Here is a 72,089-nt window from a genome sequence, read left to right as displayed (position 1 = left end):
GTAACTTGGGAAAAAAAAAGCTGTCTGGGAACTGTCACAATAAACAAAGTATATACTTCTGAGCTGTTGCTTAGAAAGCTCTAAGAGCACCTAATTAGAAGTTCTGTTTGCTACTTTGTGCAGGCTCTGACTCTGCTTCGCGTAGTTTCCAGTTCCTTCTCTGCGATTTTGAGGACCAGAAGCTGTCTGCCCTTAGCGTGCCTCTGGCAGCATCCTTAAGTAGCCATGTGTATGTCTAAAGAATGCTTTGGGTGTTATGGAGAATGGCCTGGTTGATGTCCTGAGTCCAAGGAAACCTCGAGGAACCTTATGGTACTTTTCAGATCACCTTCTCATGTGGACTGCAGTGATTTGAGACTGCCAGCACATATTCCATACCACTCCATGATGCATGTTTTTGCCCACATAGCTCATCTCTGCCAAAACATAGTGGCACAGGCACATACTGGAACCAATTCTATTTTTCCACCACCAACAGGAGAGTGGCTTCCCATCATATAGAGAACTTGACAGCATTTGGAATAAGGGACTTGTAAGGTTAGCACAGCAACATCCATACTTAACCTTTGGCTTGCTTGGGTAAAATACTGCCTTCCACACCACATCTGAGAGCTGCTCTAACACTGATCTAACATCATCAGCCCAGCACTGAATCTCATTTTACTTAATGACCTAAATCTGCCTAGCAGTAAGTTTGTTGCAGCCTTAAATAATGCCAGCCACATATAGTGTTTGTCAACAGCCGCCTATGCATGCGCCTGCTGCCTTTTTGTCCTTTGTTACCTATCACAAACATCTGCTGCTGTGACTCTCCCTTCATCCTGGCTTGAGTCGCAACAGTAGAGTACTGTAAAGGGGCAAGGTTACCAGATCTGCACCTGTCTTCCTTTCCTCCCAGCTATTCTCACCCAAGGCCACCCTAGTTTTCCCAGGGAAAAGTTCACACAGGCTGTGTACTTCTCTGGAAAGACTGGAAACTTTGCTATTTGGTTGCTGAGTAGATTTCTTTGGGACAGAAGCTTGGCATTAAAGTCTTCTTCTGAGGAGCTGTTCAAGGCTTCTGCCATCTTGCTGTCAGCTTCATGCTAAGAATATCTCTCTGCCCAGTCCACAAACATCCCTGCATGTCAGCTTGGTCATTGCTGCCAGGTCTGACAGGGATGCCCTTGATAGAATAAGGTTACCAGAAGAAGATGCCTACTATCAGCTGGAGATCTGTTTGCCCTGGGAACTTTGCACCTCTAAGGTACTTTGGCAGTAATATCTTCAGGGTATTTCCAGCAGTCTTGGTGAAAGTGGTATCTTCTTAGTACACAGAATCAGATCACCTCCAAGAGTCCATGTTAGTCACATAACTCAAGCAACCTTCCACCACGACCACTTAGATTCTTCATTGTTCCACTTCCTAAGCTAAAGACAGGAGGTTTCTATCCATGTCCCTGTGTCTGACGTCTTCCAAATGCTGCTGGGAAATAGAAAGTGAAGTGTTTGAGACATGTCTTTTGGTGTAAATGAAATTTATGGGGCTGTATTGCACTTCCCAGAATTTGGTTGCATTTTAGAAATCCTGAGAATGACTGACAGAAATTGCTCACTTATTCCAACCATGTAAAGTTGGGGGCAGCCTTGGCTACAGTGACCATGAGATGGTGGAGTTCAGGATCTTGCATGGAGGAAATGGCAAAAAGTAGGATCACAACCCTGGACTTCAAGAGAACAAACTTTAGCCTCTTCAGGGACCTACTTGGAGGAATCCCACGGGTTAAGACCCTAGAAGGAAGGGGGTACAAGAAAGCTAGTTACTATTCAAGCATCATTTCCTCCAAGCTCGAGATCAGTACATCCCTATGAGTAAGAAGTCAAGCAAAGAGGGCAGGAGACCTGCATGGATGAACAAAGCACCTGGCAAAACTCAAACAGAAGAGGAAAGTATACAGAATGTGGAAGAAGCCAATTCCTTTCCACTTGGGAGGAACATAGGAACATTGTCAGAATATGCAAATGGGAAGACTAAGGCCCATTTGGAACTAAATCTGGCAAGGGATGTAAAGGACAACAAGGAGGACATCTTCAAATGCATCAGTAGCAAAAAAAAAAAAGACGAGGGAAAATTTGGGCCAGCTGCTGAATGGGGTGCATGCCCTAGTGAAGAAAGATACAGAGAAGGTAGAGTTACTGAATGCCTTCTTTGCTTCAGTCTTCACTACAAAGACTGGCCCCCTCAGGAATCCCAGACCTGGAGACAAGAGAGAGAGTCTGGAGAAAGGAAGACTTTCTCTTGGTTGAGGAGGATTGGGTTAGAGATCTTTTAGGCAAAGCTGACATCCACAAACCCATGGGCCCTGATGGGATATACCCACGAGTACTGAGGGAGCTGGCAGATGTTATTGCCAGGCTGCTTTTCATCATCTTTGAAAGGTCACAGAGAACAGGAAAGATACCTGAGGACTGGCAGAAAGCCAATGTCACTGCAGTCTTCAGAAAGCGCAAGAAGGAGGACCCAGGAAACTACGGGCCAATCAGCTTCACCTCCATCCCTGGGAAGGAACAGCTCATCCTGGATGTTGTCTCTAAGCACGCGGAGGAAAAGAAGGTGATCAGGAGTAGTCAGCAATGGATTTACCAAGGGGAAATTGTGCTTAACAAATCTGATAGCCTTTTATGACGGAAAGACTGGCTGCGTAGATGAGGGGAGAGCAGTGGACATTGTCTACCTTGACTTCAGCAAAGCTTTTGATACTGTCTCCCATAACATCCTCCTAGGCAAGCTCAGGAAGTGTGGGTTAGATGAGTGGACAGTGAGGTGGATTGAGAACTGGCTGAAAGGCAGAGCTCAGAGGGTCGTCATCAGTGGTGCAGAGTCTAATTGGAGGCCTGTAGCTAGTGGTATCCCCCATGACTCAGCACTGGGTCCAGTCTTCTTCAACTTATTCATCAGTGACCTGGATGAGGGGACAGAGTGCCCCCTCAGCAAGTTTGCTGAGGATCCCAAGCTGGGAGGAGTGGCTGATACACCTGAGGGTTGTGCTGCCATTCAGAGAGACCCGGACAGGCTGGAGAGTTGGGCGGAGAGGAACCTCCTGAGGTTCAACAAGGGCAAGTGCAGGGTCCTGCACCTAGGGAGGAATAACCCTAGGCACCAGGACAAGCTGGGGGCTGACCTTCTAGAGAGCAACTCTGCAGAGAAGGACCTGGGAGTGCTGGTGGATGACAAGTTGACCATGAGCCAGCAATGTGCCCTTGTGGCCAAGAAGGCCAATGGTCTCCTGGGGTGCATTAGGAAGAGTGTTGCCAGCAGGTGGAGGGAGGTGATCCTGCCCCTCTGCTCAGCCCTGGGGAGGCCTCATCTCGAGAACTGTGTCCAGTTCTGGGCTCCCCAGGACAAGAGAGACATGGAGTTACTGAAGAGAGTCCAACGTAGGGCTACGAGGATGATCAGAGGGCTGGAGCATCCCTCTGGAGCGTTCCTATGAGGAACGGCTGCGAGAGCTGGGCCTCTTCAGCCTGGGGAAGAGAAGAGTGAGGGGGGGATCTTACCAATGTGTACAAGTACCTGAAGGGAGGGTGCGAAGGGGACAGGGACAAACTCTTTTCAGCTGCCCCGTGTGACAGGACAAGAGGCAATGGGCAGAAGTAGAACCACAGGAAGTTCTGCCTGAACGTGAGGAGGAATTTCTTCACAGTGACAGAGCGCTGGCACAAGTTGTCCCGAGAGGTTGTGGAGTCTCCTTCTCTGGAGATATTCAAAACTTGCCTGGATGCAAGAGTCTGTCTTTAGGAGGTGGCATGTCCAATTTAATTCTCTGCAGGTAAGTTGCCTGAATGCTTGAGTACAAGTACCCCTAGTCTTGATTTTGGGCCACACTCAAGGACAGCAGTCCTGCCCTGCTTAAAGGTCTGGTGCTGTTTCAGGATGGGTCAGGCTGGCAGTGTAACTTAATATGAGGATCTTCTGTGGCAGGATCTCTTGGCACCGTTGGTTCTTATTTCACATTGCATTTATTTCTGGGTTTGGCACTAAGCTCCTGCAAATGAGTGGTTTCAAAGTATTTTGGGGAGCTGAGAAGTAGTCCTCTCCTTCTGGTGGTTTCAATGACTTCTAGCTGATTTTGTGACCATGGGGATATTGTTATCTGGGGCTTGGCTGCCAGAGCTTTTTCTTTACAAGTAGCTATTATGAATGAAGAAAGCAAAGGCATTGTGTCCTGGGCAGTAATAATGATCCAAGTCTTCTTCCTAATTATCTCCAGAAGGAAAAAGAAGTGTCTTTTTCTGTGTGGTTTGCTTTTCAAGGAACTGACTGGCCAGAGTGACTACTAATATGAAGTATCTGCATCTCTAATGGGGGGCAGGGTGCTTTTTTTGTTTTGCTTTTATTTTTTATTTTTGCTTTCTCTAATACAGAAAACTATTTACATACCCAAGCAATACATAGCTGTCCAGAACACACTTGAGATTGTCACTTCCTGACAATCTCAGCTAAACTTTCCTTTCTGATCTGTATCTTTTCCCAGGGATTTACAACATTTTATATCCAGTGTGTATTCTTTAAAACTCAATCTGCTCTAGAAACATGATTTTCTCTCCTGCTATATTCACATCCAGATTTGTCTAAGGATTGCTCAGCCCTGCTTGGTGATGATTTTAAATCTATTATCTAGCAAGAAATAACAGCTAGAAATAAAAAGTAACATTCATTCATCATCCTTATCAATGGACACAATGCTGAAGATTTGAAGTTATGACATGCTAATGTCTTAGCAAGCTCTATGAAAAAAATGCTTTAGGGTTCAGATTTAGTAGTACTTGTTTTTTGTCTTCTGACTCTCACTTCAAATAATACCTGATGTACTACTTTCCTTGTGGGAAGGTAAGAAATATTCCCTACCAGGTTTTCAAACTCGCAAACATTTCTGGTATTTTTCTATACAATATATGTTGTCTTGTTTCAATGTTAGAAGAATTCCCTGACTGCATGCCTAAAAGTATACTCAAACTAAGTGTACAAAAGGATGGGACAGGACTATGTTCCTGAGAGCAGCTAGTGAGGAAGCCACTAATTAGCAGTAATTTTGCTGAGCGTATGCCTGAGAGTGGACACAGACTTGACTTTTAAGAACTACTTACTACTTTTGGGAAATTGCTATCAAAATTTTGAGACATTCTGAAGGAATGTTGCCCTACAATAATTAATGGAATAATGGTGTGAGTACAAAAAGCTGTTCTTTTTCTCTAATTCTGAGGTTTTGAAAACAAAAAAAAGATTTCAAATGCTAAAATCATGAGTTTCCTGAGCTCTGCATTGCGCTTTAATGGTCACCTATGATCTCTCCAGTTTGCCACTCTGGTTTTATATGAAAATACTGAAATAATCACAAATGCCTCCCGAAAGGTAAAGATTTTGTAACAGTACTGTGTATTTTTTTATGCTACTGAAGCTATATCATTTTTCTTTTTCTTTTTTGCTACTGAAGCTATATCTTTTTTTATGCTACTGAAGATGCATCTTTTTTCTTTAGTGGAAAATGATTAATAACCATAGATGATAATCTTATGAGAAAGTGAAATATGAAATGCAATTGTAAATAGAAAGCAGAATCTCATTACAATTAAAAAAATAAACATGCATTACCAGGGACATAAGTATAGGCCCATTTCTGTGCTTGTTTCACTTCTGTGTTGTTTTGCTGAAATTGCCGATAGTTTCCCCTTACTGAAGTTTGCAAACTTTATTAAAATGAATGATAGAATTGTCATCATTAAAGAATGAGAATCATTAAATTGTCATCACTAAAGAAGAATGAGCGATCTAACTTCTGTTTTGTTAGAGAATTAGCTGCAAACAATGAAGGCAATCAGCAAAGGACTGGACCAGGTGGCACATTTAAGCAGCATTTATTCAGGAGCATGCCTGAGTACCAGCATGGGAATGGGGAGGCTGAGCAGTGAACAGGGAGTTGAAGGGGCAATCTCTTGGGTAGGCACCTCGGTGAGGTGGCATGTTGGGGGGATAAGAGCCTAGCAATCTTTTTTCTACAGCATTGAAGGAAGAGGGAGGCATGCTTGCTTTTCTGTGTAAATGAATATGATTATGCTAACTGTCCCTCAGATGGGTCAGTTCTGTGAAGTCTGAAATTTTGACTCACTTTCAGGCCAAATGGCAACAATGGCAAAAAAAAAAAAAAAAAAAAAAAAAAAAAAAAAAGAGGGAAAGAAAGAAAGAAAAAAAAAAGAAGAAAAAGAAGAAATGTGTTTCCCTTCTTGCCTTGTGTAGTTGAGTGTAAAAGACTAAAGGTTAATATCAGAGCTATGTCTGGGAGTCCAGCCCTTAAGCAGAAATGGGAAACCTTAAGCAAGCCTCTTATACAAAAGATTACATTTGTGTTTAATACTTGTCATCTTGAAAACAGTCTTTTAATGCAAAAAAATTAGGATTATTTGTTGAGCCAGCAGCATATAAGCATTTTAATCTTTGATGAAAAATTAGTGGTACCAATTGGTAGTAGGCCCAAGCTAGATTTTTTCCTTCACCCATCATGCATCTTTTCTTACTTCAGCCTCTGTTAGCTCCCTTCCTCAGCTAGGCAAGCAAAGCAAAATGCTCTATATGATTTATAGATCAAAGAAAAGACATAACACTTATCTATTAGGTCTAATGAGAAGGCGCTATTAAAAGAGCTTTTCTAAGACAGCCTTGTAGTTTGGAGGCGTATCAGATATAGAACTTCCAGATTTACCTCTTTCTATGTGGCAACATAGCTTCCTTCAAAATGAATTGCCTTTTCAACTTCTGGCCTTTAAACTGCTTTTGCACAAAAGAGTGTAGAGCAAGACAGCTGCTAGACTAGACCAAAGGAAGCACAGCCATCTCCAGCATCTTTGCTGACACTGTCTTTGAGCATACCTGCAGGATCCAGAGTTGGGTACATAGAGGAGCCAGATGCTCCCCTTCTCTTCAAGAGGTTACAGGGTAGAGTTACAGGGTAAAAGCCTCCACTAAAGAGGCTTTTCTCCCCTTGCACAGGACTATAAGCTTAAGACTTCTGTTGTATATAAAGAGCTTTTACCTAGCACATAGCTTAAAAGAGAACCTGTTGGCTACGGAGACCACAGCCACTCCAGTATTGCAGTTATTGCATTATATAACCACATGCGTGAATTTAACTCTTAAAACTTACACAAGCACAGTTGCTTTTGTTACATTAGTCCACTGTATAGCTAGCTATTCCATAATCTTGCTTTCAGGGGTCTAGAACCTTCTTTTTTCCTGGCTAAATTTAATTCTGGTCAGTTTGAACATTTTTGGTTTTATGCCAGTATTTTTGAACAGCAGCCGATACCCTCCTTTCAGCCTGTATTTTGTTAGATGGAACAAATCACAGTATCTTAGCCTTTTTTGCAGTACTTCCTTACATCTTTTTCAGCAATTTGAATATTGCTTTATCTTATAGCAGTGACCAAAACCACACTTATATTTAACTGCTGCTGCCTGCACCATGTCCAACAAAATCATTATCTTCCTGTCACTACCTGAACTGACATTGACAGGAAATATCCTAAAACCAGTGCCTCACGCTTGAAGCTCATGGTCACCCGTGACCGACGTATGCACTGCTCTTTCCTCTCTTATTCTAGGACTGTGGAGGGCAATACAGAAGGAAAGGACAGTGAGCTCAGAGGAAAAACAGGGAAGTGGCACGCTGCTTCCTTGACTGCCAAGGGAAGCAGAACCGGAATCACTGCCTTCATTCATCTGCTCATTCATCTGAGGGCAGTAATGCCTGGAATCCTAAAACACTACGGCTTAAAGTTTTATCTCCTTTCGGTATGAAACCTCCTTTAGTTATAAAGATCTCCTTCTGCATAGATAATTAGAAAATAACAGATGACCTACGGGCTCTTTCTGGCATTGCATAAGCAAAAGGGAGATTATTTTATGTGTATACTCTTGCATTTGCTGGTATGGATCTAAGAGTGAGGAGCATTAGAGTGAGGGCATTATGTTTCGCAAAGATTTGACACTGTTACTTTCTGAACTAAAGCATGAACTTTTTTTTCGGGATGTAAACCTGGCACATTCAAATGTGAACACTCATCAGGGCAGACAAATCTTTTTCTGTTCTCCAAGTTAATCTGGAACGGTTATCTGTTATCTTCTTATCATTTTTCTTCTAGATTTAAAATTCTCATGAAAATGTCTCATTTTTCAGATTCATCCACATTATCCTACCCATGGGATTCTCTGCAGTGTATTGATAAACCTGCTTATTTTTGTAGCTATTATTTTGCTGATTCTTGAGTCGCAATCTGTTGACTGGATAACTAATTACACATCATTCCCAGGGGAGCTTCTTCAAAGCAGGATTCCTTTAACAAGAGCTTCTGCATTAGGTCGTTCCTTTTTCTATTGTCAATTTTGTATTTTTATGAGGGTTTTTTTTCCATTCTACCTATTTTTTCTCAAATTCATACAGCACTGAAAGCTTATTCTTCAAAATATTCCTGATTCCTCCTATATTTACCTGCAAAGTGAATTATATTTTACAGTCCATCCAAGTTATTAGTTAAAATATGACAGTTTGATCCATAACTAGTCTATCTGCTCTCTACCCATAAACCCATTTAATTTAAAAATCTTGTCCCTTTTTAGCAAATTTTGAGTCCTCTGCAGTTCCCTCTATTCTATCTTATTCTCATGTCCATATGAGAATACCATATGGGATTCCACATCAAACACCTTGGTAACCTTCCTGCAAATAGTTTTACTTCACAAACAGTGTTGTAGGAATACATCCATGACAGGTTGGAGTCCTTGCAAACTGTCTTCTTGAAGTAACTAAAAAACGAATTACAGCTAGAGTGATAAATCTATCACACCTGCATATTTTTTAAGTGGGTTAGAGGGGAGAGAAAACTCCTAATTAGTGCCTGATAGACAGTGCAGAACTTGCAATACTGAGGATCAAAGAGTTTAGTTTGAAAGGCTTCAATATGTGCATCTTGGGAATGTATACACAGTGGCCTAAAACAGTCTGAGTTAATTATTTTATAGCTCAACTCAATTTTATGTGTACTTCTAAAAAACACTACTAAGCAGCAAAATGATAGTTACAATAATAGAGAAAAAGTGTTAATGAAGATGACTTCCAACAAAAAAGTGTAATCCAGCTCTTGCCCCGTAAGTTCCTCTTCCCCCTCCCCAAAACATCAATATGCAAAAAAAAGCAGTATGTCTAAATTGAGCCAGACCTATTTGTAGAATGAACCTGTATTAAAATACAGCCAGTTCTTCTTATGTAGCCTTGGCCTCATGGATTTTCTGCCCCCTCTAGTCACGAGTGAACCAGTATTTCATATGACATTTATGTAGTGTTGTTGATCTTAAATATATCTTTACATGCATCTGCTCCATCTCAAATATTTATACTGCTGTAATTCATAATCAGGCTTCCCATACTGCACACCAAAGATGAAAATCAAGCTTCACAGAGGTCTGCCATGAAGCCCACACACTTCTGATGTCCTGGTTTGTGGGCTGAAACATACTGGGACTTTGCACAGCTCCAAGTACCATTCTGACTTCGCTCCTATGAGTTGATTAAATATATTCATGTATATCTACTTGGAAAGGCCATCTCAAAGAACATAAAGTATATATTTTAGCAAGTATATTGCAATTTTCTAAATACGGGATCTCAAAAGTCAAATAGCTCCCCTCATCAGTCCAGAATACACTTAATGAAGTCTTCTGAAAGGCTGATTAGATAAGCCAAGGCTCTATACAAAATGAGTGGTATTTTTAACAGAGCTGCAACTGAAGCTTTGTAGGCAGCTAGCAAAGAACTACATGTAACATGACATTTAAATAAAGCTAATGTGAGATATTGCAACCTCATTTGGAATACTCTTAGCTTTCTCCTGTTTTACGTTCTTTAGCTAACTCCTAGTATAATGCTGAATTTATCTATGAGAAGACAACTCAGAGAACTTCCAAATTAATAAAAATTCCTGCATTATGGTAAACAGAAATAATATATAATCTGCAAAGGTATTTTCCTATTAAAGGAACTAGTTCAATATATGCTCTTACATCACTGTCTAAACATTAGTAATATGGTTTTATTAGTATTAAAATTAAAGTGAAATTTTACCAATCTGTTCATTAAAGACTAGTGTTTTCTTAAATAACTGCTTGCCTCAAAAAACTATGACTGGAAAGTTATGAATTCATAATACTGTCTTTGATATCCTTATAGATGGTGCAATGACTTTGTCCTTTGCCAGAGGAGGAAGAACTGTATGTTATCACAGGAGAATATCCTGCATTGCCTATTATGCTCAAGGATGCTGGCACCACAGCTTAACTCTATACAAGGTGCTTTTCTACATGCTTAAACTATCTCAAATCAAGTGGAAAAGCCAGATTTGTTGTTAGTCTTTTTTTTTTTTTTTTTTTTTTTTTTTTTTTTTTAAGTAGTTGGGACTGAAGATGTATAAGGGGAGTTGCACAAAGTACAGTTGCACCAAGAACGTAAGACTTTCCTTTTCAATATCTTTATTGCCCGACTGGAGGAGCTATTTTTGGTGTTTGAAGTAAAAAAAGTAGAGAACAGACCACATACACATTCTTTCACTTCTCATCTTTAAATCACTGCAGCACTGTAACATCTCTGCCTATCTATGCTGTTTCTTCCCTGTTTTCTTCCTCACGTACTGAATGACAAAGGCTTTTTTAGCCCTTGTATATCTATAATTTGCTTGCATTGGGGACAATTAAAAAAATTTGAAGGCTACAGCTTATATACCAATAACTTAACAGCTTCAATGACAAAAACAAGAGAACTGAAGGAGTATGCAAAGGAGTTTGTATATTTGAGTAAAAAGAAAAAGGTGTAAATTACTTCTGAGGTTAAAAAAATAACTCAGATCAAATGTTTTGTTCCACAGTTACAGAATATTACATAGCAGCTCCTGAAAGAATGCAGGATTTCAGTTGCCTTCTGCCAAGTCATGCTCTTAAAGACAGCCTAATAACATTTCTAGTGATTTAAGACAAGTACAGAACATGGCTATCAAAGGAAATGTTATTTTTTTTATTAAATAATGCAATGGCAGATGATTATTCCTGAAATGCAAAGTGACAAAATAGCTTTTGCTTTTGGATGCAATGGTGTTTGGTGAAACTGGGCGTTTTATGCACTGCATAAAATATACATTTCTTCATGTAGTATAGCTGTCTACTAAGAGGCAAAATCTCACCCAGAAACCAATCAAACAATCTCACTGATGGATATAAGCCAGCAAGCGACAGCAGTTGTGCATAACTCACATTTCATTGCAATCATACTGTTTCTAGGAACTGATTTGTACTTGCCTGTTACTGAAAGTATTTTAATTGATGTACTATACTGTAATAGCTCACCATACTACCTTTCTTGACATAAGCAAGAAGCAATTTCAAGATTTTATTTCCTTTTTCCTGTGACAGGAATAGCTGCTCAAACAAAGTCTGAAGCTTGGAATTATTTCCAAATAATGAATGAATCTATCTAAAGTTATTCCTATAAAAACAATGAGCCTTAAGTTCTAAAAGTTCTAAAAAGATTAGCTAGTTCCGATTATATAATGTCATTTGTAGTCATTCAAACATCCAGAATACTGTTACGTTAAAAAAAAGAAAAAGTGAATTATCTTCAAATGTAAAGCTGCAAATAACACAGGCAATGTTTTTGTATGTATGTTTTAAATTGACCAGCAATACAAGAGCACAACAGGTATACTGCTACAATAATGTTAATGCAGATTTTATTTTTTGTTAATTCCGAATAAGCTTAGTAGTTGATAAATAAAGTTTTACTCTCCACATGATTATGGTACATACATCCAAAAATACGTAGCACAATTATTGTCATAGTTTTTAGTTTTAGTGATTTTAACAAACTGAAGTAGTACAACAATAAGACTCCTAAAGTTCAAAAAATACTTAACACCATAAACCTTATATCAAGTGAATGTGCACGAAGCCGCTTTCCTGAACTGCTTTTTCCAGAATTCTTTAGATCTCCAAAAAGGTTTGCCATATATCTATCAATCATAATAAGCAATCTTCCTTTACAGTACTTTTCTAGAACAAGATTTACATTTACAATCTTTCATGTATTACATATTCACAATTTGGAAAGAAATGGAAGGCCTTCATACATATCAGCCTTTAACCTTATCCAGTCACTAAATCTCTGCAAAGTTGTTTTTTCTTGTGTTAAAATTTTCGCAGCTTTTCTCAGTTTTTCTTCATTTCGTTCTAAATAACGAATTCCATCTGTTTGCAACTGATTAAGTTTCTCTTTACGATTTTCATCCAGAGGTATGTCTTCATTCATAAGAGGGTTAAATCTGAAGTAAGTATCTGGAGGTAACAGTGCATCCAACATGGTGTGAACTTCTGTATTTAAAACAAATGTAGGAAACCATTATATTTAAATGAGCGAGAGAAATATTCTTACAATTTCTGAACAATAAGTGATCTGAAGTGTCACTGTAAGTGAAAATAGGTGCTGCTTTGCTAAGTAAACGTTTTTCCATGCCATAATCTTATAAAAACACCCTCTCTCACTAAAAGGGTTGCAAAGATCCTGTAGCTGTTTTCTTTGGAAAAGCTTCAACTTTTTTTCTAAGACAGCTTCACTGCTATGACAATTAAGGAGGCTTTGCAGCTATCCAGAAACTAATTTTTAGTTAAATGCACATTCCAGTCCTTAAGACTGTATTCTGAAGAGCAGTAATGTAACTCACACATTCCCATTTAGGACACTCATGATTTGTTATACTAATTATTAACAGGAGCAGATATTTTGAAACCGATAGCAATATATTCTTCTATAATGGCAAAGACTGCACTGAAAAAGATGCAGTTTTGAAGATTCAAATTTTTGAATCCACATGCTTTCCTCCTCCGGACATCAGTAGAATCTATAAGCATTTGCAGACACAATCTAGGCCTTAGGAAACTGCATATTAAAAACATATATGAAAAAGAATATACTTATAAGTATTTTGGAAGCTGTTGAGAACTAATAAACATTCTACATTAACTGTTTAATCTTACTGTTTATGAAAAAAACCAACCAAATTTAAGAAAATATGATTTTTCTATTGAAGTGAATTTCTGAGTATACTTTTATTCTGAGGCACAAGTAAAAAGATATACCTTTCTATATACACTGCTGATTACTACCATCATTCTGATTTTTAAGGTATCTTTTATCTTTAGTATACATATGTCATCAACCTTATGTTAACAGTTGAAAGCTCATCAATTAAAAAAGCTTAACAACAACATAATCAAGACGCAGACTCATGAAGAGAAAGCTAAGAAACACCTTCATATTACTATCTCCAGAAAACCTGTAATACTAATATTAAAACACCAAATACACATAATTAGATAAGAGATGTGCTTAAAATATAGTAAATATGCATAAAATAACAAAGTAGTTTGATGAAGATAGCTTACTGAGAAAAATCGTTTAAATTCTACTTTTGTCTACACTTAATTTTCATCTAAATGAAGCCTTGGATCTTGCTATGAGTAGTATAGCTTAAACAGTTTCCAAGCGGTGGGCAGAAAGGAGATGGGGGGAAAAAGTTGCAGATTGCTCTCTGAATAAAAATTAAAGAATCATACACAATTAAAAACACAACAAAAATACATCTTGAGACACTAACCTTCTGTATCAGTTGCACTGCTAATAACATTTGTGAGTTTGGCTTTTAAACTGGTGTATGTGACGTGCGTCTTCCCTTCACTTTCGTATCGGCCAGTGCCCAGTGATACTAGACACTGTAATGGAACATTTGGCCAAAGACACTTGCATTCGTGAACTGCCAACGCAGAGGGATTATTTAGAAGCAGACCTCCATCCTGTAAAATAAATATATAAATAAATACTATATATATGGTCATAAAAGAAATTGCAATTATAATCTACACTACCACAGCTCTAATATGCCAAATCAATTAAATGAAACAGGTGATAACTATCTTTTGTACAACAGTTTTGTTTGGGTTATGCAGCAGCTGTGTAGCTGAGCTTCCTGGCTTCATGGACACTGCGAGAGGGGCTCTACTGTCTGGGTTCAGTTCTGCTCATGTGAAATAGTGTATAGAAGTGGTAGGCTAACATACAGCACCATGCACTGGAATGTCTGAAGAATTTATGACTTCATCTTCTGAACACCTTTTAGGTAACACAGATATAAATACAGAAAAATTTTTAAATGACCAAAATGTCTGCATTTCAAACTGTTTTATTACTACTATTACAAAGACTTATTCTGTAACAAAACCCTAACGCTTATCACTAATTGTAGATCCTTAAAATAAAAAAAATGAGAAAGGCTAAGCTTGGCCAGAGCTGCTGTATAACAACTGTAGTGATTATATAGGATGCTATAGCCCAGATTCAAGACTTGGAAGATACCAGAATTCAGTCCAGGACTAAAAGTGCAACAAAGGCTACTTTTATAAATCTGGAGGTGAGGAGAGAGAAGATTTTTTGGTGATGATAGGTCAAATATATTAATGACTATGCTGGGATAAAATACTTTTGGATCAGTAAGAATCAGTAAGGCTACTGAGAAGTCTGAGGAGCACTCAGATGAGGAGATGTTGATTCAGCAATTCTTTAAAATTATGTTCAGCACTTCCTGGGAATATGTATTATATTCATTCTGATAAAAAATAGATTTTTGATTTTAAATTCAACAGAATTTTCTATGTTGGCGAGGCCTAAAAAAGCAGTTATAAAAGCAAAATTTAACACAAAAACATCAAGTTCAACAAGTAGTGGTAGACTTGGCTATTACATAGTTTAAAAAATGAATTTTATGGCTTGGAGAATAATTTTATTTTTGTACTTGCCATTCCTTTGATATTATGTACTTACAGTATCAAATCAATGAGTTTCTATGTGCTATGCAAAACTGAGTTACCTAAGATTATAGACTGATTAGCTATTAATAATGACAATCTTTTTAATCAATTTTTTTAAATTACTGTAAAATATAGACACTGCTGTTTTTCACATTTTTACAGCTGTACCAGACAATTACTGGCATGATGATTTTTCTTGGGTGGGAAAGAGCCCCTGGAATTGCAGCAAGATTACAATTAACCAAGGATTTGAGGCCACTTCAGGAGCCTATCCTGATGGCAAGGCAGACTACTGCTCTGAAGTAGGCTGAAAATTGATTTCTAATGCTACTTAAGCAGTCCCATTTTTCAGTCTGTGCTTGTTCTGCATTTACCAGTCATTGTATAGAATTAGTGGGTGGCTTAGTGGTACAATTCTCTCTTCCTCCAATTAAATAAGGCTTTCATGGAAAGGAGCTGACCTATTGGCAAACTCCCCCGCCCCTCACAAAACCTAGAAGTACCATAATCAGATGAGGAGGTTACTACTCTTAGGAACACTGCTTTTCCTCAAAGCAAGCAAAATAAAACAAAGCAAAACTACCACCATGTGTTTTTATTTTTCCACGTGCTAAGCTAAAAAATCTTATTTTTAGTTCAGGAATAAACTCATACACTCTCCTGGCACAGGGGCTAAACACAGGCACTACCCATTGTCTGCAGAAGAGAACACTTAATCAGTACATCTCTGGTACTTTGGTACATAAAAAATAGACAAGGGTTTCACACTGCTTTAAGATAGCTTAAGTTTGTTTTGTCTCCTAGGCATAGTAGGATATAGTTTGTGCATATCAATAGGTAAACCGTACAAACATGCAGAGGCTTTAGTTTGAGATTTTTGACGTTAAGGAAAATAAATAATCACAGCAGAGAATAAGGGTTTTGTATCCACTCAAAATCTCTACAGAGAAAGTGTTAGAAATGGAAAAGAAACTGAATGTGGACTATAATAAACATTCTATAAAAGTTCCCTACACTAAAACCTGACCACCATATTACAAGGATGATAAAAAAGCAACTTACTCAGGAATAGCTTGGAATATTAAGTCTGCTGGCATTGACGCAAATTTAACAAACTCCTTTTAACTACAGCTGTGATAAATAAGTAAAAACAGGATTACTGAGCTGAGGGATTTTTTTTTTTTTCCTGTTAAGCTTTCATTTCAATCTACAAGAGCTCTTTGAACTCATTCTGGACTACTGTCCACTTTGCTTAAACACTGCTAAAATGAATGGTCTCTTCAGCGTCCGTTAACCTTGCCGATGTTTAATTTAGATTCTACATGGAAAACTAAATACAAGGATGTTCTTGTCCTTCATATAATTCCCGTGGACCGTATTCTAAAATCCTAATACTTATCTTTGAGGTGCTTACTTTTTTCTATAAATTCTAAATTAAAATAATGCTTACCAAATAATTTCCACTGATCTTGTCAATGTAATTTAATTAAAAATGATCTCTCCACCACGGGAAAGATTCATGTTATCAAAAGGTAGGGTGTATTTCCTATTAGAACATGCTGTATTTTTGTCCTACTGACAAGTAAAAGACCAAAGGAAGGAGAACTATACATACCCCCACATACCAAGTACATACTAGAATGATAACAGCCTTGTGCAGGATATTTAAATATACTTCAGTTTAGGTTTACTGAAAATAAGTAAATATCAATTCCTAATGATTTTTAAATTAGACACATTTTACATGATTTCCAGCATTTACACAGATTCTTCTGACTTTGCAAGAAAGAGATGTAAGATTCAGTGAGGAAAGGAATTTTGTTTCCCTGCAAGTAGATCTCAGATGATAACAACTATGTCCCTATGAATATTGTATTTCCAGTTAGCTTGCTCTGTCAAACTATGATCCTCATCATACTGCTTTTTCTTACAGTGATCACTACTGAAGGAGTAAATGATGTTACTAGTTAAAGTGGAACCAGAAAATCTTCCAGAGATGCTGTTCCAGGGCTCTTTACAAGTTCAGTGAAGAAAATACTGCAATAATTTTATTCAATCCATATTTTGCAGCAGCAGAAATCTTAAGAGCTGATTACTTCAAAGAATGAAATTCTTGGGTTAAAATATTACATAAGTTTTAAAATTGGTTACAATGCTTTCACATATATGTGAATTGTAAGAAAAGTATATACAACACAATTTTCCAGCTCTAAGGTTAAAAAAATAGTAACTAACCTTTCTGACTGAAAATACTTGTTTCCTTTCTCTATTTTCAAAAACCTGACAAAAAGGCCTTCCCAAGAAATATGTTAAACTAGCAATACAGAAATAGGAAAGAAAGATCTAAATATTCTAAGAAAATATTATTTTAAGAAATCATGACATGTCTTTCTTCATGCTTGTCCTTGAAATACCAGAATACAATTCAAAGTGATTCATTAGGCAGTTAGGTCATGTTTGTGAATGTAAGACATATAGAGATCACCAGATCTTCACTGATTAGGAACTTTGGAGTTCCTAAAGCAAGTTAGGCAACTTGTTTGGAGAGGTGCTAAAATTTGTTTGGTAACTTTAGCTTCTTCTGGGTTTGTTGACATTATTCTATATTTATATCTTCAAGTAGCACAGACTACTTTTAACTTACAAATTATGATTTATTTGTTGAAGACACTCAGCTTCTAGAAGATATTTATACAAATGCATTAACCAAAATACAGTGTATCAAGACAACTGAACAATTGCTAACTGTATAACTGTCACCTGAATATCAGAATAGTTTCTTTTCTTTTCCATATTAGTTTCTAGAGCTTTCTTGCCACTTTAAAGTTTCATACAGTTAAAAAGTTGGAGGTAAACAAGGTCAATTTATCTAATCTATGGGTACCAGAGATGTCTGCTGCCAAAATCTGAATTCTTGTTTGTTTCTGTTTCTAGAAGGAAGTCATTCAGTTTTTGACTCCATTCAATTTCAAACATTGTTTTCTTGGTCTCATCTCTTGTCCTTGATCCTCTTACTTTTCAATTTTAATTTTTAAGTGTTTTAATTACTAGGATGGTAGGACTAGGATCTCCTCATCATGCTTCTGCAGGAGGGGAGAATGACAAGATGAGTAAATTAAAAGAAAAAAAGTATCACTCAAGCTAATAATGTATTGATTCAGGACATGAACTAACACATTCACAGCTGCAGAACTAACACAAAAACACAGTAAATTGTATAGCAGTGACCTGCTAAGGGCAAATATGTGGCAATCACTGAAAGAGTAGGGAAACTAAGTATGCAAGTGACAAGCTGCACTGAACCGTCTATGAACTGACTGTGAGCAAGTTTTACGTATCTGACTTTCCATGAACAAAATTGCATTTGCACAATAACGCATTTTATAAAGTTTGTAAATATAGTGATTAACAAGCACAAACATCAGGGAGATGTGTAAAATGTATCGACATAATGCAGTCTTCAAGGTATACACATATATTGTTTCATCTTTCTGCCCATTATCTGTTTTATTTAATATATTTTCAGAATGTAATTTAGGGTAGAAAAGCATAAACGTCATGGACCCATACCAGCATAGCATAATTCGGCTCCCCTAAGCCTTCATATATGAAAAAAAATACTAGGAGAAAGTCTCTTTGCTTTATACCACACACAGTGGTATAAAAATTGCTCTGTCAATGTAAGTTCATATTTTAAATGTTACTATAATCTTCAGATGTAATTCCAGTTCCACAAAGCAATAGTGACTGTGTACAACTCCAAACCTTTTCCACTCCTAAAAAATTTATCAGTTCCTTTTTGATAGATTGAAATATCTTAACATACTTTATTTCCTATTTTATTTATATTATTAGATATATTGCCATGGTATAGTACCCATGCACGTGCACACACTGAAGAAGAGAAACAACAGAGACAACCTGTACAGCAAAGTAGATACAATACTACGTTATCAAGGTATGGTTGCAGCAATGACTGCTAGTATCATATTGGGCTAGAGAACACAGCAAGCAGGTAAAAGGAAGTGATCATCCTCTAGTTAGTATTCAGGAGACCACAACGGGAGTACTGCATCCAGTTTTGGATGCCCAACTGCAAGATACTGAAAAACTGGAATGAGTACTAAGATGCGACATATAAGGAGAGACTCAAGAACTGCATTTGTTCAGCCCGAAGAAAGAAGGCTAAGGCTGAATCTAATCACAGTCTTCCACTACAGAGAACACACAGTCAGTTTCTCTTTAAAAGTACAGAGCAAGAGCTATGGAGTCTGGGACCAGTCTGGGAGATTTTCAAAACTCCGCTGGAGAAAGGTCCTGAGAAACCTGAGGTAACTTTTAAGCTTATCCTGCTTTGAAGAGAAGGTTGGACCAAATGACCTCCACAGGTCCTTTACTACTGCAGATTTCCTACGATTCTATGCTGTTTTTAAGTATTACAAGCATCATTGTTGTAGATGCATCTTATTTTAGCTGTAATATGATTTTAAAAGCTAGTCTTACTAGAAATTGGTCAGTGCAAGTCAGAAGACTTGTAAAAAAATGCAAACAAGCATTATCTACGTGTAAGTCATGTGTTAGAATCCAGAACTGAAAGGGTGGCTTCAGCTTACAGGAACTCTTCAAACGGCTCCTGTGCTCAGCAGCATCCCCGGAAACGCACGATTGTCCTGAGCTCTGGCTATGTACTGGGCAAGCGGCCAGAGCCGGCAAGTGGCTCGTTCCCGTTGTTCTCCCATTCTTAGCTTGTCTTTCCTTGCCTGCATGTCACCGTCTCTTCTCATTCAGTTAATTCTGTAGTTGCAAGCTACCTTTTTCACTTCCCAAACACACGAGTCACCTTAGAAAAATCTTTTGTGTTCATTTATGCTGCTACGGTCAGCGCACTGGCAACTACTATACGCTTCCTAATATTCTGAACTTTGCAAAACCACTCCACACTTGAGTCAACTTAATTTGCTGGCAGTACGCTGAATAAAGTGCTACAGCAGGAACAGTAACATAAATAAGCGCTGAGAAAGGGCGCGTAACTTTCCCAATGTCATCAAAGAGGTAAACGTGATCAAAAGCATTTTTTTTCCCCAATAAAAATAATGGAGGCAATGACATGAATTAATCTTAAAAGGGAGCTTAATACATGTATAAACTGGCTTATCTGTGACAGCAAAGCAGTAAACTTGGAGACTGAGAGATTACTTTCAGTCTTATGCTGTGGCTTTCCAAATGGCAAGTGCTCAACTGATGTCTTGCTTAACAGTGTATGAACGAATTCCTGAATGAACTTTAGGAAATATTTTTTCCACACAAGGTTTTCCAAAAAACATTCCTATTGCAACTGCAACCATATTTTTAAGGCCTAAACTGTAGCTAATATTTTCTATAAATATTCTGATATTAATAGAAATAATCATGAAAGGCTCCCTCATTATTTGACTACTAGAACATACATTATTTAAAATAGGAAAAAAAATGTACCTTTTGTACTAGATCATAAATAATTTATGATTTAAAATAGGAAAATGTACCTTTTGTAGGCATATGCCTCAATTAAAACTCTTTGGTGAAGATATCCCACTTTCCCAATTCAAGGGATAAAGAGTTAACAATAATTAAACAATGCGAGTTAGATGGAGACAAATTCTACAACCAGAAGGAAAATACGCTTGAAAGTCTCAAAGACAGCAAGTACTCCAGACCTCCTGGGAGCCTGGTTGTATAGGATCTTCTGAAAATCTTGTACCATATAAACAACTATTGTGAATACGCATAAAAAAATGCATAAGAACTTGATTCTAATATTAAAGTCAATACTTTAAAAAGTTACTGAACTTAAGATGATAAAAAATTAGACTGATACTTTACTACAGCCAGCTGTTTTTATAAAGTTCAGAATAGACTGTACATTTATAGCCTATCATTACATTTCCTACTTTGTCAGATTCAAGTTGTACCCCGTAACTGTTTTGAGCAATGTCCTATGTGCTGCATAGTTTTACTTAAACGATGCTAAACTTTGTGCAGAAAATAATCTACCACTGAGTGAGGGATATATGACTTACAGAAGCCAAGTCTGATATTTGGAAGCTGAGTTTGTTGGCTCCATAGTAACCATTTCACCTCACTGCCTATGCAGACATGCTTTGCATTTTAGTTCACTTTTACAGACTTGCTTTGTTGTTTACTTCCATTGTATTTGTGAAAAAGTGGAGACAGAATTAGTACAAGGCTATCACAGGCTAAGACAAGATTTAGAATGGACTTTTGAGAAGTACTTTTCAAATCTTATGTTTAAAAATCAACATAAAAATAATGAACAGATGCAGATTAAGAATAAGGCTTACTGCTTTAAATGAAGAGTTTGAAGTGTTTTTGCTCTGTTACAAGGGGTCACTTCTTAGAAAATAAACATCTTTAAGCTAAAATCATTTACTCTTGTTTCCATAAATAAAATGGGTATGCCTTGTTGAGTTGTTCTGTAAAGTCATCTCAATACATTTACATAAGTAGCAGCAAATGTCCCCAAAGTAGAAGACAGGATTAAGAAATGAGAGTGTTATTTTACTACCTGTGAGGCCTACTCAGTAACAAATTCCTAAAGATATTTTCAGGATTCAGATCTCAATTTAGTGTTGTGATTGCATTGGGCACATACTACCATTATAAAAATATTAGTCTATTCTAAAGCTTGTGAAGCCAACAATTGTTGAGTTACCATGTTACATTTAAATATATCATTTAATGAAAAAAGATCCATAAATTTAGATTTAATTGTGTAATAAACTAGTCCCTGTAATGTTGAGTACACATATGCTCTCCTCAACATAAAGGTCACATGACTGCACTGTTCTATGAATGATGATTAATTTTTAGATAAATGATGATTCTCCTCTTGCAAGTAATCAATCAGTTTGGTCACAGTGATACTGAGGATGAAACTGTTGAAGATGAACTCCCAGTAAGCACATGAAATCCTTAGCTCTTTCCTTACCCAAACTATTTTTAAGCCTTGAAAATATTGTTACAAACACCAAACAGTGCAAAATAGAATTGTTTTATCTTTATTTTGGTGCTAGCAGTGAAACATGGTGCCACGGTTTCTAACAGATCTGTGTCTAAAATGTGGACTTTAAATAAGTTGTTCTCGCTTCATTCTAATGGTAGGTCTGTTCCACTTTGTTGCTCAAGAGACGAGTGAGAAAAGTAATTTTAATAATTAGATCATCTTCTACGAAGCATACAATGACCTAAAGTTAGCTCTTTACAGAAATAAGGTATTTCATCCAATTTATTCGAAGAAAATCACTCTTGCTCCATAGTCATACTAACAGACATGCCATTAGGTCACTAAATAAAATTTCTAATGTATTCTGCGCGTTGCTGCTTCCTAAAGAGGCCTTACTTGGTGACAGATACTAATGTATTCCTTCTAAATTGTTAGAAATTTGTAGGAGGAATGTAAGAATGAGCCAATTCCATTACTTATGGAGAGGCAACCATGTCAAATGCACATCTTCTACTCATTACTTTATAAGGCTATCTCAAAATTAGGTCAAAAATAGTTTTTCTGCAGACACTAGGAAAAGAAACATTTCAGAACAGTGATAACTGCTCAAGTCTGGACTGAAAAAGTAATTCCCCTTGAACTTACTAATGGAAAAAAATATTTAAAAGTTTTGTACATAAAAATTAAGTTTGTATTCATACTACTGAATGATACTAATATCAAAATTTTCATCACTGCTATCTGATTGTTTTTAAAAAAATCAATTACAATATACATTTGCTAAGTTAGTACTTCTGACATACCAGTTGCAAACAAAGAATACTTTCTATTGAGAGATCACATTACCTAAGTATATCCATAAGTATAAATATCTGAGAGTTTGAAAGTTTATTTAAAAGTTTACTTTTCAGGAGAACCATTCCCCCCTAGAGTATTTCTCAGCATTCTTCTAATGATTACTCAGGTATATTCTACTGCACTGTATACACAAAAAAGTTAACACTAAATGCTTCACATAGTTTATCAATATTATCACTAATATGAACATTTTAGTAATATATTTTACTTTACATTAGCCATATTTGCACTTGACATTTCTTCAGGATGAATAGTCTACTGAGGTAGGCTGCTAGGTGATTATCTTAAAATTTATCAACTCATCCCAGATAGTCATTAATTCATAGAAAATGCCCAGCTGCCCTGAAAACACTACAGAATTCATGTTTATATGCCAGATACGGAAAATGTAATCCTGCATCTTATTGATGAAGACTTCCTAAATACTAGCAGGCATTGTGAAAGAAAAAGTCACTGATAACAAAATAAGTTGTCAGATATTTCATTAAAAATTTTACCTATACATATGGATTTAATTGCATATATTCTGCAATGAACTTCAGCATACATCAACAAAATATTCTTCATCGTACCTGCGGCTTCCAAACGATCAACCGCATGTACGTTACAAGTGAGGCACAGTGCAGAACCCAAGAAAAGAAACTACTCCATGCTTGGACCTATGCTGGCCCCAAACACAAGGTCAAACTTGGGTTCTTCATAGTGTATCTGTGAAGCACACACAATGTTCAAGAGTCCATTTAAAAAAAAAAAAATCTAAGTGGATCTTAATAAAATCCTTTTCGAATCAGATGATGCTAGGGGGCTTAAGTCTGGAAGTTTTGTTCTCTCTGACAACATTTAACTTCGGAAGCATATAAAAACTCCACTCGCTATAAAGAGATTTTAAATATATCAGACTGTAAGTAGATAGCTCTAGTAGTCTTACAAAAGAATCACATTAAAACAAAGACTCTACAAGTGAGCAGAAATCTCAGATCCAGATATATCCTAATGCTTGTAAAAACAGTCTGTTTTAGACTTTCAGAATTTCAGAACTGTTTAAATTCCATTTTCCAAGACAACCAGGTAACTATAAAGACACAATATATTATTATTATATCAATAACCTGACTAACGTTGTTGATATTTATTTACTGATATGAGTTTTGCAAGTTAGTTGCTCTATGCTTTTAGGTGCCAATTTATGAAAGAGTAAGAGTGATAGGAAACTGAAAATACTTTAGGAAAAATATGGAGGAGTATTAGGACTAGTAGTGATGCACAGGGAATATGAGTGACCCATATTATTACATACACTGCTCACAAATGTTATGGCTTTCTGGTTATTGTTCAGATTTAGACAAATGGATGACCAGTAATTTTTGCATAAGTACCCTCTTTAGATACATTAAGTGTATTAGAAACAAATATTTACTGTTCATATTGTAATTTCAAACTGAAATTGGATTTACCATAAAAAACTAATTTATACAACTATGCAAGCTATTCAAATTTCTTTATTTCTTGACTTAAATGTTTGAATTGTTGAAATTGAAACAAAGCAGATTCACAATTGAAGTATTTTATCTTTAAATTTAAGAAATAGAGGGAACTAATTACTGAAGATAATTCGTATGAAGGATTCAGGATCTGGATACGAACTACATAGTACCTGTATCCTCAATTAAGGTTGGAGGGGGTGAAATACTGAAGGAAAAGTTCTGTACACAAAAAGAATAAACGCCTTCAAGATCAGAAGCAAGAAGAAAGCCTATGAACAGCAGAAAAAAGCAATGTCTTGTTGGTCAAAAACTGAAGGAACAAAAAAGAAATCAATCCGTTAGAACTTGTAAAAATACTAGGAAGTTCTTACTAGTAACCCTAGAAAAAAAACAGGGAACAACTTACGACTGCTTTCTAGTTATGCTAAGTTATTTCAATTTTTCTTCAAATACTGTTCTAAAGACAGGAATTTTATTGATGTCAGACCGCATTTGCCAGGGTCATTTTCCTTAGCTGTCTCTTTTGTAAAGATAGTATAGTCACTACCTCTAAGGCAATGATACTTTTTAAATTAAGGCTCTTTGATGCTAGACTGTAATTTCCTAAGATTCACAGGATTTTATACTCTCTAAATTAAGCAGTAGATGTCTAGATGAGAAACATAACATGGTCTTATCAAAAGCAGATAGAAATAGTAACTTTTTTTTCGATAATTAAAATCTGGACTTGTAAATCATCTTACATACCAGTGATCACCAGAAAGCAGAAATTACTTGGAGAAATAACTGGCTAATCAGATGGACAACAGTCTATATTGAATGAGAAGCTCTTTGGCTGAGGACTGTTTTACAACAGAATTATTCAAATGCTCATTTTAGGCGCATCACCTTTACTATTTTCTTGAAACTATGCAAGTGCTAATGGAATCTGTTACTATAATAATTAGAGTTATTGTAAACACAATGGCTTTGGTGAGAATACACAACGACCTCAATGTCTGGGGAAACCTAAACGAGGTGATATATAATGAAAGAAAGCACTCAGACACAAAGCCATTCTCTTCTGAACAAACCTTGGATCACACAGACCAAAACGGAGAAAGTTCTGGGTACAGAACTTTCACAGAATGATTTAAAGCCACCTATACGGATTGACTGTTGAAAAGGTAAGAGTATATTTTTACTGTACTGTCTCCTGAAAAGAGGAAAATATGACAGTCAAGAAAACATCTAGAATATATCTAGTATTTTGGCCTGATCAAATTCTTTGAATTTTACTTCTAATTTAGAAATGTTAATTTTGAAATCTAGTATATCATCCAACTTTGTACAGTAAGTCCTGGGTCACTCCAAAGCACACTGAAGAGCTCGGTTTCAAGAAAGAATACATACTCAAACTGCAGCAATGATGTTTGAAAACATCATTGTTTTCAATGCAGCAGATGCAATGAAAGACTACTAGTATAATCAAGAAAACACAGAGTCCATTTTGTAAGACTGAGACAGCTTGGTGTATTTAGACTCTATAAACACATCAGAAGGGTAAATACTACAAAAAGGAGAGTTAAATAAACCAAAGAACAGTACTGGCACGGGAAGAATGGGTTTCAGTTAGCTATGAGCAGACTCAGACTAAAAATCAGGTATTTTTTGGCTATCAGAAAAACAAAAAAATAAACTTCTACAAGGGTTGCAGAAGCAGTGTTACATGTTTATGAACTAGACTGTATGATGTAGTTGGCAATGATGACAGTGAACTGGACTTAACCCAGTAGAAACCGTTTAGTTCCATACTTCATCTTTTTTTCCTAAGGAAATGCCTGATGAAATAATTCTGAAAAGATCTGCAGCCAAAATTCTAAAATATCTTTGCTACCAAAAACAGTGGCATAAATACATATAAAAAAGGGGGCAAGGTAAAGAGTCTTTGAAGTTATCTCCAACATGCTTGGGATTTGGAAAACTAGCATGACAGATTAATCCTTGAAAATGGAGCTCAGCATAGGAAATAAGGCACAGACATTGTGCCCTATTCAGCTACTGTGAATGTACTAAGTATTAAACTAATCAACTTTATGCACATTTTGCATACATGTTGAAAATTAATACCATCACAGTAGTAAGATCTACATCTATGACAAAAAGAGGGCAGCCTCCTAACAGCAAAGCAGAAGGAAAATTAAAGTGGATGGTAGCTGACAAAATTGGTAGCAGGTTAGAGCATTCACAATCAAATCTTCCTTAAGGGAAGAGGTAACAGTGTATCAATAGCTGCTCTGAACACTCTTAGGCTTTTATTTGCAATGAGTGTTACAAGGCTATTTCATATGGAAAAATAGGTCCATTCAAGTCAGTATTAGACAAACAGACAATTTAGGGGAAAAAAAAGATTACAAGTGATCAAGAATTTACTGCAAATAACCCTTTTGTCTCTCCTCAAAAATGGTGGCCAGTAAGATCAGGATTTGACAGTAGGCGTCAACATTGATGTTATGGAGATTATTAAAAGACATCTTACTTGTTCACTATACAAGCTTCCTCTGATTTTACAAGGTTTATTTTTTGCATTAATTATTAGCCAGTAAACAGCGTCAATAAAGATATCGGGACTCAGAGGTCTAACCAAAAAAAAAATATTTAATACAGCTCATTTGGGAGTGATTTTTTTTAAAAATAAGCATTCCGAAAACTACATTTATATCATAGTATCGCTTTAAATCATAGCAGATAAAAATTATAATGTTTCCAACTTAAATACCTAACGAAAACATACTCTCACTTTCACTTCACAGAACAAAGCTTCAGAAAACATTTCATTTAGCAAGTCTCTACAGAGAACACTGCAAGTAGCCTGCTCTGCAACCAATACTAGTAAACAGAGCAATTTTGGGAAGGCTGGTAAACTGCATCATATACATCCACCTTAAAGGCTCCTAATCAAACCTCTAGAATCTGTAAGAGGAAAAGAAATACACATATCCATGCAGCTGACACATGCTAGTAAATTCTCCCTTCCTTAAACAGTAGGTGATTTTGCCTCAAAGGCTGTAGGAAAGTGTGTATGGCAACAGCTAGACAGAGAAACAAAGAAATATTTGTTTCTATCATTGTGAGAACAAGATATACCTATTAAATCACAGTCTATGTAGGGCTAGTGCATACTGATCACCGTGGCATATCCTAAGAATGAAAAGAACTTCAATGTGACCTATATTCTATGTCTTCGGAGAGCCTGGGAAGCACCCTTGAATCTAATTTTAAAAGCTACCATGTAAAACCAATTAGGGTAGGATCCACTAAGCGAATCAGTTTTAAAGGCCTGTCCTGTAACAAATTACAAAGATGAAACAGCTTTCCAGATACACTATCTAATGAAAGGAGGAAGAGAGTCTTAAATACTATCTTGTATCTGTATATTATCTTGTGTTATCAGGACGAAACTTGAAATTTTAATTACAGCATATTATGGTTCATTTTCTCTCTACAATCTATAGATATACAGATATACAGTCTCACCACACATACTGTTACACCTGCAGCATTAAAGCCTCACTGTCAGATTAGCTGCCAAAATTTTAACCACCTTACTATCAGTTCTTCCTCAAAGGTCTAGAAAATATGAGTCTGTTAACACTAGCATAAGTCAGCATCAGTACTTTAATAAAAGTAATTTTAAAGTAGCAATCAGATCACGGAAAATTACCAAGGAAAAAAAGAATTATCAAACTCTTTGTATTAAGTTAAACATATTTTATTCTGAGATGGAGGGAGAAAAAATTCTTTAAATCTCCTCTTTTCCTCAATCCTGTTGCCCTTTTAATTAATCCGTTGGCACAAATCTAGTTTTTCCTGTAAAACCTAGTAAATGAAGTGTGCATAATGATTTTGTTAAATGTTAAACTGCTCTATTATTTAATTGGTAATTTGCTTAAAACACCGTACTGCCTACTGAAGTGACTTTACTGAACAGACTGAAAAAGAAATGCTTTTCGCTCTGCAGAAAAAAAGAGAAACAGAAATAAGAAACAATCCCACTCCTGTGAGAAGTGGTGGTGGTGGTGGTGGGGAAATCACTTGTTTTAAGAGGGCTGGGAGAGGTTAAGAGATGATCAGGGCTTCATAAATAGAGGTTAATGTAAAAAAAAAAAAAAAAAGCTGACATATGCTGCAATACAGTTTCTATATTGTAACATCAAGACTTGTACTCTCAACTTGCATGGTTCCTAGAGAAGCATGTTACAGGGATTAAATCCCTTTGAATGTTAATGTATTCCTCTTTTGAACCACAAAGAATATTAATCCTCCTCCCCTCATCTATCAACAGCTGCACTTTTTTTTTTTTCCTACTTGACAGAGAGGAACTGGATAGCATGGCACGATTGAGCTGAATGTAAATATTGCTATTTGGGTTTTGAGCTACTTAATTTTGTGGAAATTTATCAAGCTTTGCATCAGCTTATCTACAGTACAAATAGGAACAAATATTTAGACACCTACAAATGTCTTAACTGATGTCAGAAGAGTTACAGAAATAATAAATTATTACCTTAATAAGACACTTTATAATACTGTAGAACATTTACAGTGCTAGTACAGAAAGTCAACTGAATGTTCCCAGAGAAAGTGTGCACGTGTTGCTCACAAAGACACATATATGTATGTATGTATGAAAAAATGAAGGTTAAAATGAAAAATACACAATTCAATTCAGGTATGATTCCAACATATACGGTTAGAGTTATATACAGAATTTTAAAGAGCTCTGCACATATCTCTCTAACAACTATCATGCATTTTAAAAAGGGACTCCAATTTCAACAAAAGCTAGATAACGCAGAAAAATATACAGGCTGGCTATAAAAAAATTACCACGTTTCTGTTGTCAGAATACACATTTTCACACACTGAATACTCCAAAGTCAATTGCCACAACGCTCTTCCTTCAGATTTAAAGGCACAACTGAATAATAAGGCAATACAAAAATGCTCCCCTACATATAATCCTTTACAGTCTCAAGCTTCAAAGACAGGAAACAGACACCATTGTATTTACTATTCTGAATTTTCACAGGCATTTTACTATCATTTTCACAAATGGCCTCTATTTGTTGAATTGTCTAGAAACATGTAAAACCTGCTTTTGCACTGTTGATGAATTAATATGGAAATACCATAATTTATGATAAGTAAGAGATTATGTTGATGAGGTAATACAAATTTCCTATCCATTAAAAAAACCGCAAAAAACCCTATCTTTCTGACACTGTACTACAATATTGAAGCTTTTGGCATCATTGTAAGTTATGACTTAAAATTAGTGCATACTGCACTGATGTTTTACAAAAATCGTATTCCTACTGGGAGTGTCTTACATAATATTATGCTTCTTTTATGGCTGTATTTCAAATGCAGCCTGACCTGTTAGACAGCATATAGGCTTAGAGTGATAAAACAGAAAAGAACAAGTATTTCCATACAAGCCACAAGCGTTAGCATCATATTTGATCTGGGTAAGGAATTTAGCATGACAATAATGGTGAATGAACGAACTTAACCCTAGCAGTTTTACAATAATTATGCTAAATGAATACCTCCTGTCTCATGTTTAGCTTTTGGTATCAGCTATAACTGAGAACTGAGTAAAATGGTTGTTAAAATTTTGTTTTAAAAAATCTAAAGTCTAAAGATTAACAAAAATGCTACCTCAAATATGACTGCATTTACCATTTTATTTATTTCAAAATGTATTTATGCATATACTTTAATTCAAATGTCTGAATAATACAGGACTCAGAGGTCACCTTGGATTCTTTATTAGAGATAAAATACTTGATTGCCTTTCATTTTCACTGAGTTACCATTACACCCAAGAACATCAGGGTAACTCTGTTAAATGCATGGAGGCTCTTGCCCTGGGTTAAAACTATGTAATTCAAGGTAGCTTGCACGTGAAGTACAGGGAAATGCATCTAGGATAAAAATCTGCATGAAAACTCTATAGCATTTTTCATGTAGTAGTTTGTTAACCTGTTGCCCATTAAAAAAACAAGCATATCTCAGACAAAATAGAAAATTATGGAAATACAGATGTGATAAGGAAAGTGTAATCTGGGTAAAGAGAAGCATGAAACACAAAGATGATAGCCTCTGGATTCTAAAATAATTTAAAAATGTTTAAATATCATGCATGGGTGGACGAGAGATTTTCAGATAACGTGAAGTTTAAAAATCAATTAATTTTATCATCTAGTTCTACTATGGTAAACTGTTCTAGTACTGAAAACAAGCTTAGTCCTTTATAGCTTACAAAAGTGAAAGCATTTCTGCCAAGAAAAATATATAATTTAAAGACTTGAAACCTCATAGGTGTGAATTCTGCAGAACTGATCAAATCATATCCTAAGCCTTTGCTTCTAGTAATTAAAATACATCTAGTAGCATGTTTTAAGAAAAGATTTGTGACAAAACAGTATTGAAAAGTATGTGAAAGGGCTTGTCCAAAAAGACTGGAGTAAATGAACTATATGTCATTCTAGCTCCATGCATCCGAGGATACCGGACCTGATTTTTGTTAACATTAATCATTCCTTTACATTCTCTGGTATTGGGCTTAAAGTGAATACAAGTGAAATTAACAGCCACTTTACTGCACTTCTGACAATACAAGTATGCCACTACAGTCTGGTAATACAAAAATGATGTTAAGATAAATAATCGTCTAAATATTGTGCAGAAGATAATAATCATTCCATTTGTTTAGCTGTTCTTCATATAGAAGCAAACCCAGACTTTGATGTGCTCTCAATTCAAGGAAGGAGGGGGTGGAAAGGTGAGACGAGGAAGAAAAGCTCCTCACATAGCTTAACCCTGACCCATTCAGCCAGTTAAGGAGCGGCTTGGAACAGCTCCAAAGGCTAAAGTAGTTCCCTTCCCAGTTTCGCTTGCCCAGATGGAAGATGACCATGTTTCAGGATTTCAAGCAGTGCTTATTCTTGGAATATATGATGTATGACTCATTTTTTAGCTTTAAAACCCCCCCCAAAAAAAGTTTCCTTCTGTGCTTATTTCAGGTAGTATTTGTTTTTTAAAAAAATCTTCAATAAAAATGGGAAAACAACATATTAAGAGAATGGAGAAACTAAGTGTGGCTGATGCAGTGGAATTACCCTACTCTCCATGGGACCACCTTTACCCCAGTTTATGTATATTAAGGATCACTAAAATTCTACATATAGCTGAATATAATTATCCCATCTCCCCTCCATCTCCTTATAAATGTTAATTCAAAATACAGCTTAAACATTTGAAATTATTATTTTAAATTACTATATACTTTGTGACTATTTAATATTTTTGCAATGCACATGCAAAGTTACCAACACATAAACACAGCCCCCACTGACTAACATCTAAAACTAGATTAATTCATCCAATCTAACAAGGCAAGCTAGGAAGAGTACGTTATATACCGAAAAGTTATCTTACATGAAAAGAAACATGCTGTGAAGACAGACAAACAAAAGATGTCTCAAAGATTCTGGAAGTCACATCCTGCAGTTTCCTTAAGCAGTTTTATCATTGCATATGCTCACACTTAACTCTCCTGCTTCATCAATCTGAATAGAAAATGTGCCCAGACTGAGTTTCTGTCACATTCTCCTGAAGAATGTGACATAAATAACTCCTGGGAAATTTCCTCCTGAGAACATGAATCTTTTTCAGCTTAAAATCTAGCTTTATTACCTCTTTATCACTGTTTCTGTTAATTGCTGGTTGATCATTTAAAGAAAAAAAAATTCATTATTTGATCTTACATTTACTTGCTACTTAAGCATTATTTATGACCCTTACACTTTGCTAATGAGTTTACACAGCCTTTTAATGGGCACCATGAGAAATTCAGCATGTGATCCAGGTACAACTTTTTACTAAAAACACGCTAATGTCACTTTAGATGAATAGCTAATTCATCTGATGGGATTGGCTTTAATATAGTTGCAATGCAATACCGTTCTTTAAGTTCTCTTTAAATTCAACAGCTAGAATCCTATCTTTCTTGAAGGGTCTAGGCTCAGTTATCGTCTTTAATTCATTCTGTCACAAATCTGTGACAGATCTTTTTAAAAAAACAAACAATAATAGTTTTCGGTAAATATATACTGTAAAAAGGATTTTTTGTAAATTCAGAGAACTAGAGAACAAACACTGAAGGGGCACTGGAGGACAAGAACACAAATGTTAAAGAAAACTACTGAAAGAATTGATTTCCTTTCCTCTTTACTGCTTCAGATCATTAAAATGGCATGCACTGCTAATAGGAGACATTAAGACATTACTTTGTTCTTAAAGATTTATTTTGCAGTTATCTTCTAAGTTTAATTTTACTGCCACAGCATCTCTTACTCTTTTTGTTAGCTCAGAACCAGTACAGAGCTTAACAAGCAATAACTGGAGGGAATTAGAGTGTAAAAAGAAACCACGCACTAACAAAAGTAACAGTGAAATGCCCAATTTGAATTTTTCACACTTTTGTATTGTTAGATATTAAGTTATACCATCTGTTTAGTGAAATACTGCTGAATGAAATACCAGTTGTAAGCAGGAAGTCAGAGGCAATTTACAACTCATATAAAGTTTCCTGCTCGGCAGAGAAGAAAGGGACAGCAGGAGAACTCAAGTTTGCACTGACAAGATGAACTTTTTAAAGCCTCTCCTCTTTCTAGTTCTGTAAGGGCTATATAAGCTAAGAATTTCCTTTTTTACTCCTACCTATTCCAGGCTTTTCATCTGTCACTAACATACTGGCTTAGTTCTGATTCAGAAATTTATACAACTTTTTTTTTTCTCAGGTATAACATTGGAAAATATTTATTAAAAAAAAAAAAAAGATTTCAACCTACCTGATGAAGATCGTTACCCAAAATATATTCCTGAAAGTAACCTGGTGCAGCTGATGACGCTCTAATAGCCTGCCACAGTTTATACTGACAGCCTCCGATATAATGAGACTTAACGCCAGGAAAGTGATTGTAGTTTCTAAAAACAAAAGCTTTCAGCGGTGTTCCTCTGTTTACAATGGTGCTCACTGCAGCTACCTAGTAAAGTTAGGAGGAACAAAAGTTTCAGATTTGATAATGACAGATCTCCCACAACATGAAGTTCAATTTATACATTAAATCTGGAATTCTATTCAGATCATATTTTGCTCATTTTTATAATGCCTATTTAAATTGAAAAAAGTACAATACAAATTTTTAAAGCACAAAATCATAGCTTCAATTACTGCAGTGAAGAATAATCTACAAAAAAGGAATGCAATTTTTTCAAGTGCATCTGGGGAAGAAGACGAAGATTAGTTCTGATTAAGGCTCATAAGAAAATGAAGACTTGCTGAAACCACAACAGGTGTAGTCTGGTATTAAAACAATGCTATTTTTTTAATTATCTTTCTCTGTAAACTGAATTTCATCCAAGTTCATTAAGATACAGTCCACTGTATTTAATGCTATTGAGTAACAGATTTTACCATATCTATGAATTTGTCCTTTATATGAAGTTTATCATGATCTATTGTCAATTCTATTTGTAAAATATGGAAATATCTTCCTGTGGAGCTCATCACTGCTTTTTCCTGTCAACTTGAATCACAGCTGCAAAGTTTTTGAGATACCTCCTTACAATGTTCTCCTAGGCCATGAAAAATCAGAGAAGCTTAAACTAGATACAAACAGCACCATGAATTCTTCTGATCTTAACACTAGAGAACTGTACGTATGGGAAGGAGGCTTACTGTTTTGTAAGAACATAAAAACTCAACTTCCTACCACCATCCCATTGGCACCTCCAAGTACAACAGTCAGCAGAAAATGTCTTCATTCCAAGACAGGAAATCTGATATTCTGAAGTATGCCCTAAAAGAAACTGCTTTCTACTGGCTATTCTGTGTCTATCAAAATCTATCCACTGACATTTAAACAAAAATGGGGTGTCTTATAAGATTAAAAAAACCTTTTACCTGTATTAAGCAGTCAATTGCAAATGCTACTGAAAATATTAAAACCAATTCTCCATATACATGATGCTTGCTACACAAATAATACCCTATATATTATTTTAATTAATAATTATTTCAAGCTCCTAGGGGCTCCAGAAAATAGTCTTAATTGACGTGAAAAGTGTATTAAAAGTAAGCCCATGTGCAATTCTCACAAGTTTGTAACTAGCAATTTAATAATGGCATGAAATACATGCTAGAAGTGTAAACTCAATTAATTTCTCCTAGAAAACAATTACTTACTGCAACCTCTCAGTTAAAGTCCCAAATAAGCACAAAAAGCTCTTCTCGTGGGAGGAAGCAATCATACAATCACATATAAAGGCTTTCTAGGCTTTTTTGTAAAGCCACGGTAACACCTTCAGTAAAAAGCCACATATGTAGTTCTAAGTGAAAAAGCCAAAATCATATTCCAGTAAACAAAACGTATGAGTGCAAAAATCAGCATACTTTACAGACATAATCACACGGGGCAAGAGTACTTACAATGACGGCTGACTGTAAGAATGTGCAAGACCTTTCAGTGATGATGCACCCAGCCTGGTGATCACTGTTTAGAACAATACTCTTTAGCAGACAAGTGGGTGCTCTATTCTGTATTGTGTACTATTTTATACAGTAGCCTTTCTTTTTGTGAAACACTACTCAACAGCACAAGCAGCTGACACTGTGATATCACTGTATTAATTTCCATTCTTCAACTACATAATTTAAGCAAATCATTTAATTCATAGTAAGTCCACATTTATAAAAGAGAAAACAATAAAATAAAACTTCAAATGAAAATGAGGAATGCACACGTACACATGGTTCGTACTCCATTTGATGAAAGTTTTCTGTTTCTGTCAAAAAAAAAAAGGGGGGGGGGTGTCTGTCTCTAGCCCTATTAAAAGCAATAAGAAAAAAAAAGACCTTTGGAGAATTTAATAGAAAAACTTATCACATTAAGAGGCTTATTTGTCGTAATTCCCCTGTATGCCTCCACTTCATGATGCAGTCTAACTTGTAAAGTAATGAGCACCTTTTGGAAAGCTCCATCTCTCTGTGATCAGAGAAGAGAACACAACACTGTGCATTTTATTTTGATTTTACTGTGCCCTGTTGGAGAGTCACCTCTGCCAGTAATACACAAAGTGGTTACCGTGATTACTAGTTTCAACTCTATTTATATACACATTTTATTACCGAAGAACATGGAAGGAAGCCAAACAGCCCAGTTCAAAGATAACTTCCAAGTCAACATAGGACAGCTTCTCTCTCAAAAAGTAACATGCCAGTGCAGCCTTTTCATGTCCTCATTTTAGACATGGAATAGGAACGCGGTCAGACGAGCACATTTCTATGTTTAGAAAAATGCAAATGTCTTCCATTTAATAGTAAAGCATCGAATATAGTGCTATGACACCAAAACACCTGTTAATTACAGATTGTTCTAAAACATGTGCTATTATATTTCTCTTCTTTCCTCACACACTATCCTTCACCAAAAATAAAATACCCTTGCTTTCTCATCTTTCACTCTCGTGCTGCTGCTGCTGAGTATAACACTCCTGTGATTAATTGGTGCCCTTCAGATGATATAGAAAATAGAGATCTTAAGGGTTACGAACGTGACTGGAGAAAAATGGGTAATCTAGAAAAAGGGAAGAGAGACTCATTTTTCTCACTAAACAAAAGCAGATCACAGCTGCTGTGACAGGATTTCTGGATACTAATGAAATTCTCTTACATAGCACCCCCCACCCTAATCAAATAATAGAAAACCAAACAAGCTCCACCATTACCTTCGGACATTTAGAATTTCTTGCAGTTTCAATCAGAAGATTCGAGCCCATTTTTTCTCTACAAATGTTAAAAAAAAAAAAAATTGAAAATACTCTATCAGTTTAGCATCATACAAATACAAAACAATTAAGTCAGATTAAGAACAGAAGCATTTTTACCAACCCTAATTCTAAAATTTTGCATTTAAAAGAAAGAAATCTTGGATTTTACTTTCAGAACTGACTTTCACATTTCTGCATTTGACTTCAATGGACCAGTATTTCATACTTTCTAAGCTGTTGGAAATATGTCTGAAAAAGTGATTGTGGTCTTGATTCAGCTAGTCAATCACAAACTTGATTAATCCTACTGATTTACAGTTAAATACTTCATGAGGAAAAAAAAAACAAAAAAGCACTTTACTACATTTAAGAATCTCAAAATCAATATCCTTATCAAAAAGTTTTATAGTGATGAAAATTGCTCTCACAAACAGTTTACCACTATGTGAATACAAGCTAATAACAGAACCCACTATTCTGCGTGATTTAGAGGAAAATGAAAGCATTTACATGTAATTTTTCATAATTATAATTCAACATACATTTAATATCCCCTTTTGAAGTGAAATTTTCTCATGTATGTATAAGTTACCATAAATCTCACAGCTATTAGACCAGAGAAACAGCACTACTGATAAGAAATGTAATGTATCATCACATCAGTATTAGGGCCAGTATCCTAAGAACTGACTAGAAGGTACCCTCCTGCATAACACAAGATATTGGAGGATACCAACAAAATAGCTAACAATCTCATGTCAGCACCTACTTCAAATTCAATTTGCTTGTAGTAAAAGTTTAAAAGTCTACAGAGATACAGAGTGGTTGCTCACCTTAAAAATTCCAATAGAGTAAACAAATAAATTTAGCTGTAACATCAGCAAGCTTTTCCCCTACCCTCATACATAGCCCACACAGACACGTGGTGCATCCTCCGTATTCTGCCATTTCTAGTGGTGCCACACTTAAGTATGGCGGTTCTATCTGCTGCTTTTAAGAGATCTACAGCTGCAACTATAGCAAGAGTAGGCAGGAGCACTTCTACTGTTAAGAACAATGACTATCTACCTGGTAAGGTCAGAAGACAGAAGACAACTTAGATACATTCAGGACTTCTGCCATTGTAGGTAGGACAGCTTACTGTTCCAGTAATGGATATCTGTGCTAGAGGGATGGCTGTGTAAGTACACTGGAGAGGGAGAAAGAAAAAGGGGACAACTTCTACTCCTATGGTTGAAGGTCACTGCTGACACAATCCTTACATCAATAGCTCTGTTTTATTCAATTTTTGCCAATAAATGCATTAATTCCAATCTCACAGTAGCTAGCTAGAAGGGGAAGAGTGCCACCTGCATTCACTAATTATATAAAGAGACCAAAGCACACAAACCAGCAAGTAGAAATAATTAAAAATGAAAGATGAAATTGAGAGGTGAGATGCAACATTTATCTACTGACTTCCATCATTTTGATCTAATTCTTCCTAAACATCTGTAGCAAATCTAGACAGGATTGGTGTGTATAGAGGTTTTAGTCCCAAGACTTCCCATCAATTTCACATAAAGAAACACAATTTACAATTAAACAATCGGAGGACAATAACTCCAGTTCACTGCATCTTCCCTATGAGGAAAGGTTGCAACATCTGGGTCTGTTTAGCCTGAGAGGGGAATCTTATCAGGGCCTAGAAATATCTTAAGGGAGGGTGTCAAGAGGATGGGGCCGGACTCTTTTCAGTGGTGCCCAGCAATAGGATGAGAAGCAGTGGGTACAAACTGAAACAAAGGAAGTTCCGTCTGAACATGAAGAGAAACATCTTTCCTATGAGGGTGACAGAGCACTGGCACAGGTTGCCCAGAGAGGTTGTGGAGTCTCCTTCTCCGGAGATCTTCAAGGCCCACCTGGATGCAACCCTGTCTAACATGCTCTAGGTGACCCTGCTTGAGTAGGGAGGTTGGATTAGATGATCTCCAGAGATCCCTTCCAACCTTACTGATTCTGTGAAAAACAATAACCCATTTTTACCTTGTGCATTCAGTTCAGAAGCACACACTATCTCCTTGGAGTTGCTCAAAATTTAACTTGATAGGATCCTGAGCAACTTGATCTAGTATTGAAGCTGCCCCTGCTTTGAGTGGAGATCTTGGATCAAGTCACCTGTAGAGGTCCCTTCCAACCTAAATTATTCATTGATTCTATGTTACACACTTATGTCTAAATTACAGACCATAGTATTAAGGCAACACTCGCATATAGCAATTAAAATATGACCTTTCCTGCAACCTAAGAAAGCACTGCATCTCCCATACTATGCATTTTTGATAGTGATTTATACAGGTTTATTTCCCATGACAAAAGATCAGCTAATTTTCTCTTACACTATTGAAACAAGTGAAGAAACTACTTTAAGTGCAATCTCATTTTTAGCTTAGTATACACAATTTAGTGTCTATAACAATTTAATATCCACGACCTGAAAGAAGATTATTTGTCTCATAGTCCTTTTACATCTCCATCAGTAAGAGATTCCTGCCCGCCCTACAGGAGTTTGGGTCAAACACACTCTGACTTTTATTTATTTTTTTAAATCATTTATGTAACAGCTATTGAAAAATAATTACCCAGCAAGTTATATTTTGTGAAGATAATGCTATTTCATTTCTAGGAAATATTGTACACACTGTCCATACAGCAGAACACAGGAAAGTTTCCCAATATCTAAGTACAGCCCTAATACATTTTGACTCCCTCCACATTTGAAGACGCTATTCCCATTCCACTCCTCACCTTCCTGAGGTCAGCATATAGATCAAGTGCCCACCACGTCAGGCAACAGGGGCACTAGAACTGTAGCATACACTACAGACCACATGTTTCTCCATCTACCTGATGACTAAGACATATCCAAAGAAGGAAGCTCTTCCTGCAGAAAGAACTGACATTCATATCAGATGATATAAAAGATACCAAAATGAACTAAGGAGCAAAAGTAGTACTAAAAGAAAAAAAAAAAAGCCAAAAAACACAACCCCCCCAAACCCCCCCAAATCTAAAGCATATCAGCAGACCTGCCTAAGAAAGCTTAAGGGGAAGTCTAAGATATTGTGTTTAGGTTAGTAGTGAAAACTGGTAAAGTGTCATATTTAAAATATCAGCAATATGCTTGTCATTTCCAATAAAAACAATATCAAAAAAATCAAGCAATCTTTGCTCAAAGTAGATGCCTTCTGCTTTGATAATTTCATAATCATTCATAATCATTACCAAACACTAATAAAAGCCTGACTTTGTGGTACGCTTTCTCGGGTGTCAGCACAAACATTTGTGTAGTGCAGTAATGACATTTAGAGAACTGGCTAAAGTCCACCTAACTCACCTGAAGAGGGGAAATACTTCCCCCCTCCTCCTCCTCCTCCTCTGCCTTTTCCTTCCCCAGCCCAAGTTTCAACTCTAATCAGTTCTTATTTGCTGACTACATTCACACTTCAGTTGCCACAAAGGAGGTGGTACAGCACAGCGTTTGGAATGAGTAGGTTTAATTTCTTTCAGTCACAGCACCAGCTTAAACTGCTGCAGAAACTATGACAATAGTTTGCTGAGAAATCTAAACAATGGAACTATCTTAATATGAATGGAAACGAATAAAGTAATAAAACTTATGATAAATAATTTCTTCCAGTGCTTTTACCTAATTATCTACTAATGCACTTCCAGACATATATATGAACAAACATATTTGACAACTTTGAAATAGTGGAAATATTTTTTCAGTGCAATCTTTCTAGCTCATTTCTCTTTTCAAAGAACAGGGTAATGTGCAAAATGCCTCATTATTGCAGTTAAGATCATAAATCCTAGTAGGGCATACCATTTAATTTCTTAACTTGCCACCCACAAGAAAAAAGGCACAGCAAGAGGCTAGTAAAATTTGTAATACACCTACAATAAGTCAGATCAAGCACAGCAGAAAGCATACAGACATATAATCATAAATTAGTACACTAACCCCCACTTTATTCCCTGGAAACAGAAATCATTACATTAAAATCTTTCAATATTTTGGTAAATATAACAGTGGGCTATTTCAAAAGAATGAGAGCATATACTAATTCTTTTCACTTGTTTTAAGAATTTGTTTAGCAGTGAAACATAACAAGACTGAAGATTCTCAGACTATTAATCAATTATCTTTCATCTTTTTTTAAAATACTTACTTGAGCATTTTTTCCCAGATATCACTGTCATAAAAGGCATGGCTCCAACCCATTTTGACTGTTCCAACAATGACATTTTGCTTAAAAACATCAGATCCTAACTTGCGATACAGTTCTTCACATTCATCCAGAGGGATATGGAACAAACCCAACATAAAAGCTAATATAGCCCCTGAAAAGAAATATTTTGAAATTTAAAACATACTTTGGAATAACATTATAAAGATGGATTACTATTTAATATAATCCATAGTTTAGGAGAATATCTACCGTAAAAAGGGAGAATCAATTGACATATCATTAATTTATTCAAAGATCATAAACTATCTTTTAAGAGGGTATATTCAAAACAGGGAGAGTTCACTTTCAAATACCAAATTATGAAAGGTTGATAAATGGCATTATTTCACTTCACAGACTTCATCTTTGCAGAAAAAAATACATGGCAGATAGCAAATTAAATCCAATGCTTTATTTGGAAAGAGACGAGTAAGAGAAATCTAGGACAGTTATATGCTGTGGTTTTAACATTATGCTCCAAGTGTGTGTGTGTGTGTGTGTGTGTATGTGTGTGTGTGTGTGTTTTATATATATATCTCCCAATCTGGCAAATTCACTGAGTCAGTAAAGAAAAATTCTAGGAAAATTCTGAAAAAAGAAAGGAGTTCTGACTGTTTTGGAATACACTTATTTGCAACTATTCATAATAATTAGTCATTCATACATACTGCCATCTAGTGTGTGTCTAGAAAAAGCATAATCTAGTCTGGTAGGAACAAAATACAACAGTATCTGAAAAGCATGCTTGCACAATACCATTGAACAGACTTTGGAAAATAAAAATTAATGCATTACTTCAATTCTTAGATATATTAATTATATTAGTATATTAAACTAAACTGGAATGGAAAACATACAAGTTTTAAATCAAATTGTCAAACACCGTGAGAACACGTTAACTACAAGCATTACAAATAGTTAGGGCATAAGGTCTTTACAATTTGGAAATGAATAAAACATGTCTAACACATGAATAAAATAAATTTAAAAAGGAGTAAATACTCGAAATGGATTAAGACTAAAACACTCGCACATAAATAAAATTACAGATGAATTTAAAGAAAATACAACTACCAAACTTCTTTCTTTCCCCCAAACCATACCACCACAATAGCAGAATATCACTGTATTCATGGTATCAATTTTTAAAAATGTAGTCACATTCTAGGCTTACCTGACAAAGCTTTGTCAAAAGAAACTTACCTACCAAATTACAAAATGCCTATGTTAAAAGACCAAGCAGCCATCAACCGCAAAACACAGCTGCTGAATCACACAGACCCTCCATTGCCTTCTTTTTCTCTTTCCAGCACCAAACCCATAACATCACACACTTGTTATTTTGGTCAAAAGTTTCAAAACCAAAAGGCCAAAGTTCGTATCAAGTGCAAGCTCATCTTCCCTTCACCTCCTAAGAAACAGCAGGTAAAACTACAATTCATGTCAGCACACAAGTGGTGTTACATAGTAAGAGTCAAGGTACACATTAAAAGCTTCTGCTGAAATCTGTTGGATTTCAAGCAAGCCAGAAGAGCAAGGCCAAAAATCAAAGACCAGTCTATATTAAATGGTCCAGTGAAAAGCATCTGATTCTCCACCACATCCTTTTTCTGTATTACATATTTCTACACTCCAACCACCACTTGACAGCCAACGCTTCAGGGAAAAAAACCCAAAATAATATCTGAAAGGCTAAAAAGTGTATGTCAGAAAATCTAGAGATACAGTTGGATAGTAAGACCTGAAAGAAAAAAGTATTCCCTCCTTATTCAGGACTGGTAAGGTTTCAGCTGAAGTACTTTATCTGGATTTGAGTGATATTCTTCAAAAGAGGGCTGCAGACTCATTAAGAAAAAAAGCCTCACAGGTCAAGGAATCAAAATAATCACAGGTCAAGGAAATATGCCTCTTTGGAAAGCATGAGTAAATTGGGTATGACAAAAGCCTTTAAAAGCACAAGAGGCTGCTCCAAAGAGAAAGGAAAGAATCTGTTGTCCATGTTCATGGCAGAGATGGGAAGAAATAGATTTGAATTGTAAAAGATTCACAATAAACATTTGGAAAAATTTTTCAAATATAAAGATAGCAGAACACTCAAGCAAATTTCTGTTAGGATTCAAAATCTTAGACAACTGTCAGCAGTGAAACAGGCATAACTGATCCTACTCTGGGAAAAAGAGACATCTTCCTAAGGTGACTTCCAGCTCGGTAATACCATGACTTGACTTTAATGAATTTTCTTGAGAAATACTTCTTCGAAGGGAAAGTTGTTCAAAATTGGAAAAAAAAAACATGGGGTGAAAATTCATCAGCAGAGGTGCCAGCATCATCTCAGGAGACTCCCAATCTGCAGTTCACTGAAGGCACAGAGAATACACTAGGGAAACTATCTGTATGTTGTTCTTAATGCTTTGAGAGAAATATTTGGGGATTATGTCTTTATCTTTCTATCATCTTCTATTCTATAAACACAAGGTGCTGAGCTAGATTGAACGATCAGGCTGCTATAGTACAGTTCTTCAGACTTTTTTAGCTGAGTTAAGAAGGAAGAGTTTTACAACAGCCTGGATACAGATTTCTGAAGCTTTACTCAAACATATTTCAGAGATGGAATGCAACAGCAGGTATAGGAAGAAGTTTCATGACATAATCTTGAGATATATTTATTTTTTAAAATAAAGTACGTGGCCATGAAGATTAAGTAGGTTGTGCCTCTTCTTTCTTACTTAATCAGCTCTGTCTCTACCCCCTGAGTTGCAGCCATCAGAACTTTTCCACTAGACACTTTCTCAGGTGTTCCTTGAGGTTCTGGACCATAGTTATTTTATTCACTCCCCATTCATGTAAACATTTCAGAAAGGGTGCAAAAAGATCTCAAATAGATATTACAGAAAAACTGAAACTATTAGCAAAGCAATTCTGGTACACTTTCTTAGTCACGACATGGACAGAGAAACATAGACACGTGGAAAAATAACTAAAGATTTTAAGCAACTTTGAACAGTTAATCATTTCATCTTTTCTCTCCACTGGCAATCTTAAAATTATATTATATTATTTTACCATTCTTGAGCATGAGAAGTGATCTTGGATTAATTCTATTTATCGTCAAGGAGAACAAATTCATGGAGTTATGAGGTGGCCAGGAAGCACAGCAACAAGTGTCTAAGCATTCCTAGTAGAAATAGTAACAAAAGTAATCCCACCACACAGGTTGACCTGAGAGAACTCTCATCTCTCACAAATGCATGCACACAGACTTCACCCACCTCCAAAACTAACAATTACAAAGACCAGTGCACTTCAGATATCTTCACAGTAAAATGCACTGGAAAAAACACACTTGCAGAACCTTTCATCACAGTACGTCAATGATCAAATGTCTCATAGGAAGGATTTGAATGCCACTATTTATTACATCAGTATGGAGATTTAGGAAAAGTGTCTTTCTGCAGTTCTTGGAGGAGGCCAGCATATTCGAAAACGTAGTGGTAATCACATGATCTTAATGCTATAAACTGTTCCCCGTGATCTAATCAAAAACACACCATCACTGTGAAGTTTCCTTCTGAGTGATTTATTTGGAAACCATGTGAGCATTAGGAAAAAAAAAAAATCAAAAAAACAAACCCTGCACAAGCTCCATCCACAGTTTCCCTGGAGACAAGAACTCCTCAGCAAGTTCAACGTTGTGTACATCTATGTACAACATAATCTACAGAGATTAGTGATAACTGCCCTCACAGATTTCTCAGGCAGCTCAGTTCATGGGGCAATGACACTCTCTCCTCTCAAAAGATCTTGCTTTCATCCTTGTTTTTTTGCACAAACTTAGTACAGAATTCACATTAACTTGACTCCCCATACAGAAAAAAATTGTGTGTATGTATATATGTACATATTAATTGGCCATCACTGCATTTCTCAAACTTACAGATTGTCTGATGCTTCCATGCTCAAGAATCATGCTCAACAATAGCCTTGGGACCTAAATATGCAGGGGCCCCCTACAGTGATCTGTGTGGCTGCTCCCATTTGCTCCCTATGACCACCAGTGAAGAGAAGTACAAAGAAACTAACTACAAGGACAGGCTCTGTGCTGCTGAAATTGTTATGAACTGATTATTTCTAAATCTCAAAGTAAGGTAAAGATTATGCTAAAAGATAAGATTATGCTAAAGCATAATAAAAGATAAGAATAGAATGAAGAACCGTAATATCCAAAGACATTCCTCCTATTCTTTAATACACTACTAGCTTCTATAAAACCCACTGCTATCTTCTCCCATTCAGAACCTAGTGTATCAAACACAAACCGTAATGGAAAAGGGCACAGCTAGCACAAGCTGACAGTTACGTACAACCTTTCCCAGCTATTCACTGTCACCTGCTGCAAGTTCAACTAGTGCAGACAAAAGCTTGCTAGGGTAAACAAAACTTAAGAGAACTTAGGAAGGCATTAAAAAAACCATGTTAAGTATTTATCAGCAGTTACAAAAAACAAAAGCTGGTGAAAAGAATTAAGTCAGTTATAATCAGAGTACTGGACTCAAACTGAGTAAGAACAGTCGTTCTCTCTATCAAAGATAAAAAAATCTTAATCATGATTGAAGGAAACATTAGAAAGGTGTTTTATTAGTGAAACTATCTTCCAAAAGAAACAACACCTCACTGCTAAAATAATTTACATACAATTTCTTCAAATGCTATTAAAAACGTAAAGCAAAGAACCACACTGCACCCACAAATGAGTTCTGTCTCATAGACCCAAACATTCTCTGCTTCCCTACAATTTTCAGTCTCCTAAGTATATCTTTGGAGACACAGACTGCAACATAACTACCCACGCTGATCCCACGTTTAAAGTATTTCAGAATTTAAAATTGCATCTGAAGATAGGTTTAGTGCAGAAGAAGTGGAAAAGGTGGGTTTCTAAAGGAAACTGAACTGCTGAACTACAGCACACTTCTTATGTTTATCAGCATCATGCTGCTACTGGTTTGGCATCATCTCTAGAAGAAACTTATGTTTTGGACCTTCTGTCTTCTGAAGGAGAAGTAACTGATCAGTGAATCAGAGTAATTAAGGTTGGGAGGGGCCTTTAGAGATCATCTCACCCAAATCCCAGTTCAAACAGGTTCAATCAGAGCAGGTTAGAATGAATTAGGACTTCGTTCAGCTAACTTTTAAATCTCCATGGATGGAAATTTGAAACTCAGCGTGTGCAACCTCTCTCAGCGTTTGACAGTCCTCACAATGAAAACATTTCCTTATAGCTAACTGTAATTTCCTTCACTTCAACTTGTGTCTGTCAGCTTTTCTTCTACTACTGTTCACCTTCAAGAAGAGTTTGGCTCCACCTCCTCCATATTTTCATTAGGAACAGCAGTAGGGTCTCTCCTTAGCCTTTTCTTCTTAAGGCTGAAGAAACCCAGTTCTCTCGCTGTCTCCTCATGTCACATCCTCCAATCCTCTGACCATTTTGGTGGTCCTCTGCCAGACTTACTCAGTATGTCCATGTCTGTCTTGTACTGAAGAGCCCCAAACCAGATACACAAGGGTCAGATAGAGGGTTCTCAATGCGTTGGGTATATTTTTGTTAATGCAAGCCAGTATGTGGTCAGCTTCCTTTGCTATAAGGGCACACTGCTGACTCACCTTCAACTTGTTTCAAAAGCACCACTTTCCTTCCTGAAAAGCTACTTTCTAGCTAATTAGCTTCCAGACTGTACTTTTAGATAAGGTTATTCCACTCCAGGTGGAGGACGTTGTATTCAGCTCTGTAAAACCTCCTGTGGTTTCTGTCAAGTCACTTCTCCAGCCTTTGAATAAAGGCCCTCCAGTGTATTGACCATTCTCCCTAATCTGGTATTGCCCATGATCTTGCTAAAACTGTGATCTATCCCACTGCTTAGTTCATTAATAAAGACTTTAAACACTGCTGGCCCAATATCATTCCCTAAGGAATGTTACCTTATTTTTTTGGAAAGCCCCAGAAATCTTTGCCTCTCTGTGTAAAATGAGGCTTTCATATTCACCTAAAAATGACAAATCAGTTTGCCATTTTAATTAAAAGCAACAAGTACATCACTAATCACCCTAAGCTTTTACCTGGAAGAAGGAAAAAAGCAAGCCTTTAGAAGTCACACCTGTACTTTCCCACCTTACACTTACAGCTAGAAACCTGGCAAATCCTCCAAAATCTACATTTAACTTCAGATGTTCTTTTACCATATTGGTAGCAAAATTCCAACTTGTAGATTAAGAATTACCTGTGCTTACACCACAAATGTAGTCAAAAAGATGATGAATAGGCTTTCCAGTAAGTTCTTCTAGCTTCCGTAGAGTCTGAAGTGCGACTAAACCCCTGGAATATGAAAACAGAGCTTCATACACAGTGGTAGTTACGTTATAAGCTCTAATTAAGTCTACCTGTGCTTAATTATAATTAATTATAACTAACAACTACAACAGTAAGAATCCTCCGGAACACTTCAGGGAACAAAGGAACAATTAGAAATGAAAAGATGTGTATTAAATATAAACGTCAGGCATGCTTGAAGAAGTACAATTCAATTTCGGTACTTAACAGCTACAATTATATTGTTTTGTAGCACAGCCTGAGGAATATTCTGCTTCAAGGGATGCAGACTCAAAATGAATTCTGGCTGCATTCACACTCATAGCATTTAGCCCTCACTCTTTGCAGACCCATGTAGAGCCCCTTGCGACATAAAGGGGATTATTTTTCTGTAGGTGTTTTTCCATCTCAATTCAATGTGTCTGAAATAACAGTAGAGATGTGTTCCAACCCACGACTTGTGCTTCTAGAGCATGAAATTGAGAGCGTCCGTTGCATGCTGGGAGGCATGATGTGAGAGCATGCAAGGGTGCAAACTCCGCTGGAAGAGCACTGGAGGACTGTGTATAGCAGGAGAAGTGCCAATGCAAGTGCCACATTTCCAGTACTTTCTGCTGAGAAGGGCCTCTCATGCATGCTGTTCCTCAAATCTGTCTAGGTTTGGGCTAGCTGAAGAGACAGTCAACCCAGTCCAAAATTATAACCAGCTGAAAGCTATCAGTTAAGTAGCACAATAATCAGTGGCCAGCGCTTAGGCTCACAGACATAGCTATTGCTTTCAAAACATAAGATGTCCTAATGAAGACAATTGGGAACCCCCCAAAAATCAATAGCAACTTTCTCAAAATACTGCTCTGTAAAACATACTACAAAGAACACTCCTCCATTCACAAGGAGGCATACAGAAAAAAACAAACAGTTCTATATTTATAGAATAATAAAACAAATATGAATTTATTAATGAGTATGTACAACCAAGATATCTTCATATTTTATTGGGGCAAAACAGTATCTTTATACTCAAAAGTATAGCATACTTCTCTTATCCAAGTTAGAATTTATTCTATTTTTCATAAATACTTGAATTTAAAATATTTTAATAATTATACATTGCATTAAATAACATATTAGTCTCATTTTCAAATATTAGTGTTTAGTATAAACACCAAATTTACAAAAAAGTCAGTTCTGATTAAAATATGAATGCAGTACATGAAGGCAACTATTTCACATATCTGTTGGCAAAATGCTAATATAAAATAAGGCAAATTGCAAAAAGTCCTTATAATGTCACTCTCCTAGAAATCTAACAAAATTAAAGTATTTTATTTATATATAGGTACATTATTATTGAACATTAAACTAACAAGCACGCATTACAGTTTTTCTGCCACAGACAATACTATGATCAACTACATTTCCTCAAGGCTGAAACTTAGTTTTACAGCTCTTCTGTAAGCCTGCAGTACTAAATGAAGCATGTGACTGAAAACATCCACAGTATCATGCTGTTATCTGCAAAGAATTCATCTTTCTACTTGCTCAAAACTGTGTATTTTACACTAAACTTTTGAAATCGGAGATTAAAGGTGATGATTTTTGGAAAATATCAACTAAAATAACTTTGAAGTTGTGACACAATTATTCCTAAATGAGGACAAGTAATTTTGATGTGAATAAATAAATACCACGGATTTACAAAAAGTTTGTGGAAGTGTTTTTGACAGTTTTGCAACTGCAAAAACTTAGCATTTTGCTTCCTATCAGTAAACATTTCTGAATCAGCACATAATTGCAAAGAAAGTTTTTCGTAAAAACATCAGGCTTAAGTTTAAACACGCATCGTTTTGGCACTACTCTTTGCATAAATTCATGTAAAGCTAGAGCTGAAGTAACTAGGGATGTTTGAGGGGGGTGTGTGTGTGTGTACGTGTGTGTGTGTGTGTGTGTGTGTGTGTGTGTGTGTGTGTACTCAAGTAAAGAAATGCTAGCTGAGAAGAAATATAAGTTTAGAGCACTGGTAGCATAGCTTTTGTCAATAACCTGTTCATTTTTCATATAAGACTAGTGCTGCTAAGGTAGGTCACCCTCCAGAAAGATGCAAGAAACATTTTTATATTATTAGGTGAATACAATTATAAAAGTATAAAATCATTCTAGCATTTCACACCAGTTTTGGATTTCTGAAATCAGGATAAGCAGTCTGATCCAAATAACCATTTATTTCCAGAGAAGAAATAGCAAATCCAAGTAGTACTTATGCATATAGTTAACCTTAAATAGATGAATTATTTCAGTGTCATAGGACTAATGATGCATGGAAGTTTAAGTACAAATATATACAAAAATAAGTATCCATGACTTGCATAGTCATCTGTAACAGAATTGTAAATCATAAATTGCAGGTTTGGACAAAAAAATTATTGGAGAAAGACTGAAATTTTGTTAGGCGTTACAGTATGAGAAAGCCAAAAACAAACAGAAAAAAACACCCCAAGGTTTTACCTTGTTCCTCCTCCATCAATAGCGAGGACTCGAATTCCCCAGCCTTTTACAGGGTCTGTATATCCAATTATAGCTAAAGCCTCTCTAACAGCAGCCTGAAGACTTTCATCATTTGCCTGTCTCAGGCGCAGTAGGCATGGAATTAATTTTTCCTATAGTTGAAATGAAAAATCTTTGTAATTATTCAAATGTTTATACCAAATGAATCCAAATCTGAATATACTAGTTTGGCACTTAAGTGTAGATGTAACATATTAGTTAGTCCCCCAAAATTGTTTTTAAATATGTATTTACTATCTCTATTTTGAACATGAGAAAGAAAGAAAGGACTTCAACATTATGTAGCTCCCCTCCTTCTCTTATTTTTAATGTAACTTCCTATCAGAATTAAACACGATGAAATGTAAATCTTTCTAATGTAGCTATAAAAGCCTACACTTACTAGCAGTTTAGTTTTATTAATGTTAATTTGTTACATTGGCCAAATATCAACTCAAATATTAAGTATAATGAGTATCACTAGGAGCCTGGATTTTGCTGAAAAAGTACCACACTTAAATGCCTTCAAAGTACATTAATATTGTAACAAAATGACAATTAAAATTCTTCCTCACACTAAATCATTTCTAAATTTAAAATGACTCTCACAAAAGCATTCAAAAGATAATTAAGATGGAAGTAGCAAGTATACCCTTTCATAATAAAATAATTCTCAAGAATTATTCACAGGCATGCCCAAACCATAGCCTTGTCAGGACAATTCCATCTGACCTGCACTCAGTTCCCAGAGGTCTCTCTTTCAGCAATGCTGCAACCTACATCATATATCTGTCACCTCATATAGAAAAAGACCTGGCACTGAGAAATACTATGATTTGGCTAATACTGCTACAATAATCTATTGTCCACCTCCTGTACTCTCACTCCGTGTAGGAAAGAGAACGTATAGGACTAGATTACGTTAACTTACTTGATGATTAGTCTCCACTCCTGTGCTCTCTTTTCAAAGGGAGCATGCAAAGAAGCATCAAAACTATTCTGCATATGTTGATCAACTGTATTTCCATTTGGTCTGATCACTTACAAGAAAGGCTACAGTGTATGACCTTCATCTACCACTAGAATAAGCTATATTATCTATCCACATGGCAATGCTGTATGCTTCTAAATTTAATATAGCAACCTTAAGAGTCCTAAGCTATTGATAATTTACACACAAATCTGCTTGAACCAGCTAAAAAAGTAGTAGTAAAGATTACTGTTTTTTACTACTACAAGTATGACAAGTCACAAAAGAACAAAACATCACATCATTCTGTAAGAGTTTTTTTTTTTTTTTTTTTTTTTTACCAGGTACTTATTGCTTGCCCAAGCATAATAATTATTTGTACCTTAATTGCAACGCCTCTGCTCTCTGGAAATTCCAGAAGATGGTAAGTCAGTTCTTCAACCCTGTTGATACAGACTCTTCGATTAGAGGATCTTCGTAGGGCTTGAACTAAAGCCCGAGTCCTATTATCAATACTCACTCTTGCAATAATCTAAAAAAAGATATATAGAGAACACAAAAACTACTCCAATAATGCACGCATAAAACTTGTCAAGACTAATTCCAAAGGGTTATTTTAAGAATTCTCAGAAGTAACAGACAACATGTTGTACTAAAGGTCTGTTACAGGCTCCAAATAAGGGTGTCTTAAACGTAAGCACCCACCCCTTTGTTGTTTGTTTATCAGGAAATAAGTAAGTCAGGCTCACAACAACAATACACCAAATAATCTAGCTTCAATATTTCCACTTGAAATAAATACGCTCTTTCATAGTCCAAATATTATAATTTCAGAGTTGCACTGAAAACATAAAATTACTTTAGCAACTAAAAATATACATATATACACAGACACATATATATCTACATACAAAAATAAAATATAAAAAACACTAAGCAAAGACCTGCCTTTTCTCTCTGAAGAGACAGTTGCTTTTGCTTCTCTTCCGCAGTTTTAGTCTCACTTGTCTGGTCCTCCTCATCTTTCTCAGACATTTCTTGTTCTTGTTTACTCTTCACTTCTGAAGCAACTTTTGCATCAGATCTTAACTTGGGAACCAGCCCACCAATGTAGCTGTCTACAAAAGCTTGTACACTATTACTGGGATATGAAAGGAAGTTTGCAATACTTTTTTTAGTGGAAACTGGAAGAGCAGCATTTGTCTTTTCAGCACCCAGAGTCTCTGCTTCAGGAACTAAAGCAGCTGCTGAATTAACGCTATTTTCTTCACTCATTACAGTATTTTCTGGTGAATCAAGCTTATCCCTCACTTCATTTTTAGAGTCCTGTAATAAAGCATGCCCTTTTTTCTCTTGATCCATAACAGAACTATTATTAAAGTACCAGTTAATATGGTCTGCTACAAAGTTGTAAGTCTCTCCAAAATTTGTAGAGAAGTAGCTTATATGAAAAAGGTGGCTTTTAGCATATGTTGAATCTTCTGGAGTATCCTGGTTAGTAGCATTTGAACTTATCAATGCAGACTCCAAGTTTTCTTCTTCAGCATATTTTTTGGCAGCTAGGCCACTGTTGCAATCTTCCTGAGTTCTGGCATCTATGACTTGTTTATCATTTTCTAGACTTGCCTTGAGGTTATTTCCATCTGCATTACTTCTGGTTGTTTTTCCCAGAGTGCCTGAGTGTGGCTTTAATCGAGCTATTCGTGAAACCAGTTCACTGTGAGTGCCAGACACTGCCTTTGAAACAGATTCTATAGTACTCTTGATTCGTGACATGCGATTGTTCACTTTTGCAAGTCCTTTGGAAGAAGAAGTTAAAAGTTTAGAAATTCTGTCATATAAAGGGTCATGGCTGTAAATCTGTTTGTTACACCAAAGTGTTCTGCTTCTGGCCCATTTACACTGAGGCTTGTTTGTATGCAAAACTCTAAAATGAATGGCATGATTTATCCTCCAGGAGAGTTTAGGGCTATACAAATACAGGTATTTATTTCTTTGCTTCCACCAAAGACTTCTTGGGTTAATCACAAAGCACAAATATGCATCTAAAGATAAATAAACTGTCATTACTTATAAATAATTGCACTTCCCATGTGTCGCTTGTCTACTTCATTCCAGAAAATATAATTCAAAAAACAAGTCTCACATCATGGTGTTATCTGAAACAGAAAAAAAAAGGGGGGGGGAACAGAAGTAACAAGTTAAAGTAAAATCCAAGAGACGTTCAAAGGACATGCAACTTCTTTATCTTTCTATTAAAGGCAGAAAATATTCATATTAAACAATCCCACAGGGATACCTACTGCTCAGGTAATACCATCCTAGCACATCAATGTAATTCCACCTTGTGAAAAATGCAACATCTGTCAAAAGCACATAGTGGCATATAGAAAATTTCTAACTATTTTTTCCTAATACACAGAAAATCATCCCTTTGTCAAGTTATCGCATACAGGGAGCCAAATTTCAAATGAAATTGATACTGTATTAAATAATTTCATTTAAAAATTCCCCCTAGGGGAGGAAATGCACCAATTCTTTGAGCAAAACTTCAGCAGAAAGCCACAAATTAGTTCATTACAATCTCCCTGTCCTAAGCGCTAAGGGTTGTACAATCTTAACATTTCTTCTTATAAATAGTCCTAACTCTACATGAAAAATACAGCCACACAGAAACCTCAAGAGCAAGTTGACTTAGCCCTTATTTATCTAAATGACTAAACTCAGACCTTAGACCTAAGTCCTGCGAGAAGTGCCACAAGACTCGGGACAAGATCCGTGGCAGTTGAAGGCAAAGTAGAAAGCACAGGGAATGTCTCCTTACTCACTGTTTCCTCAATGGCAGCCTGACCTTCACCCGTTTCTGCTCCAAACCACCCCGTCCCTCTACCTCGGTCACACCGGTCCAACCGGGCTCTCGCCTACCTCTACGGGGCACCCGGGCTGAGCTATATATACGCACAGCCCCTCTGCTCCGGGAAGGGGAGCGCCTCTCGGTTGTACCCTGGGCCGTTTCGAGAGCAGCCGCGGAGCGAGGGGCCGGGCCCCTCGCTCGGCCCGCCGCGCCGCGCCGCGCCTCCTGCCGGCCGCACGGGCCCGCCCCGCCCCGCCGCTCCCCGCCACGGCCCACTCCGCCGGCGGCCGCTACTTGCCAGCGACGGCTCCCGCCTTGCCCCGCTCCGGCGGCCGGACAGTGCCTGCCGCTCTCGCCAGCAGGGGCGGCGCCGAGGCGGGTGCCCACCCCCCGCCGAGCGAGGCCCAGGGCGCCGGGACCACGACAACGGCCGCCACCGCGCGCGCAGCAGGAAGCTGGGCCGCGCCTCTGCGCATGCGCCCCGCGCCGCCCGCCGGAAGCGTCTGCGGCGGACGCAGGCCTCGCCGGCCGCCGGGGGCGGTGGCGGGGGTGGGAGGCTGGGAGCGTGACGTCAGGCGACTCCTCCGCTTGGGGGGGTCCAGGGGGCGGGACTGGGCGGGGCAAGGGCGTGGCGGAGGCAGCGGGCGGTGAGGGCAGGCGAGGACGTGCGGGGCAGCACGCTAGGGGCGGGGCCCGAGGGGCGGGGCGGGGCAGGGGGCGGGTCCGAGGGGCGGGGCGGGGGCGGGCGCTGCATTCTGGCAGTTTCCGCGGGGACCGTTTGGCCTTTGGTCCGTTGGCCTTGGGCGGGTGGGTCTCGGGCATACGCCTCCCTCCGCCTCATTTCCCTTTTAATACGTAGAGAGAGGTCACGGATAGTGTATTTTTCACGGGTGTATCGGGTTTAACGGCTGCTGTTGTGTTTCTTGGCCAGGCTTCTGGAGAGGGGCAGGCCTGTGAGCCTGCTACTTGTGACTGGAGTGTGTTCGGACCAAAGGCGATGATTTCGAAAGGTGTTGACTCCACCGCGTCGCTTGGCAGTCTGATGAACTAATTGCCTCCGCTCTCAGATAATGTTTCACTTACAGTTTTGGTTTGGTTTCAGTCTCCAGGCATCTGCTTCTGGTCTTTCTCTTGACTGTTAAAAAATAATTTTCTTTGTGTGTTCATCCCAAAATAAAAAATCATGCCCATCACATGTAATTAATTTCACTTATTTTTGATAAGGAGCTAGAACTTCCTACATCTCCCAATGTAAGGAATGCTTTATGAATACTAACTGAATATTTTTGTGATTGCTTTTGCTTCCTGCCAAATTTTTAGCGCTCTTAAGAATATCAAGGCAAGATGTAAAGGCAGCATTCCACTATCACTTTTACTAGTGAGGTACATAGTGGTTACAAATAGTTCATGAGCCAAGGACTGTCTAGGGTCCTTTTGGCACAACACAGTGACGATTCACACTGAGGTGCTTGTCTTTTTTCTAATTTTTTAAAAAAACTGCTACTTTCTTGATCCTAGTACTCTGTTGTGCAGGTGTGGTCTGCATTTCTTGTCTCCAGATGGTTGCACATCTGGTTGTATTGCTTAGTGACGGATCTCTCCTGGTAAATGTTTTTAATACTTGTATGCTATTCTTTATCATACTTTCGTGGTTAAGCTTATTTTTAACCAAATAGCTGAAACAGTAGGGGGTTCTGCCGTAAATGCAAGACATAGCTAAGTGTGGAGATTTTAGTACCTATACTCTTATGAAGGTTTCTTTGTGTAAAGGCTACTGCCTAGCAATATAGTACTGATGAATCTTAGGCAATGGTACGGGAGCAGTTTCTCTGGCAGCAGTGTTTGCTTACGCAGCTTCACAGCTGTTTCTGCCCTTGTGCAAGCCCCACACTCTTGTCTGTCTGGCTGCATGCTAAACTGAATTGGATTTCATAAGATGGCTTAAGAAGCAGTAACCCATAAGAAGCAACAGCCTGTGCTGGCTTTAAGTAGGATAATGTGGTACTTAATATCACAAAGGGCTAGGCAAAACAAGACCAACAACTTCAGTAAGAAGGAAGTTAGGCCACGCTGAACTCCATGCTGCCAGTGCACACTCTACCTTTCTTTGACTGGCAAGTGATATATTCAAGGTTGGTCACGGCTGGTCCCTTTTACCTGCACATAGTTCTGTCCTGAACAGAGTCATGCTTTTTCCCATAAACTTGGGAAATTCCCTCCTGTGCCTGCTCAGGGGATTGTTTTACCACTGCTATATATTGCCTAGATTCCTAAATTTCCTAAGGGAAGAGATTAATAATTCACAGGTTTCATACTTCTGGTCTAATCACAAACCAACACATCTGTGCTGCACAGCCTGAGGACAACCAGACCTGTCTGATCTGACTTATTCAGAGACCATGGTTTATCTGCTACCTCTTACAGAACAATCACGCAACTACCCCCCAAAAAATAAAACCACAGAAAAAACAGACAAATCTCCATATCCTAGGCACAGATTCTGCATCCCTCTGAAACGTTTCTTTTCGCCTTCTCTTTACTGTAGTCTTGACATTCAGAGGAATCAAATTTATTAATCTAAAATACAAACAACTCAGCTAATTTTGTAGACTCTCTCAGTAGTCAAAGGAAAATACATTAATCCCATTTGGCTAAACAATTTTTAGATAAGATAGGGGAATTTACCCCCAGTATTCTGAGGGCTGCTGACTCCAGTTGGAATATTTTTCATGTAGTGTGTCAATGATCCCATTCACCACATTCAGAGCTATATTTTATTTTCAATAGGATGTACTTTAAATTTATTTTAATTTTAATGGTTGATGTGGAAAGTCTCAAACAAGAATTTGTGATTATTGATGTTTTGTTTGCTGATCTGTATTAGGTTGTATACTCAGTGCTCAGGATCTATTGGAGTGGTCCATTAAAATTTGATAGTTTCCACTTCAGGATAATACTGAAAGTGATTTGATTTTAATGAATGCCATCTATGTAACTTAATTTAAAAGAAAACAAATTTGAAACATTTTCTTACATTTCTTGTTACACCAAGATGGTATAATTCTTTAAACGTACACATTCAGGGTATTGTGATGTTTTCACTACAAATGTATTAGCTGTTTTCATTTGTGTGTGTGCTATGCTTTTAAAGTTCAGTAATTGTTTCTAACCTTCAGATTTTTATGTTTATCTTGGACTGCTACTTCGGGAGAAAATCATTTCATTACATTGCATTACAAGGCAATTTGATAAAAATGGATATTTACCATAAGTGATTGTTCCATTTGTTTTTCTAGGGTTTTCTAGCCTGATCTATGCAATAAGAAAGTTTAAACAGTTGTCTCATCTTCTGTATTAAGCGGGAGCAGATATACTAAAATTAATTAATTCTGGAATTCCTTGAAAAGTTAAATACCATTATTTATTGCTATTCAAGCTGCAGAGTTCAATGACTTCAGCTTAGATGAATTAAGCATCCATAGAGCAACTTTAGGAGTGAGATATTAATTTTAAGAAAATATATTTATTGTACATTTAATATAAAGGTGTGATAAATATTTGTATTGGTTGAATACGTACAGACAGTTTCTTTTTTTTTTTTTTTAACTTGTTCTGTTGATTATGGATGGTATTCTGGAAACAGTGCAGCCGTATAAGAGACTTGAACCAAAAAAGTATTTCAAAGCACTAGGATAAATTAACATCAACTGGTAGAGTATTCTGTTAATAATGGTATCTGTGAAAATTGCTTGGATCTAACATCTTCAATTAAGCCTTAGGGAAAATGCTTTTTTTTATTCACACTCAGTGTAGTCTGACATATGCAGAAGCTGAAAAGTCAAAGTGTTTTAAGCTTTGTAAACACAGAACACAGATATTCTGTGTTTTAACGCTAGATGGCAGGCCAAAATGGGAAAACATTTCTTTGTTTCCAAACATACGATACTGGAAAAATTAATTTGCAATTTGAATGAATATATACTGAAAGTTCTCAAACTAATCAGAAAGAAAATCACTGGTCACAGATACAAAATGTCGTGGTTTTGATAGCATAGATACTTTCTGCAACTTGAAATAGCTCACCTAGAAGAGCATTAGACTGAAGATCTAAAGGTCCTTGGTTCAAGCCCAGGCTTCAGCAAGGGGGGGTCTTTGTTGCTGCAACCCTGTCTAACATGCTCTAGGTGACCCTGCTTGAGCAGGGGGGGGTTGGACTAGATGATCTCCAGAGGTCCCTTCCAACCTTCCCAATTCTATGATTTGGTTCAGTTTCTGCTGCACTGTAAATACTGCTAATAATCAAAGAACATTTTCTACATTATTTTTGTATTGCTTTTTTGTCTAAATCATTTGCTTTAATATTCAGCTCGTATCAAAGAAGAATTAAAAATTATTGAGGCCTTAAAACAACTGAAAAAGAAGGAAATCCTTCTGAGAAGGCTGTCTTTATCAGGTAGTCTCATGGTTGTTTTTGCCATCAGTAGATTAAAAAAAGGTGATAAAAGCCTTATATTGCAACTGCTTAGTATCTTCGTCTTACATTAGTTCTTTTGGAAGAATTAGACTGCTCTGTTCCTTAAAGGGCTGAAAACTGTATTGTCATTGAACTGCAGATAGTAATAGATAAGTAATGCATTTGTAAAAGAGTCAGATCAATTTGATAGAATATTATAAACTTTTATACCAAATATTGTGTGATCAATTCACAAACTGATTGGTGGAAATTCAGCAAGTGAATATTTTGGGCTCTTACTTTGGAGTTTCCCAGTTACACATCGCAAAAGAAGTGTTTGGCACTTCCTTTAGCAGGAGGGTCAGAGTCCTTGAGGAAATGTCCACACTGCATAGTACATCAAAATGTGAATTTATCTAGCTGCAGCATCATGCTAATGTGGCTACTTGCAGGATTTGAGTTACTATCTGTGCCCACACTAAGCTATTCCATGTAGATCTTCCAGCTACTGGTCATCATTATTAGCTATTCAGTGCACTAGAGGAGTTCTTTTAAGGTGCAGATTATTTTGTGCCAATACTTGGAGTCTTGCAGTATACACTGGAGGGCACCGCTGGAGTGAAGGAAACAGTGCCTCTCCTGTGCAGCCAAGGTCAAAGCTGAGTGTTGGACAGCTGCCTGGAGCACTTGCATCTGCTTGCAGTGTGGATGGAGTGATTAACTTTCTGTGCACGCACAAGATTCTGCTAGTTAGTGACACAACAGTCTCAGATCGCTGTATAGAAACCTGCTTCATGTTGCCTATTAGGTAAGGATGTGCAGTGCATTCCTAGGACAGACTTCACAACTATTAAACCCATGATATGGACTTACATTACTAGAACCATAACCAGTCACACCAAATCAAACCCAGTTTATCCCTCTTTGTGCTGCTGTTGTTGATGCAGGTTCCAAACCAGCCCAACTGTCTTGAGTGATGCATTGAGCAGTGCAGGCGACCTAGTGAACTGTAACGAAAAAAGACCCAGATTACGCCCATTGTGTCTTTCCTGTTAAGGCTGTTCCAAATACAAAATGTACTGGAACAGAAGGGTAGGTGTAAAACTACATAGGACTTTTCTACTGCATGGTTAGGCACTTGTCTAGAAATGTGGCCATAGTTTCTGGTTTTAGTTCCTCAGATTCTTAATATGCAATACCTTGTGATACAAACTCCATATACAGGAGCAAACACCAGCCTGCAGAATTTTCCTTCTCACAGGAGTGCTTTAGCCACAAGCCTATAGAGCCATATTCCCTTTTCCGTGGTTTCTTGGTCCTATGAATCTTCCATTCCTTTCTGTGTAGTCACCTAGTTCAGCTTTTTTAATCAATGACCTGGATGAGGGGACAGAGTACCGCCTCAGCAAGTTTGCTGATGATACCAAGCTGGGAGGAGTGGCTGATATACACCTGCTTGAGGGCTATGCTGTCATTCAGAGAGACCTGGACAGGCTGGAGAGTTGGGAGGAGAGGAATCTCCTGAGGTTCAACAAGGGCAAGTGCAGGGTCCTGAACCTAGGGAGAAATAACCCTAGGCACCAGTACAGGTTGGGGGCTGACCTTCTGGAGAGCAGCTCTGCAGAGAAGCACCTGGGAGTGCTGGTGGATGACAAGTTGACCATGAGCCAGCAATGTGCCCTTGTGGCCAAGAAGGCCAATGATATCCTGGGGTGCATTGGGAAGAGTGTTGCCTGCAGGTGGAGGGAGGTGATCCTGCCCCTCTGCTCAGCCCTGGGGAGGCCTCATCTTGAGAACTGTGTCCAGTTCTGGGTTCCCCCAGTACAAGAGAGACATGGAGCTACTGGAGAGAGTCCAGCTCAGGGCTATGAGGATGATCAGAGGGCTGGAGCATCTGCCCTACGAGGAACGGCTGCAAGAGCTGGGCCTCTTCAGCCTGGGGAAGAGAAGAGTGAGGGGGGATCTTATCAGTGTGTACAAGTACCTGAAGGGAGGGTGTCAAGGGGACAGGGACAAACTCTTTTCAGCTGCCCCGTGTGACAGGACAAGAGGCAATGGGCAGAAACTGAAGCACAGGAAGTTCTGCCTGACTGTGAGGGGGAATTTCTTCCCTGTGAGTTTGACAGAGCAGTGGAACAGGTTGCCCCGAGAGGTTGTGGAGTCTCCTTCTCTGGAGATCTTCAAGGCCTGCCTGTATGCAACCCTGTCTAACATGCTCCGGGTGACCCTGCTTGAGCAGGGATGTTGGACTAGCTGATCTCCAGAGGTCCCTTCCAACCTTTATGATCGTATGATTCTAGTTTCAGCAGGGAAAAGGAAAGCATTCTCCATTCTGCCTTGCCAATAAATTGGTGAGCAGGAAGTTCTCTTAGGAAATCAGAGATACATATTCAAACCTTTTCATGCTGTGAAGAGCACTGAGCCTATTTTCTTCCATAACCCGAGCAAATATTCCATTCAGAATTGTATAATACAAGATACTGTCAAAAACCTTCTTCCTGTACCTCTTTCCTCTTGTTCATGCTTTTCCCTCCTGATCCTTCCCATGGATCTTTTTCTCCTCCGTTTACAAGAGCTGGATGAGTCCTGGCCTATTCCCTGAAGGAGTGGTTGTAAGACACCTTTAGAATTTCAGGCTCTACGTTTTGAATAGCTTATGATATCCAACTGTTGTGCTCAGTTAAATGTTAAAACTCCAGAAAGAAAATTTGGATCTAGGATTTCAGCTATGCCCCTTCTGTTCGTTTTACTGCTTTGCTAGTTTTAAGCCATTTCCTGCTTCCCACACAATGTAAGGGAGCTTGGATACCTAAATCAGGGTTTTAGATTCTCCGAAGGGAACTGGTACCTAAGTTCTTTATATAGTTAGCCTTGGTTTCCCATGCCTTCATAGCTCATAGTACAAGGTCTCTGACCTTGATCAGAGCTTTTATGCATTCTAGAAATCTAGTTACTGAAAAAGTGCTAATCACATTATTCTGCAGTAATTATTAATAATGCAGTAGATTATTTAAGATTTGAAATTCAGGCTCACGTTAAAGGACCTATTACAATTCCTTTTCACCCCTCTGTGATTACCATAATAACTGCACAGTTATCTTTTGGCACCCAGGAACTGATAGATACGATTTTCATTACTGCAGCATCTGGCTGAGAATATGACTGTATAAGTGCAGACAAAATACTTGGCATGAACAGGAGACACAAAATGCACAGTCTCTTCAGATCTATTGTAATTAATTCACTGCCCTCACTGTTTTCAATTGTTGATTCAGTATCATCTGAGAAACGGAGTTACTGCTATTTATTTTGTTTTTTAATTAAGACATTGAGTAAGTCTGAACTTTTCTTTAGACCTTGAAGTGTCTTACTAGATCTTAGCATTTTTCCCTTTTTTCAAAAACTCTAACTTCTCATCTGTGGTAAATGTACTTTAACATCCTTCATCAAAAACAGTCCTTTATTGATGTCATAGTTCTTCCCAAAGTTACATATTATTTTACTTTCCTCTTTCCAAGCTATTATGTCCTTATTTCCATGAACTCTGAGCAGATCCATTTAGTATCTTAATAGCAAATCTGGACTGTTCGGAAGGCTGCAAGTGAAAAAGATACTTAGCAAAAGCCTCCATGCTTAGTTATAATGATTTATTTAGATCTCAACCGTGAAAGTTGTAGAAATTACAGCAAGAACACTTTTTATATATATAGTATTGTACAGTAAACACTATTTTTTAACGTTGCACAAAAGTTTTCAGCAGGAATGGGAAGACGAAGTTGTTTCAAGAATCATCTACAAGCTATGAAAAATAGTTCTACCACCAGAATTCAAGTACATGAATTAAGCAAACCACATGTCTTTGGTGCAGTAGGCCACAGAACATGCAAGTGGGACTATTACTCACTGTTGTCAGGAACCACTCTGAAATCAGAAACATGCACAAAAAAAAAATTGAGGTCAGCATTTGGCCCACAGGCGAATAACAAAGCTTTAAGTTTTACTGAAGCAGGTTAAAAAGTTATCCTTTCAGACGTAATGTCCTTAGGGATTAAAAATAGGCACGTAGTAGTTTGCGTAGTTAGTCTTTTACGATTGGTACCTGTGGCATTCTTAGTTATGAGTCACAGGAGGCCAATACCCATTGTTTTTTCTCTGCTCTAATGCGTGTGGCTAATTCCCACTAAAGGGATACACTTAACTTTAGGAGAGTCTCGATCCAAAATATTGCCTAACAGTAATTACAATGGTTAGATATATTGCAGTTCTGCAGTTTAAAGATATAAAGCTGGATTTGTGATCTGGCGTTTAATTGTACTATAATAACTTATCCTTCTTTTAAATACACGTTAACATACTCATCTGTGAAATTAATATATTTTCGTAGAAAGTGAAAGACATACAGGTTAAGTGTGTATATGGGAGCAGCTTTTGCATGCAAACGCTGTACGCAAAACATTTGCATGTGCACACACGAAGAGACAGCCCCACTTTGAAGGATTTAAATTCCACTTTTGAAACATGAACAAATTTAGCAGGACAGAAAACTGTCCCATGTTCATTATAATGTTGATTTGAAAAGAGAATGCGTTTGCTAGTATATCTGGACTAGAAGTTTATGAGGTTTTGGATTGTCTTGACTTATTTTTTAATCTTCCTTTGGTTTCCCTGAAAGTCCTTCTTCCCACTCATATTAAGTTTTGTCCAAATTAAACCTTAGCTCTTTCAGAGGAATGGAGTTTTTGACTTTATTCATCATACTTCGTCTTTTAGTGTCTTGACAACACCATTAGTTGCAGTCTATATTGCATGATTTTATATACGCTGTCTCCAATACTGTTTTCGATATCTTATGCTGACACATTGGATTTAGCTGTGGTTTTAAGAATGCTTTACTTCCATAGACCTTCCCTAATAACTTTTTGAGGGTTTGGGTGAATCTTTTAAGCCTGGTCTAAACAACCTTGTGTATTAATATAATTTTTGAATAAACAGTGGGACTTTTTTTTCTTTTTAAGAAAGCAGACCTGTAGAAGGTTGTACTAGTACAGCAGCAATGGTGGACATAATTTTAGTAGTTATAAGCTAAGTACCTTCTACCATATCTGAAATAAGCCATGGTTTAGTATTAAGGAAAAAAAAGTCCATCTTGTTAGTCCATCTTGTTGTAAGTGTATCTATACTACAGGCTAAATCCTTGAACAAGGGCCATGTAATTTTCACTGATCTTCTGTAAGAAAAAAATCCATTTCCTAGCAATTATTATACTATCAAAAAGGCGTTCTCATTATATTTTTGCTACTGATACGTATTTATATTTCTTAATATATCTCCCAGAATATATTTTCTATCACTAGCAGGATTTTAATTTAATACTATATTAGTTCTTTTTGTCTCTCCAAGAACATGTTACTAAGTAGTACCAAATACGTTTTCTACCATCTTTTCCATAATTAAATCTTTTACTGCACATTCTGGCCCTTTTCATCCAGAAGGTCCTAAAGTAGCTATTGTTTATATGTTTTATATGTTTGTATTTCTGTCATAGGATGAAACACTTGCTGCTTTTTTTATTTACTTTTTTTCTCTAAAATGCACATAATTCTACTTCAGCACATGTCCTTGCCTGACTTGGCAGAGTTGGCAGATTTGTCTAAGGAGTAATCTACTAGAACTTACTAGTACTTTATGGGCATCTATGGAGTTAATGGAACCGAATTCTTCTTTGTAGTGGCAGATGACCTGGAAAGGGACAGTGGCCACGAATTGCACAGTGGAAGGCTCTGAATGAATATTATGAAATAATTCTTCACCAAGAGGGTAGTACAGCACTGAGACAGGTTAATCAGAGGTAGAATGTCCATACTTGAAGGATTTCAAGACTCAGCTGGACAAAACTGTTTCAGACCTGATCTAGTGTTAGCTCCACTTCAATGTACTGTTACATTCTGGAGGAAGACCTAAAGAAAACTCTTCCAACTAATATGTCTGTGATTCTGTGACTGTGATTAAGGTACATGGTTTTGTATAGTCAGTAATGTAGCCACAGGAGAAACTGTGACTGAGATTAGCCTAAATCCTAGCTTTAAAAATGTCTTCAGCTGAACAACAAAGAAAAGCATCTTGAAATGATTATACAGCTACAGATATAGAAAAAAAATTCTTACCTGACTTATATTTTGTACAACCTCAGTATATTCAGGTGGATTACTTGGCAGTATCACAGGCTTCAGGTATTGCATGATAGAGGAAAGGTAAAGGAATTATTATTTGGATAATGTTGGAATTATGTAAATCAGAACAATAACAGCAAAATGGGCCATATAAAGTTTCCTAAGATACAGTTTCCTTAATATATTAATTTTAAAGTGTATTTGAAGTCTTTTGAAAAGTTTAATTGTTCCACAGCTCAACACAATGATAGAGTAAAACCTATGCTAAATAAATCTTTGGCCTTGTCTAATACAACACTGTCCTGGAAAAATGCACTTGTATGTACAATACATCTGGGGTTTAGGAGAAAACTCAGTGTTTATTAATAAGACTCACACAGGTGTAAGCAAAGATATGAATAACTTAAAGAGAGTTTTGCCAAATAGTGAGCATTTCAGACATGAATATATTTGAGTTAGAAATGAGGAAAAGGTTTCCATCTATCTGAACAGTTAAATTTTGGAACACCTGTCAAACAGAATCAAAAACCTACTTTCCAAGATGGAGCATGAAAAATTAATGAAGTATTTTGTGTAGAATGGTCACCAGTGTTAGCAGAAGATTAGTTTCATAAACAATTCCATTTTTCCATTCTATTCCTTTTTTATGTTTCTAACATTTTAAAGATAGATTAAAAAATACATTCCCTAGTAGTTGGGAAGTAGATGGAGTTGGACAAAGATATCTTGCATAAGATACATCATGGGTGTGATGCAGATTTTATATTATGTGGGTGTTTAAATGGGGGTGTCTGCATGTGAAATAAGCATCTAAATTCCTATACAAAATGCAGTCAGTGAATCCTGGAGAGCTATTCAACTTTCAATAAGCTTAAAGGGGGCACAATGAGTTCAATGCAGTTGTATACACATAAGCATCTGATGCTATCTGAGATATCCTGGGATATTAGACAGCTAGATAGATGATGACATGAGTCCTGTCATCCTTTTACTTTCTGGATTGATAACTGCAGGCCAAGCAGTATAAGCTAGGGCATCTCAAACAGTGCTTGTTACCTAATATTAGGAACTGAACTGAACCTTTGATTTCCTTTGGCTGTAATAGGAACACATAGCTTACATGTAGTCAGTAGACTGTAGGAAGCAATTATTCACCTTTGCTCAACACTAGTTAAACCGTATCTGGGTATACAGAATACTTCATCCAGTTTTGGAACCTCCAGTACAGGAGAGATGTTGATAAACTTGCATGAGTTCAGCAGAGAACCATGAAGATGACTGGAGGGCTGAACCACTTACCCCATGAAGAAAAGCTGAGGGACCAGAGCTTCTTCAGTTTGGAGAAGAGATGTGCAGCCACCCAGTACAAGTACCCTTGGAGGTTACCAAGAACATGGAGCCAGGCTCCTAACTGAGGTATATGGCAGAAGAATGAGAGACAGAGGTCACAAATTAAAATGGGGAAGTTCTGGCTGCACATCAGTGCAAAAGTTTTTCACTGTGAGGATAATTAAGCATTTGGAACATTGGTTACCCAGGGAGCTTGTGGGCTCTCTGCTCTTGGAGGTTTGCAAGATCTGACTGGACAAGCGCTAAGAAAACTGGTCTGAATTCAGTAGGCTGGACTAGAGACCTGAGATCCCTTTCAAACTGCATGACTCTCTCATTCTGTGATTTGAAGCGCATACCTAAATTTAGATGTCTTAATCTATGAGCTGAATCCTTCTCTACCAGCTAACCTATGAACATTAGATGAAAGCCTACGCTGAGAAATTCAGTAGAAATTATTTAAAATGCTGCTTCCCACAACACTGAAAATAAATAATTTAGGTAAAAAATTAACTTGCACAGATACAGTTGGGAATGCAGTAAAGCTGGGCAACATGAGAACACTTAGAGTAAAAGAACAGCTATGAATACTTAAATATTTTCATCTGTTACCCAGTTTTTATTTTCTCAGTGCATTATATTCCCAAGGTGGATTAAATTTAAATAAAACATTATCCTGAATGTCAGCCAGCATGAATGAAAAAAATGGAAAGGGCAAAATTGTAAGGTTATGAAACTATTAACATATATTGAACTAATTATGCGTAAGATGGAGTGGAATCTTACATCACTAGGGCAATTTGTCCGAGGAGGGCCACTTCCCTTTGTATAAACATGGCAAAGCCAGTGCGTTCCACTATGTATTTGCCCTTTAACCCATGTCCACATGCTTTGTCTGGTACCTAGCATATGTGCTGACAGACATCTTGTGCTGTGCACACGTGTATAGCTAGGAAGATTTACATATTCCCAGGGATCTAGTTGAACTATTCCAGGCATAGGCGGTAGAGTACATGTTTCTGAAATGTATGTCTATCCATACACCATGCATTGCGGAAATCATATGAAGGTATGGTTCTGCTACTATATTCTGGTTAGTCTTCAATACCATCCTGGAAGGGATGGATATTGCATATTGTAGTCTTATACAATACTTAACTTCTTGATTATTGTTCAAATCATGAAAGGTAAATATAACCTTATATACCTTGCCTGAACTTAGGTTTAATTCTCCCTTCAATGTGTTCCTGTTTCAACCCACCCAGTCCTAGCTCTGTCTAGATGTAGATATTTACCCAATATCCTGCTAGTGGCCTAAATATCACATCTGGCTTTTTGTTAACTCATGGTGTGAAGATGTCAGGGTCAATGATTTTGGAACACACGTCAAAAATTTTGTATTTATTTGAAGGCAGAAATGGAGATCAGCCAGCCTGCTCTACAGCATACTGTTTGCAATCAGAAAAAATTGCCAGGGATTCTTGGACTATGGCCAATGCAGTTATTCTTCTGGCAGCTATTGAGGGAAGGGGGGATGAGGGCAGAAAGAACTACATCTGTTCCCTCACAGTCTTGCCATACTGTTTCCCACTAGTCAAGATGGATTCCAAGCTGGGGAAAAACTAAAAAACAACTTTGGGATCCAACTTTGCTATAAATAGGCTTCCTATTAGGAAAAAAATACCAGGTATTTCAGACTAAGTTGTGATAATTCAGGTTCCTTGCAACATGGCTGTAGTGAAAAGCTGTTGTAGACCTAGGCAACTGCAGCAGCATTCAGTCAAATCTGGATTATCTGTATCCTCATAGCTGTTACGAGTAGCTGATCATTGAGGTTGTTCTGCTTGGCCACTCTCTGTTCTCTTAGTCACACCCTCACTTGATATAGTAATTGCATCCATAGTGGGATGAAGGGGAAAAAAGAGGAGAAAAGAGATCACACTGTTTTTATAAACCTTTGTAGTCTATTTCAGCATACTGTTTGCATGTCTTTTTGAATTTTATCCTACCCCTGACTATTGATACCTGAAAACACTCAGTGTCAAGTAGATGCAAGTCTGTTCATGAGAGTCCTCAGCTGTTTTTGTAAGGTAGTCATGGTCGCAAAGATTAATCAGTATAGGTGCAGCGTCGTGTACTATGCATACAGCATGAGCATATTTTCACCTTATCGGTTTCCTCTTCATAAGGATTTCAAATTACCAGTCTCCTGACCTCATTTAGAAGCCCATGAGTGTCCTAACGTAAGACTAGATTGCATACAAATATGTGTTATCATTTATATTAAAATCATTCTTTTTATTAAATCCATTTATTGTGATTAAGGTGACAGACTGAGGGAGAGCAGATGAAATTAAATCAAAATTGCTATTCCTGTCTGTCATTAAGAGTATGCAAAAGTCGTACTCTGAGATAGATGAATGAAATATTATCACAGTCATGATACAACTTATTTCCATAAAAAGAGTTTCATAGTGATAAGTGATCTTCCAGCCTTTAGCACTATGGTGGCCTATGGAGGCCCTAAGGTTGTTTTGCCATGAGGACCTTTTCCTCAGTTGGATTTCCCCCCTGAATTTTCACTTATTTTTTTATTAAATTCTCAGTAGACTCACAGTCCCAATAAAAGTAATTTATTTCACATATGTTATTTTTCATTTTGCTGAGAAAAAACATCTAAGTCTTGACCTTTCTTGCAATAAAAAGATTATTTTTAGGGTAGTTAAAATCCCCCCCCCTTTTTTTCTTCCCGAATCAGGTGACTTAGATCTCAAAAAAGAAAAAAAAAAGGAGGGGGGAACTATGGAAAAATACGTTTATTTGTGCTGCATTTAGGATGTGGTCTTTGCCCCAGGAGCCTAGAGAATTGCAGCTATGATGCTTCTCAGCTCAGGGGCCTATCTTTCCATCTACGTATAAGCATTCCCTATTAAACTGAAACATACACTTAAGGTTTGCATGAAAAATATTTGAAAGAACTCTCATGAGTAATATCATTGAGTATGATTTCAGCCACAGCTATTTACAGTTTAGGTTTTTGACTAAAGTGAGTAATTTAATTATGCCGAGCCTCTGAAGTTCTCCCTTTATTTATATATTTCACCCAATTGTGTGACTTGCTCTGCTATTGGCTCGGAGAGCTGCAGCCTACCAGATGATTCTGAAGTTACATAAGGCTCTATTTGAAGCCTATATAAAGCCTTTTGCACTCCAGCAAGAGCCAGAATGCTATCAAGATACGGGCCCAGTGCTTTAGGTTCACACACGCATGAAGAGATTTGTTTGAAGACATACTGAAACCTGAACCGTGCTGGTTTATTTACTAGCCAGTCCTTCACAGCTGTCAACCTGAGTCGCAAGTAACAGCTACTATAAGTAGCCTCTGTGCACGATGAAGAATTTTTCATTTCCTATGCAAGATAACACACATCAGACTGAAAGTCCTTCTCCTCACAGATTCCTGAGTTTGACAAATAAGTCAGATCCTGTTGGAAGACCAGAAAGAGACGAGCAATTGGCTCAAGTAGAGATAGCTGTACTGGGGGTAATATTTCTGACAGCGTCTGTGGGCAATTTTATTCTCATACTGGTACTGTGGAGAAGAAGAAAGAAGCTCTCTAGAATGTATGTATTCATGCTTCACCTCAGCATAGCTGACTTAGTGGTAGCATTTTTTCAAGTTCTGCCTCAACTAATATGGGATATTACAGATGTTTTCATAGGGCCAGATTTCTTGTGCAGAGTTATCAAATATTTACAGTTGCTGGGCATGTTTGCCTCTACTTATATGATAGTGGTCATGACAGTGGACAGATATCAAGCAGTCTGCTACCCTATGGTCACTTTCCAAAAGAAGAGAGCCTTGTGGAACGTTCCCATTTGCACCAGCTGGTCTATATCACTGATGCTTAGCCTTCCTCAGGTATTTATCTTTTCTAAGACTGAAATATCTCCAGGCGTCTTTGAATGTTGGGGTGAATTTATTCTACCGTGGGGCCCAAGGGCATATGTAACTTGGATTTTTGTGGTTATATTCTTCATTCCTTCCGTCATCCTTATTACATGTCAGGTTAAGATTTGCAAAATAATCAAAAGGAATATATACGTGAAAAAACAGAATGAATATGAAGTAACAAATCAGAAGCAAGTCCTGCCATCCCGAGCAAGCAGTGTTAACTGTATTTCAAAGGCTATGATCAAGACTGTAAAAATGACAGTAGTGACAGTTTTTGCGTATGTTTTTTGTTGGTCACCTTTCTTCATTGCACAGCTGTGGTCTGTTTGGTTCCCCAGTGGCGTTACTGAAGGTAAGATACTCTTCATCCTCATTAATAACTTTATAGCAGGCTAACACATTACTACATGGCTTTGTATGTGGACTTTGCTTTTGTGTAAAAGTTTCATGTAATTATTTGAATATGATCAAAAATGATTGACTGAGCTGTTTATTCTATTTAATTAGGTACAGAAGAGTTTTCTATTACATGATCAAAGCATCATATTGTGGGTATTTTGTATGAATATGTGCATGTATGTGTCTGGGTATGTTTGTATAGCAGAAAGTATCATCTGCTCCAGCAAGGGTTCAGTTCAGACTTCTATGGGTTTTAGATAATACAGTAATAGCATTTGGAGGTCTTGAGATGAACAGGAATAATTACTCAAATTATTTAAAATATACATTTGAAATACTTTTGAATATTGAAATCATATTAATTATTTGCAGTAAACTATGAAACAATTAAGTTTGGTAACAGCTGTTTATAAAGCAAACAAACAAGCCTGAAATATCAAAGAATAGCATGTAGTAAGTAAGATTAATCTTGTCAAACTTACATGGTTGCCTCTGTGAAAGGCAGACATAGTATGTGACTTTATTTATCTAGTTAACATTGAAAAATCACAGTTATAAATCAAAGAAAAATAGATAATAGCCTGATGGAAAAAATCTTTTGGTCTTTGTTTTAAGAATTCTTCCCGTAAGTGTGAATTCTGAGTCTTCCTCTCTCTATATTTCTATCAGTATCTTTATTTGTATTTATTTTTATCTGTATCTGTATATCAAGTTAATAATTCCTGATTAACTTCTAAAAATAATGCATCTGCATCAAAAAAAGAGTATACAGAACTATTTAACTCTGAAATGCATATAACTACAATGGCTTTTATACCTTAGACAATTAAAAATTGCATTGAACAGATAGGAGTTTCCTGGTATTATGTTAGGTTTTAGCATGTGAACAAGTATACCAGAAAGCATCAGACTGTGGTAATGTTACTAATTTCAATGACTACTTTATTTACTCTGTTATTCCTTTAACTATTCTAGGTTCAGCATTCACCATTATCATGCTCCTTGGTAATCTCAATAGTTGTATCAATCCATGGATTTACATGTATTTTTGTGGGCACATTCCACATTGCACAAGGAAGCAGTTGGAGCACACTTCAGCTCAAGATGAGTCTGTGATCACAGGAAGCATTCATCTGGTAGACAGAGACCCTGAGGAAAATAGCACTTCTGCATAAATGTTGAATGCTTTTTGCTGTTTTGTTACATTTGCTATTTTTGCAAGTCATATCAATATTTTACCCCTATACCTTTTTGTGAGTAAGGAAGCTGGAAAATTGTCCTTTGTTGTATAAATATATTTCTCTGAAGCGTATATTCTGTAGCATATATTGCCCTACAGGAAGTTTCTGTGTTGCACAATCTGATTCAAAACTTCTGTCATCATTGTGCTATTAAAATTAATTCTTATAAGGACTGATAAAGATAGGTAATAATATCTTAGACATTTTGTGTCATAAACCACTTTCTATTCTGTGATTCTGGTTTTCCAGGTAGTAAATTTTACAACGAATCTAACAAATTGAGACATAGTTGGAAAGGAATCTGACATAATTAGATTTGAATGTGTGCTTAAATTGAATCATGAATTGTTCATGAATCTAATGTGGTTGGGGGACAGTTTAACAAACCTTAAGGTGGCATCAGAAAGTTGGTAAAATCTTTTGCCAGATAATACCTCCTTTAAATAAACTCCTTATATACATATATAAAATGCTGAGTGTCTTAATATCTGGGCTTTTTCTTTTTCTTTTTTTTTCTTTTTTTAAAAAAAGTGTCCATGAGATGCTGGCCAGCTGCTTCAGTTTCAGATGCTCTTGTGGGTCATTGGAGATCATTGGTACAGTACCATTCCGTGTTCATGGCTTCCTATTACAAAGCCATCAAAACAGGAGTTATCTTCCATGCACCCCCTGATGTGCAGGCAGGTAAACTGAAACTTCCCACACATACACACACATATACATTCCTTAAGTAAAAATGGACGTTGTGAGTCCATTGTTCAGTGTTCTGCATACTTTAGTGCAGGTTGTATGCAGATCTATTTGTTCTGGCATGCAATTGTTTGATAGAGTGTGCTTAGAACCGCTTCAGGTTCAAATACAATTATTTCACCTTCATGATAAAAATAAATTTGTATCTCTTTGTCTTGGAAATGCCATTTGCTTACTAGTTTGTGCGTGTTTTATGCAAATAGCTATTTGTTCCCCTTTCAGTGGCTGCAATCTAATCAGACAAGTTTGGAGGAAATGTCAGCAAGGCTGTTTCAGGTGAGAGTAAAGCTACATTGGCAGAGATTCTTGGTGATACTTTCATATCATCTGCCTACATTGTATTTACCCCTTATCAGCACTATTCATGCTTCATTTTTATGAGTTCTAGCAATCTCGAATTTTAAAGGAAAAGCTGTAAAAGTGTTTTTTAACAGCCTTCAAATTGTACTCTAAGAAATACTGATTTAAACTAAATGGTGATTGAATTGTGAAAAGTACTAATGGATTGTAACACTTCAGGTTAAAGTGCACTGATACAATTGGATCTCCTATCATTTCAATTCCATATAACTATGCCAAACAGGAGCAATAAACAAAAATTGCTGTTTTTTATGACTGGGGAAAGTGAGTGT

General features: G+C 37.0%; 2 protein-coding genes across 2 annotated transcripts; one reads left to right on the top strand and one right to left on the bottom strand.

The window, feature by feature from the left end:
- Positions 1-11,788: 11,788 nt before the first annotated feature.
- On the bottom strand, positions 11,789-53,380 carry PNPLA8 (patatin like phospholipase domain containing 8). Its single transcript, XM_062583644.1, has 10 exons — positions 53,232-53,380; positions 51,255-52,465; positions 50,689-50,838; positions 49,298-49,449; positions 46,704-46,798; positions 40,372-40,543; positions 36,116-36,173; positions 33,178-33,372; positions 13,726-13,921; positions 11,789-12,442 (listed from the first exon to the last, which is right to left on the bottom strand). Exons 2-10 carry the CDS (start codon positions 52,371-52,373, stop codon positions 12,168-12,170), a joined length of 2,412 nt encoding a protein of 803 aa, XP_062439628.1. The 5' UTR covers positions 52,374-52,465; positions 53,232-53,380; the 3' UTR covers positions 11,789-12,167.
- Positions 53,381-68,503: 15,123 nt separating this feature from the next.
- On the top strand, positions 68,504-70,641 carry LOC134135583 (arg8-vasotocin receptor-like). The gene is made up of 2 exons (XM_062567120.1): positions 68,504-69,419; positions 70,442-70,641. The coding sequence occupies exons 1-2, from the start codon at positions 68,504-68,506 to the stop codon at positions 70,639-70,641; spliced, it is 1,116 nt and encodes a 371-aa protein (XP_062423104.1).
- The last annotated feature ends 1,448 nt before the right edge of the window (positions 70,642-72,089 follow it).

The sequence above is a fragment of the Rhea pennata genome, chromosome 1 (assembly GCF_028389875.1).
Source record: "Rhea pennata isolate bPtePen1 chromosome 1, bPtePen1.pri, whole genome shotgun sequence".
NCBI lineage: Eukaryota > Metazoa > Chordata > Aves > Rheiformes > Rheidae > Rhea > Rhea pennata.
The sequence above is the reverse complement of the archived record's forward strand: the minus strand, read 5'-3'. Positions and strand labels throughout refer to the sequence as shown.

Bases quoted from the DNA above. Each gene is read 5' to 3' on its own strand.
- PNPLA8 (XM_062583644.1), bottom strand. From the start codon at position 52,373: ATGACAGTTTATTTATCTTTAGATGCATATTTGTGCTTTGTGATTAAC. The intron at 40,544-46,703 runs GTAATTCTTAAT...ATTTCTTTTCAG, and splicing joins CATTTGTGGTGTAAGCACAG to GGGCTATATTAGCTTTTATG. The intron at 12,443-13,725 runs GTTAGTGTCTCA...TTTTAAATACAG, and splicing joins CAGTGCAACTGATACAGAAG to AAGTTCACACCATGTTGGAT.
- LOC134135583 (XM_062567120.1), top strand. From the start codon at position 68,504: ATGAAGAATTTTTCATTTCCTATGCAAGATAACACACATCAGACTGAA. The intron at 69,420-70,441 runs GTAAGATACTCT...TAACTATTCTAG, and splicing joins CCCCAGTGGCGTTACTGAAG to GTTCAGCATTCACCATTATC.